Source organism: Acomys russatus, chromosome X (assembly GCF_903995435.1).
Source record: "Acomys russatus chromosome X, mAcoRus1.1, whole genome shotgun sequence".
Taxonomy (NCBI): domain Eukaryota; kingdom Metazoa; phylum Chordata; class Mammalia; order Rodentia; family Muridae; genus Acomys; species Acomys russatus.
Genome location: NC_067169.1, coordinates 51,993,591 through 52,065,402, shown reverse-complemented (window position 1 = coordinate 52,065,402; position 71,812 = coordinate 51,993,591). Strand labels below are relative to the sequence as shown.

At 42.7% G+C, this 71,812-nt stretch overlaps 2 protein-coding genes across 2 annotated transcripts in view; one reads left to right on the top strand and one right to left on the bottom strand.

The window, feature by feature from the left end:
• Positions 1-3,882, bottom strand: part of Foxo4 (forkhead box O4) — a 5,936-nt gene extending 2,054 nt beyond the window's left edge. Inside the window, exon 1 of the mRNA XM_051141521.1 lies at positions 3,030-3,882. Within this exon, the coding sequence (XP_050997478.1) occupies positions 3,030-3,479 (450 nt within the window). The 5' untranslated portion in view covers positions 3,480-3,882. The remainder of the gene's footprint in view (positions 1-3,029) is intronic.
• Positions 3,883-33,408: 29,526 nt separating this feature from the next.
• Positions 33,409-44,431, top strand: Snx12 (sorting nexin 12). Its single transcript, XM_051141287.1, has 5 exons — positions 33,409-33,695; positions 40,897-40,992; positions 41,991-42,115; positions 42,765-42,855; positions 44,301-44,431. Exons 1-5 carry the CDS (start codon positions 33,531-33,533, stop codon positions 44,322-44,324), a joined length of 501 nt encoding a protein of 166 aa, XP_050997244.1. The 5' UTR covers positions 33,409-33,530; the 3' UTR covers positions 44,325-44,431.
• Positions 44,432-71,812: the final 27,381 nt, after the last annotated feature.

Genomic DNA, 71,812 nt, shown 5'->3' with positions numbered 1-71,812 from the left:
ATAGCCACCCTAGAAAAGCTTCTCCCAGACCTCTGGGTGTGACATTGGGTTGGTGCCATGGGAGAGTACTCTTGACAGAGAAAAACTAGGCTCAGATGGGAAAAAGCATTCTATAGCCCCATACAGGATGGTGGCCATACCAGTCCAGGAATGACCAGTTGTGGGCCAGTTCTCTGAATAGGCTAGGGGGCTAGGAGTACAGTTGGTGCTCCACTCTTCATTGGGCCTTTAGGTCAGCCAGATAACTCACAGAATACACCCCAAAGTGGGCCTGTAATCCCAGCACTCAGGAGGCAGAGGCAGATGGGTCTCTGAGTTTGAGGCCACTCTACATAGTGAGTTCCAGGACAGCAAGAGCTATATAGAGATCTTATCTCAAAACATCAAAAAGAAAAGAAAGAGAGAGAGAGAGAGAGAGAGAGAGAGAGAGAGAGAGAGAGAGAGATCCCAGCCTTATTTCTGCCATGTTCAGGTGGTATAATCTCTGTCCCTTTTTCCTAAGGAGGTTCCCGTCTCTAAATTCTATTGGAGGCCAAGCTTAAATCCAATGCCTTTTAATAAAGCATTTGCTTATCTTCTATAGCTACATTTCTTGTGTAGTATTAGCCCTGGGTGCAAGATGGAGGCTGACGCTCCTCTCCCCTGTGCCCCCCCCCCCCCCCGCCCCAAGGTTTCTCTGTGTAATAGCCCTGGCTGCCCTGGACTCTCTTTGTAGATCAGGCTGGCCTCGAACTCACAGAGATCCACCTGCCTCTGCCTCCTGGGTGCTGTGATTAAAGGTGTGCAGGTGTGCGCCACTAACACCTGGTGCTTATTTCCACTGGTTGGTAAATGCCGGCTGCTGCACTTAATCTCCTCCTTTCCTCCTCCCCAGTTTTCCATCCCTGGAAGCCTTCTAAGAGTCTCTCTGTGTCCTAAAGGTCATTTGACCTCTCACACAGAGTTCTTTAGTTGAGAAATACATTCAGGAAGAAGCTGAGGCATGCTAGGCGCCACTAAGAAACTGAGGCTCTCGACAGCAAGAAACCATTTCTAGCTGACTGGTTTTAAAAGCAACCTTTTTCTTGAAGAATGTGGCTTGCGCAGCCTCTTGTGGCAAGGTCCTTTAGCAAAAGACTTCCTTGCCTCACTGGGCTCATCCATCCACCTTGGGCTCTTAGTAAGTAGGCACTATTGTGTCTTCTGAGTCTGATTTCTTTCCTTTTTTCCCCTAAATCTGTGTGTGTGTGTGCAGGCACGTGTACACACACACACACAGAGATGCACACATTTGTGGTGTGGGTCATCCCTCCCCATTAGGCCTTGAATCAAGCCAAGTGGGAGAGGTCAGTTCCCAGGTGTGTGTGGGGGGGGGGGGGGAGGGACGCGGTGATAAACTGCTCACTAAGCTACCTAACCTAAGCTTTCTTGTTCAAGTGAGTGCCGCCCCCTGGTGGGGTGGGAGTGACCTTGGCAAATCATCAAGGAAGTATGAAGTTTCCTGTTGGGGGGCTTTGGAAGCTCTAGACCCCACCTGACTAGGTTTGGCAATGAAGGCAAGCCATGCTTTCCTCAGAGAAACAGGATTTGTAGCAAAACTTGCATTCAAGTCCTCAGCCTGCTGGGTAGGCTAGTTACCTAAACTCCCAGTGCCTTAATCTCCTCACATGCAAAATGTGGACTCCCAGAACGGCCATGAAGACTAACGAAATGGAAAAAAAAACAAAAAAAAAAAAAACAAAAAAAAAAACCAAACCAACAACAAAACTTAGATTATTTCACGAGTTGTGGATTTAGCTCAGCAGCAACCGCACAGCCCTGGGTTCAGTTCCCAGAACCAAAAGAAAAAAAAAATCATCAACTATAAAGCATAAATCATGAGGAGGGACTACTCCCACAGTATAACAAGCGCGTGGTCATTCTACCCTGGAAAATCAACTTAAGAGAAAAGAAAAACAGCTGTGCAGGCCGGGTCCAAGGAGGGAAGCTGTTTGTGAGCTGGAGATTGTGGCATGGCAGTCTACCCAGAAATAGTGCCAAGGGTCTCGGTCAGCTGTCCCATCTTCTGTTCTGTCTGGCCCCTATGCATACTGCGGATCTGCTCCCACAATCTAACATCTGTGGGAAGGTCCTCTGTTGAGTCTGTCCGCTGTACTTGGTACACTGACCCGAAGCACCTACAGAGGTACACTGCATTGTTAGGGGTTGAACTCTCTGATTCCTTAGGCTTGTAATTAGACCCCGTGTTTCTCTGGCAAATTTTGCAGAGATCTTCCCGGGTTTTTTTTTTTTTTTTCTCTTCTTTCTTTCTTCAAGAAAGACCAAGAGAACTCCCAACCTGGACCCTGAGTTGCAGCTAGAGGACGCCTCCTTTCGCCAGGAGTAGTATTTCTCAACAACAAAAGACTTTCCGCGAGAGTTTTGGATAGCTCCTTACAAGGAAGAGTTTTCGACAGGAGAGGGTAAACTGAGGCACGCAGCAGTTCACCGCCTTTTTCCTTTAGTGCACAAGGTCAGCTACCTTTCCCCATGGATATCAACCACTCCCCCCTCCCCGCTGCCCACTCCCTCTTGGGCACAGCAATCCTCTAACAGTTCCTGTTCACTGAGGTATTGGGAGGCGAGCAGGGAATCCGAGTAATCCCGCAGGAATGGGCCAAAAGGTGTTGGGTGGGAGGTGAGGGAGGAGGGAAAGCTAGGTGCGGGTGGAGAATCCACACAGTTCCTGCTGTACATAGGATAAAGACTTCTCTGTGGGAATAAATGTTTAGAGCAGCTCAAGCCAAAGTGCTGAGTAGCGAGTAGAGAATTCGATTTTCCTCAGAGCAGGGACAGTGTCTTATTCATCGCCGATCCTCCCGCTCCAAGCTCGGAGTGTGGTATATACTATGTACTAAGTAAATGTTTGTCTAACTGAAGATTGAAGGTGGATCTTTGGGCTTTCCAAACGAGCGGAGAGTCAGTAACGGCCCCCACCCCCCGCCCGGAGTTAAGAGTAACCAGAGGGGTCCGAGGGTGGGTGGTGGGAAAGTAACGGAGTCAATACTTACCTTCCATCCTGCCGAGCTGTTGCTGTCACCCTTGTCCTTGAAGTAGGGCACCGTGCGGACCATCCATTCGTAGATCTGGGCGAGTGTCAGCCGCTTCTCCGGGGCGCTTTCAATGGCCTGGCTGATGAGTTCTGCATATGACTGATTTCCCCAGGCATTCCGGCGGGAGCCTCCCTTCCGAGGACCTGTTGCGGCCCCCAGGATTCCCGGCTGGGGGCCCCCTGCCGGCTCTGGGAGCCGAGAGGGCAACAGGATTGGTTCGGAGTGTCCCTCCGAGTGTACCTTCTGTCCCAGAGTGGGCGCCACCTCGGACGGCTCCTGTGGCTCCGTGGTGAGTTCTGGTCGAGGAAGGGGCCAGGTGCAGGATCGCGGACGGCTCTGGGGTTCGAAGTCGGGATCGAGGTCTATGATCGCGGCAGCCTCTGTGGCTGACTTATTCTCTGGATCCATACGTGGAGTCGAACCTCTGCAGCTCAGCGTTCAGTGGAGCCTGCCACAGTCCCTCACCATGCCTCCCCTCAGTGGGGAAGCAACGAGGGCCAGGAGGCACATTCCTGCCTGTTCTCAGAAAGTCAAGAACGCAGGACTCTAGTCCCCTAACTGTCCCTTCCACTGAGTTCTCCGATCCCCTTCCCGACTACGGGATGCAGCCTCCAAGTAGCGCACTGAGGCACCACCTGTAACCTCCGCGTAGCGAAGGCACTTTCTGCACCCTCTCACTCAGCTTCCTGCTCTTTTAAACCTGAGGCACCGTATCCCCTCATACATTGCGCTCCCATCACCGAACGTCTCCTCACGAAGTTCCCTCCCCCTTTCAAGTTGCTGCCCCCCGGACACTCCTCCCAATTTTCCTCCTCCCGGATCGCTGCCCTCCCCCAAGCCCCGCTCCCGGGCGTCACTTGTCCCTCCCCTGGCTCCCCCTCCCCCCGCCTCTTCCCTCCAGGTCACTCTTGATAGGGTCAAGGTTCTCGCGGCCCCAGCCTCCCTCACTCCAGTACAGAATCCCCTATCGGACCCCCCCACCCCCCGCCCCCCGGGTTTCCCTTTTGTTTTGCTCCAAGCAGCAGCCCCCGCCTGACGTCTCTGTTTACCACTCGTCGGGGCAGCCATCTGCGCACGCGCCTCGAGAGCCACTTGGGAAACGGAGTTCTTCAATCCTGCCACCCTGGTCGGTCTCGAAGACTACATCTCCCGTCCTACTTTGCAACCAGGAGCCCGATATCGGCAGCTGGATTGCTGCGCGTGGCAGGATATGGGGAGGTGGAACTTTAGTGATTAGAAGTCGTCGTCCCGGACTTTTTTCTTAAAAATCATTTTCCTCGTTCCTTCCCTTTCCACCCGCCCCCTCGAGTCTCGGGGTCGGTCGCTCAGGTGAACATTTTGAGAGACGCTAGACTTTCCCGGCTTTCAGTTAAGAAAGCAAAATGAAAAGTATTGTCCCTATAAATAGCAGGAAGAGTATCAAGAATTAGAGGACTGATTAGAAAAGAAGGTACATTCACGATGGGGAGTTGAGAGGGGAGCTTGGTGTTAACTGGTTGTTGTGGTGGTCTCCCCAGTCCCCTCCTCTCTCCATGTGCAGTTCACAGACAGATCTGAGTTTCCTCAGGCTTCTGAAATATCGATAGTCTATTTGTTATGCTCTTCAATGGCTTCTCATTCAACAAGTCCCCAACTAAACTTAAAAAAAAAAAAAGTTTATTTCTGCACCCACACCCCTACCCTCTAGCTACTCTTAACCTCTGAATTTGGTTAGAGGTTGGTCTCGGTCTACATATCCTTCCTAGTCGCACTTGCCTTCGCCTTTCCACTTTTGTAACTTGCCACTTCCAAATCCTAAATGGACATTATGACTATGTTTGAGGGCCTTCATTGGCATGGTGGTGCTTGCCTTTAATCCCAGCACTCAGGAGGCAGAGGCAGGGGATAAATTACTGGCAACAGAGTGAGTTCTAGGACAGCCGGAGGTACTTAGATCTTGTCTCCAAAAATAAAAAGAAATTACACACACACACACACACACACACACACACCAGACCAAACAAGAAAAATAGACAAATAAAACAAAAATTCCTACATTTAAATGGCAATATAATCTTTTTTTGTTTGGTTGGTTTTTCAAGACAGGATTTTTCTATGTAGCCTTGGCTGTCCTAGACTTGCTTTGTAGACCAGACTGGCCTTGAATTCACAGTGACACCCCCCCCCCAACTGGCTCTGCCTCCCTGAGTGCTGGGGATTAAAGGCCTGCGCCACCACCTAGCTCATTTTGCTTTTAATTAGGTGTACACACATGGATGTGACTGCATGAATAGAGGTACCGAAGGAGGAAGGCCAGAGCCGCCTGATCCTAGAGCTGGAGTTACAGGCAAATTGTGAGCTACATGACGTGGTGCTGGAAAGCTGAGGTCCTCTGAAAGAGCAATATGTGCTGCGAACTGCTGAGCTGTCTCTCCAGCCCTGCCTTTTGTTTTTGTGACAGAGTCTCATGTAGTCCAGGCTGGCATCAAATTCACTATGTAGCAGAGAAGGGCCTTGAAATTCTCATCCTCCTGCCTCCAAGTCATTGCTCTTAGCATCCCTCCCTGAAGTCTCCATTTTGGGAAAAATCCCATCCACTGTTTCACGTTTTTCTCGGATGCGGCTTGTTGTCCCGTTTGTGCATTTTCAAGCACCTCTGGCAAGCTCGTGTGATATAGCTAGCTGCTGGGCATATTGATTTGCTGGTCTGTTTTTTACAATAAACTGTGAGCCTCTGGGGTAGACACAAGGTTTATGTATTTATGACCTCAGCTCTGGGCGACAGTAAGTGTTGGCCAAAGGCATGAATGACTGGGATCAAGAATTACATTTTGGAAGAAAAAAAAAAAAAGAATTACATTTTGCAAGTAGACATTTAACAACTTTTAAATAAATACATGTGTCTTTGCCTGGTCATATTGCAATTTTCCTGCCAGATAGCAAGGTTCTAGAGCAACCTATAAATTAGTTTGTTTACCATTTGAATTGTTGCTTGATATATTTTCCTCCTTTTCTTTCTCCCTTCTCTTTCTTGACACACTAGGCCTTCAAAGTGGCATTAGCCTGCTCATGGTATTCGAAACCATCATGATTTTCCATATTCTTACAAAAGCATTGTGTGTGTGTGCGCGCGCGCGCGCACGTGCACATGTGTGAATTTGTGCACACATTTGTATATACATGTGTGTGGAGGCCGGAGGTTTTAAGATCATGTGTCCTCTATCACTCACTCTCTGCCTTATTTTTAAAACCAGAGCTAACTGATTCAGCTAGACTAGCTGGCCAGCCAACAAGACTCTCTTGCCTCTGTCTCCTTCTTCAAGCCATAGAAACATCCCTTAAGCCCTGTTTTATGTGAATGTTGGCTATTTGAACTCAGCTCCTCATGAGTGTATAACAAACACCGAACTATCTCCCTAGCCCCTCCATATTCTTTTGTTCTTCTCCAACATGGATTTGTCCCCTACTTGTGAACAACCCACCTGTGGCTAATCGGTAGTATACAGAAGGTCATATATTCCAACATGAGATCTAGAGTAGGGATATGAGAAATACTCGCTCACAATGTCTGAAAACATCTTTGGTATATGCTCCTTCCTCCTGCAGCCCCACCTAGAGTCCCTGAAAAGTGCTTTCGTGACTAGCAAATTTGATGACCAAGAAAGTCTAGTGGGCATTCCGTTCCAGGGAGCTCTCCTCTACCTGAAGCACGTGTGGTGTCAGCTCGTGTAGAGTTGCTGAGACTGAAAAATGGCAGGGCGGGGTAGGAATCTGTCCTGGCTTGAGTTATGTCTTGCATTGTTGCATTTTGTCTATTTGCTTGAAAAGGTCCTCTCTACTAACTCATGTCCATCACCCCCCTAAATCTCCAATTCAAATCTTAAAACTTGAGTGCTCATAGAAACGTTCCTCAACTAGCCCAACCTGAAAAATCACTTATTTACTTTGTACCTCCTTAACCTCTATGAACTTGGTTTATATTCTTGTATTTATGCTTGTAATTACATGACCTTTTATTTCATGGGAGTATTATTATCACCCTCATCAGACTGTAAACTCTTCCATCAATCAACAGAAATTTGTTAAGCCATCACACGATGAAAGTGTATGTGTGTGTGTGTGTGTGTGTGTGTATTTTTGAGAAAGGATATCACTATGTAGCCCTGCCTTGTATGAAACTCATATTATAGAGATCTGTCTGCATCTGCCTCCCAAGTTCTTGGATTAAAGGCATGGACCACTATTCCCAGCATAACCTTGGATATACTAGAGAACCAAACCAACCAACCAAACAAGCAAAACCCAACCAGCCAAACACACCAAATCAAGCACAAAAATAGTCAAGTAGAGTCAGCAAAGTGGCAGTGGAAAATAGACAAGGTGCTGGGCAGGAAAGAGGACCAACCAGAGGCTGTTGTGAGTGACGGATAAGCAGACACAGCAAGGACACAGGAGTCAAAGGCCCCCAGAGTCTGTGTTCTTAAATGGATCCCATTTGCTACATTATGTCTCTCTCTTGAAGGTCATAGGAGTTTGGTTGTTTTGCCTCTGTTACTGCCACTGCTATGTCCCATTCTTCTACTTGGGTGCCACCCCCAACCAAGCCTGCTGCCAAACCAGCTCTATTCATTTGAGTGAAGAGAGACGTTTCTCCACTTCTTTGTTACCCTACTCAGTTCTGAAAAAAAAAAAAACATGCACACACAGAAGGCACTTAGAGTTTTTATAGGATTTTGGTAGTAACTACAGTGAAACATGCCATCCCTGTCATATTAAGAATTGGTTGAGTAGCGAGGCAGTGGTGGCTCATGCCTTTAACCCCAGCACTTGGGAGGCAGAAGCAGGTGAATCTCCCTGAGTTCGAGGCCAGCCTGGTCTACAGAGCAAGTTCCAGAACAGTCAGGGCTGTTACATAGAGAAACCTTGTCTTGAAAAACAAAACAAAACAAAACCCAAAAAAACTAGTTGAGTAATAATACAAGTAACATTATTATTAATAAGTAATATTTACTTGATTTTATTAAGTAGTGAGCCTTAGCTAAGTGCATTATACAAATTACCTAACCTGTTGTATACATATAAATAAATAAACTAAATGCTATTACTATTTTCCTCTTGCCTTTCTTCTTTCATTCCTTTCCCCTGTTTCCTTTTCCATTTGTCAATAAAAAGTACTTGTTAATTTTATTTTATGTGTGAGTGTCTTGCTGCATGCTTGCGTGTGGACCATGTGTGGTGGGTGCCTGCAGAAGTCAGAAAAGGGCACCATATCCACTCGAACAGGAGTTATGGGTGGATGTGAACCTCCATGTGGGTGCTGGGAATAGAACCTGGGTCCTTTACAAGAGCAAGAAATGCTCTTTAAAAAAATTTTTTTTTGCTTTCTTTTCTTTTTTCTTTCTTCTTGGTTTTTCAAGACAGGGTTTCTCTGTGTAACCTTGGCTGTCCGGACATTTTGTAGACCAGATGGGCCTCAGACTCACAGAGATCCTCAGGCCACTGCCTCCCAGAGTGCTGGAACTACAGACGTGCGTCACCACACCAGGCAACAAACACTCTTAAAGACTGAGCCATCTCTCTAGCCCCAGGTGAGGTTTTTTTCTTTTCCCTTTGAAACTCACTGTCCTATGACTCAGGGTGGCCTGCAACTTAGCTGAGGAGGACCTTAAACTCCATGTCTGCCTCCAACTCCCAAGTGCTATGACCATAGGAATGTCCACCCACAGCACTAGCTATTTTTTCTTTGTTTTAATATTCTTTTTAAAAACTGAAGGTAGTTGTGGACACAGATACAGACAGACAGACAGACAGACAGACTGACAGACAGACAGACAGACAGACAGACACACACACACACACACACACACACACACACACACACACGGGCACACGCCTGTAGTCCCAGCACTCTGGGAGGCAGAGGCAGGCAGATCTCTGTGAGTTTGAGGCCAGACTGGTCTACAAAGTTAGCCCAGGACAGCCAAGGCTACACAGAGAAACTCTGTCTCAAAAAACCAAACCAAACCAAACCAAAACAAACCAAACCAAACCAAAACAAAACAAAACAAAAAAACCAGACAAAAAACAAAAGAAAAAGCTGACTTATACAGCTTAGGGGGTAGTGTGTGCCTAGCATGTATGAGGCCAATGGCTGCTTTCTGTTGTACAGCAAAAAAGGACAATAAGCATTTGCAGTACATAAACACATACTTTAAACTTACAGGAAAAGGGGGCTGGAGAGATGGCTCAGTGGTTAAGAGTGCCACCTGCTCTTCCAGAGGTCCTGAGTTCAATTCCCAGCAACCACATGGTGGCTTACAACCATCTATAATGTGTGCTTCTGCAGATAAAGCACTCATATGCAATAAAAAAAAAAAACTTACAAGAAAAGAACCAGATATGACAGTAGACTAGTTTATTATTAGATATTCATAATTTTGGCTAATATTTATTAAAAATGGTAGGCAGAAAAAAATTTAAATACAAAAGTATTGCTTTCAGGTGGGACATGATGGCCCACGCCTTTAATGCCAGCACTCAAGAGGCAAAGGCAGGTGGATTTCTGTGAATTCAAGACCAGCCTGGTCTTATATAGAGAGTTCCAGAACAGCCAGGGCACTGTAAGAGAGACCCTGTCTAAAAAAAATGCTTTTATTTATACATGGATGGGAGTGGTGTACATGTGGTGCAACTTCATGCAGTGTGGTAGTGGGGGGACATGGACAGCTTTGGAGAGTTGGTTTTCTTCTATCTTGTGGACTCCCGGGGATTGAACTCTGACCTTCAGGCTTAGTGTCTGAATCATCTAGTTAGCACCTGTGAGTTGAAAAACAAAAAGTAGGCAGGCCTGGTGGCGCATGCCTTTAATACCAGCACTTGGGAGGCAGAGGCAGGCAGATGGCTGTGAGTTCAAGGTCAGTCTGGTGTACAGAGTGAGTCCAAGACAGCCAGGGTTACACAGAGAAACCCTGTCTCGAAAAGCCAAAAACCAAAAACAAAACGAAAGAAAAAGCAAACAAATGAACAACAACAGAATCTGGGCTGAGAGATGGTTCAGCAGTTCATAGTACTGGCTGCTCTCGCTGAGGACCCATTTAATTTCCAGCACCCACATGGTATCTGAAACTGTCTTTTTTTGGCCTCTGTGGGTATCAGATATCATAAGTGGTGCACAGACACACATACAGACAAAGTACAGATGAGATCTCTGTGAGTTTGAGGACAGTCTTGTCTATGTAGAGTTTCAAGACAGCCAGGGCTATGTAGAAAGACCCTGTTTCAAAAAGTCAATCAATCAAACAAACCAGAGTCTCACTGGTTTCTATGTAACTTTTTTTTTTTAGGACAGGGTTTCTCTGTGTAGCCCTGGCTGTCCCGGACTTGCTTTGTAGACCAGGCTGGCCTCGAACTCACAGGGATCCACCTGTCTCTGGCTCCCTGAGTGCTGGGATTACAGATGTGCGCTACCACACCTGTAACTTTTAAACTGGGGGGGGGGGGTTGCTTTAAATTCTGCCTCTTTCTAGAGGTGAAAATTTCAAAGGATTCGAAGAAAAGTTCACAGTCCTAAGCTTCTTAGCAGAAAATCAGAGGGAGAGGCATAGAACAGGAACCCAGTGTGAAGTGAATAAACACTGAATTCACCTTTGGGGCCAGGGAAGGGAAGGGGGCTTGCAACAGCATGCACGGGTTCTCTTGTCAGAAAGAAAGAAGATAAGCATTCCGTAAGGAGGGGTAAGGAGAGGAGAGGAGAGGAGAGGGGAGAGAGAGAGAGAGAGAGAGAGAGAGAGAGAGAGAGAGAGAGAGAGAGAGAGAGAGAGAGAGAGAGAGTTCCCTGTCACTAATGTCTTTTTTTCTCCCAGTTGTAAAGACAGGAGAACAAACAAAATTGGTTTACAAAACAAAAATACTTTTAATCGCATTGCCCTTGTGCAATTTCATTTTTGCCTATCAGCTTTCAGTCTTTGTCCATAGGCACAGATAATTTTACATGGCTGCAATTAGAGTGTATATGCCAGTTTGTGTCCTGCTTTTTTTTTTCTATAAATGTATCATAAACAGGTTTTCACATTCAGTCTTCCATAATTATAATTTTTTAACAGCTACATAATGGTCCATTGCTGGCACTAAATTCTATAAGAAATATTTCCTGTGAGGGTAAAATAGAGGATCATGTCCTCAGTACCAGTTTAATAATACACAGAAGAGATTCCATAGTACTTTCTCCTAACTACCCTGGTTGAAAGCCAGGGCGTAACATTAACACTCTGCTGCAGACACTGAGCTCAGATGCTCCAGGCATGTAACCGTCTGGTGCTCTAACTTGATCTGAGGACACAACTTAAAATGCCATGTAAAGGAGTGGATGGATAGAATGTCCCTTACAATACAGTCCATAAATATCTCTTCTCAGAGCAAGGCATTTGACAGGACTTCAGAGACCAACTCCATTTATTTCCTTGAAGGCCAGAAGTAGCTGTACCCTGTTGTTGACTGAGTCAGGATCCATATGCTTTGGAAGTCAGATGAACAGGTGGTCTGGTGACAGGGTTACCATGCTGGCTTGAAAGCTGAGAAGGCTGACTAGTGTTGTTGCCCACATGGAAGTTTACCTCATGTCCCCATGGAGGTAGGGTTCAGGTAAATCAGCCTTTTTTCCCCCCTAGGAAGTAGCTTTTGGAACTGAGTTTCATGCCACAAAGGAGAGATTTTTATTTTTTATTTGAACTGTTTGCAAAACCCATAAGTGGTCATGTGCTCTGTGTCTAAAAGGGAAGTCTCAAGATGTTCCCATGAAACCTCTAGGTTTAGGAGCTGTAGTGTTCCACTGCGCCTGCCAGTACGGATTAGCTATGGAGTGGGTTTTATATATTGACCAATTGAATTCTGGAGACTGTCACTAAGGATGATACAGATTGTTTTACGTGAATGATGGTGAGTTGTTATTTCTAGCACTAAGCAAATGCCAGAACCCATCTCTTCTTTAACAACTGGTCCTAGGGCCAGTGAGATGGCTCAGCAATTAAAGCCCACCAACCTGAGTCCAAGCCCAGAATCTAGGGAAAATGGAAGGTGGCAGAAAAGGGACTCTATGCAATTGTCCTCTGTGCCTCTGTGCATTATCCACTGTAATAATAATAATAATAATAATAATAATAATAATAATAATAATAATACGCATCTTATGCAGTGAAATAACTGTGAGTAGTATAAAGCTGGATTGTCTTTCTAAAAGTGTTTAGTATATAAACATTCCAGTACAAAGTGAAAATCCTTTTTTTAAATAATGAAAATTAAGAATATAACCACAATCCTGTATTTTAATGCAGCTATCATTAAGGTTGGTGAACTTCCCTTATTTTTCTCATCATATCTTTACAAATTTATACTCACACCAATTAGTGTCCTGCTTTGATAATTGTAATTACACGAGTATGCATGAATGTAAATTCCTTGAATTTGTATTTGTTTGTTTGGTTTTTTCAAGACAGGGTTTTTCTGTGAAATAGCCCTGGCTGTCCTGGACTCACTCTGTAGACCAGGCTGGCCTCAAACTCACAGAGATCCGCCTGCCTCTGTTTCCAAGAGTGGTGGGATTACAGGTGTGTGCCACCACGCTCGGCTTTCTTGAAATATTTTGATCATTATAGAATAAAACTAGAAGTCTCTTTTGAGCTGTAGCCCACCGACCTTTCCACCTCATTGTCCCTGAAGCCCTGCCATGAATTTACCTGTTTTTATGTTTGGCATGCTGGGGATGGGCCCTTAGATTTTTTGCATGCTAGGGCAAGTGCTCTGCCCGTATTTTTTTTTACCCTTACACAGAGAAACTGTAGTAATGATGTCTCAGTACATTCTCTGCTGCTAGGATCAGAATGCCACGGATCCAGGAATTTCTAAGTTGTACACAATTCTGAAGACTGAAACCTCTCAGATCAAAGGCTGCCTTTGGAGTGGGCCTTCTTGTTGACTCATAAGGTGGCAGAAAGGGGTCACAAGGCAAGGAGGCACTCAAGAGGGACAGGGAAGGTATTCAGATTTTAAAAGGTTGTCACTTCCATAATGTCAAAGAGACTGTCATGATGATGGCTTTGGTCCATTTGCCTACCAAAGACCTCATCTTTGAAAACTATTGAATTGGGCATCATATTTCCAATACATTCAAACCACTGTTTTGTGTTTTTCTTTGCTTCATTGATTACATATAGCATGTTGTCTCCCCCAGCCCCGCCCCAATACAGATACTTTGGAGGTCTATCTTTATTGATATATCTAGTTTGTTCCCTTTAACTTTTATGTTATATTCTATTTAGTGACTATGCCATATTTGATTTAGCCATTCCTGAATGAACTCTTACTTTTTACACTATGGCAAGAGGGCTCATCTGTTAAGTTGTATTACTTGTCTCCTTACCACTCTGTGCACACCAGGGCAAAGAGACAACCTAAGTGAGAAAAATGAAATTGCTCTTCATGTAGATACAGAAACTTGGTCGTGAGTTGATTGATATATTTTGAATTTGTAGATTCACACTACTTTCCAGTGGAACATTCTGTGATGATGGAAACACTCCATATCTGTACTGTCCAAGAAAATAGTCACATGACTCCATCTAACCACTGAGTACTTCAAATGTGGCCATTGCAACTGAGAAGCTGGAGACTTTTTTTTCTTTAATATAAGATTGTATGTATCCCAGGCTGCCCTCAAACTCACTATGTGGCTGAGGATGACTTTGAACTCCTGATCTGCTTGGCCTTATCTCCTCAGTGCCAAGAGTGCAAATAAGTATCAACACACCTGGCTAGAGATTTTTGCTTTTGTTTTTGCTTGAGACAAGGTGTCTCTGTACAATAGCCCTGGATGTCCTGGAACTCTCTTTGTAGATGAGGGTGGCCTCGAACTCACAGAGATCCGTCTCTGACTCCTGAGTGCTGGGGTGCATCATCATGCCTGACTCACTGGCTAGAGATTTTTTAAAACCTAAATTAGATCACTTGTGGCTACCTTGTTAGATGGTAAAGGTAAAATTCTTTTATAAGGTGTATATCAGAACTCTGAGACAATTGCAATACCCTCTAAAGGCCAAGTTGATGACACTAAGAGCTTGTTTTTGTCCTTGTACGTGCTGGTCTTTGGGAATTGTCTCTAGTTTCCTGGCTTCTGTATGGGTCAAAAGACGTGTTATCTACTGAAGAGACAAGGTTCCTGGAACATCTGTCTTTCTGAGAAATAACTATACTCTATGTAGAAATTCACCCTAACACCTTCACTTTGACATTCAGTAAGCCAACCCCCAGCAGTCGTTCCATTAGCTCACTAAAAGCTTTGAGGATGACAGAGTTTGTCCCAAAGTCAACAGAAATGGTCTTGGCTAAGAGTCAGCATTGTTCAGCTAGTTTGCTTGTGTGTCATAAATGGGGTTTAGACCCAGAGAGAACATTCCTTTTTTTTGTTTTCTGTAAATACCTCTGGGGCTCCTTGAATCCCCATCTAGATCTCCTTTATCACCAGAAGTTTCCAGGATGTTCCATATAGCCTTCGAAATCTATAGCTCCCGTGAACAAGCACAAGGTTGAGCAATTTGCTCCTCGAGTGGGCTGCAGATCTAGTGTCCAGTTGATCTTGGCTGGCAGTATCAGGCAGAGATCACGTGGGCAGAAGAAATACACTGCCTGCTCCTGGGAGGAATAAGGAGAGTCTTAAAGACATAGATACATACAGCCTTAATACAGACAACAATAAAATAACATGAAACTTGCTAGCTATGTGTGTAATAAAGAGCCATTACTAGCGCTTCTACTATGGGTATTGGTCTATAAAAGTGTACCTATCCTCTTGTCGTATTTTTCATTCCCTCACCCCATTTCCTGTTCTTTCATGTTTACTTTCTCTGGTCTCTACTTAGCCCTTTTCTCCCTCTGTTACTGGCAGCTTCCACTGTTGATCACTTTTTTTTTTCTCCCCGCCTAGGGCCAGCTTTACAGCATCCCTTAATAAAACCATGTACTCAGTTAACCTGCAAATGGTAGCAGGCCATTAAGATATATGTTAAAGAGAAAGGTGTAAGTACAGTCCTGTTTACTTGTTTTTGTTTTTGTTTGGGGGGGATGTTTTGAGACAGGGTTTCTCTGTGTAGCCTTGGCTGTCCTGGACTCACTTTGTAGACCAGGCTGGCCTCGAACTCATAGCGATCTGCCTGCCTCTGCCTCCTGAGTGCTGGGATTAAAGGCATGTGCCACCACGCCCAGCCTGTTTACTTGTGATAGTGGTTTAGTGTACAGAGTCCTTCCACTTACTCTAAGATTTTATGTTTTAAACTTTTAAAAATCCAAGTCCCTTCTCCTACTGTAGGAATAGTTCGTCTTTACTAAAGAATAAACTATGATGTACATAGAGATTGCATACTTATACTACCCAGTGAGAAGTATATTCAGGAGCCGGGCATGGTGGTGCGTGCCTGTACTCTCAGCACTTGGGAGGCAGGAGCAGGCAGATCCTAAGTTCGAGGCCAGCTTGGTCTTCAATGCAAGTCCAGGACAGTCAAGGCTACACAGAGAAACACTGTCTCAAAAAGCAAAAAAAAAAAAAAAAAAAAAAAAAAAAAAAGAAAAAAGAAAAAGAAAAAGAAAGAAAGAAAGAAAAGAAGAGCTGGGCGTGGTGGCGCATGCCTCTAATCCCAGTACTCGGGTATGTGTGGTGTGTGTATGTGTGTGTGTGTGTGTGCGCGCACCACATGTGGAAGTCAGAGGACAACTCATGGGAATCAGTTCTTCCCTTCAAGTTACGAGCCTTGGTGGCAAACACCTTTACCTGGTGAACCACCTTGCTACCCCTAAAATAAGAATTTGTAAAGCATTAAATACCAACGTTCACTGTGAAGCGCATATAGATTGGCCACCAAAATGAATTGCTTATGTAATCAGGTGGAAACAGTTTAGTGAAACGTCACTTTTAACTGGATGTGGCGGCTCATATCTGCAATGTCAGCACTTGAGATGTTGAGGCAGTGAGGTTGACAAAGGACAGCCTAAGTACAGAGTGAGAGCCTATAGGAAAAAACCAACTTAAAAAACCAACTTGAAGGCCGAGCGTGGTGGCGCACAACTTTAATCCCGGCACTTGGGAGGCAGAGGCTGGTGGATCGCTGTGAGTTTGAGGCCAGCCTGGTTTGCAAAGTGAGTCCAGGACAGCCAAGACTACACAGAGAAACCCTGTCTCGAAAAAAACCAAAACAAACAAAAAACAAGTTTTGCAATGAATAGTAGGGTTTTCTGTAATTTCATTTTTGGTTCTGAGGATTGGACCTGGGTCCTTGCACATGCTAGACAAACACTTTGCTGCTCAGCTTCATCTCCGGCTCCTCTATAAATTAAGGACGTACAATGGTTAGGAATTCTGTAGCTTAGTCAGGCCCTTCCTTTTCCCATGATGCTCTAGCAGAGCAGTTGCTTGGTAGCAGAGCACTTTCTTTCTATGATGGTAGCAAGAAAAAAAAATACTGTGGAATCAGATATTCTTCATTTACTGAATAATTGAGTATCTGTTATATGCTAAGGGCTGTAAATACACTAAGAAGAAAATACAGGCCCAATATGGTAGTCTATGACTGTAGTGCCAACACTTGGAAAGCCAAGGCGGGGGGACCATGAATTCGAGGTTATTCAGGGCTACATAGTGAAATCATTTCTGAAAAGGTCAAAAACAGATGGGGTGGTGGTGGTGGCAGTGGTGGCAGCTGCAGTAGTGGTGGTGGACCACCTTTGATCCCAGCACTGCGGAGGCAGAGGCAGAGGCAGGCTGATTTCTGTGAAATCATGGCCAGCCTGGACTACAGAGTGAATTTCAGGACAGCCAGGGCCACACAGAGAAACCCTGTCTTGAAAAACAAAACCAAAAAAGAAACAAACAAAAACGAAAACCTGCAAACAAAATAAAGATAGCACCAGATAAAAAATAATTTCTCCCTAGGTTTTTTGATGTGAGCATCTATCTCCTTCCGGGTACTTGGGAGGCTGAAGCAAGGCTAAGGCAAAGGGTCTCTTGAACCCAGAAGTCTGAGGTCAATCTGAGCAGTGTAGTAAGACCTTGTTTAAAAAGAGTCTTTCTCATGCTTGTCTCATCTGGTGTTTCCTGAGTCTAGAACAGACTCCCCAACTCAGTTCTCTCTCTTCAGCTTTCTATCTGCCACTCACCCTTCACATGCAAGCTTGGCTGCCATTTCTCCCAGGAAGATTTCTACATTTCCCCAAGTTTGAGTTAGGTCCTCTTTTTCTTTTCTTTTCTGTGTTTTCAGGACTGAGTATATGGCCTTCCCCTGCCCCCCCCAATCAGAGATTTTGGATTTAATCAAATAAAAATGACGAATCGAGGTTTGCAACCTCAAAGTCTTCACTTATTAGAACTGTATTGCTACTTTAGCAAACTATACAAATACTTTAGTGAACTATTAAAAAAAAAAAAAGGCAAGGAGACAAATCCGTACATTTATAGAGCTGCTTGTCAGTCAGGCCAGATCCTGCAGCTGCAAATTCCCAGCATTGACCTCATTCGCCTGAGACGCCAGAGCACGAGACTTGTTGACACGTACGCCTTTGCCTTGTCCAGCCTGAGCCGCTCTTCACCTCTTGGTGGTTTCCTTCTACATGGATACATGTCTAGTGTCTGCTTCGTTAAGCAGACATTCACCTTTCTAAGCCACCAACCGCTGGAGAAGGGCAGAGGCCATGAAGGTGATTCAACTCGCTCTTAGTAGGGAGTTTCCCGGTGGGCCTTTTCTTGCCATCATGTCTCAACTCAAATGAGCTTCCATAGCTTTTTTTTTTTTTTTTCCTTTTCTTTTTTTCCAATCTTGCTGAAGCCGAGTTTTGAAAACAAAACAAAACAAATTCTGCTCTTCCCTGGAACAAATCTGTTAGAAAAGACAATCTCCAAGGGGACTGATTCCAGCCTGTCCAACACTTGTCCATTTGACATGGAAACCATCTTCCCTCTTTTCCATACCTTACTCTCTGTATACTGGGAGGACATGACTGCTACATGGTTTGGTGGGGGGCAGGGAAGGATTTTATTGTAGATATGAGGGAGAATACAGTCAGGGGCATCTGGAAGAATCCAGGGCAGGGAGAAAAAAAAAGTAGTCAGTTGACTGAACAGGGCCAACAGACTGCATTGGCCTATGAGAGGTGAGAAAGAGACAGAGAGAGCAAGAAGGAGAGAAGATCATGAGAGGAAGAAAAAAAAAATAAAAGAAGGCAGTCAAAGCAGGAAGACAAAAGAGCCAAGAGAGCGAAAGGCAGGACTGGGAAAGCTACTTGGGACTGGGAAGGGGCGGGGTAGGGAAGCCTGGGAGTCGGAGATGGTTGGGGTAGGGGGCAGGGTGAGAAGTGCTGAGGAGAGAGCCCTTAGGTACTGAGCCAGCCTGGAGGCCAGCATACACTTTGGTATGCTAATAGGCACCCGAGATACTAGCCATTTGTCCAGAGTTTCTTTTGGACTTGACACTCTCCCACCTTGTTCCAGATCTTCTTTCTTAACGTGCTGAAATGACTTGCCTGCCACTACTGAACGCTATTAAATTATATGGTCAGTGGCAGACAAGCACTTGGTCATCTGAGTGTATCTCTCGCTCCTTCCTCCGCCCCGCCCCTCTACCCCCGCCCCATTTGTCCTTCTTTCTTCCTTCCCCGCTTTCTTTTTTTTCTTCTAATTTTTAAAAAAATTCATATGCGCTTGTGTTTTGCCTGCATGGATGTCTGTGTAAAGATGTCAGATCCCCTGGAACTGCAGTTACAGACAGGTGTGAGCTGCCATGTGGGTGCTTGGGAATTGAACCCAGGGCCTTTCCAAGAGCAGCCAGTGCTCTTAACCGCTGAGCCATCTCCCCAGCCCTCCCTGCTGTCTTTATTTTATTTTGCTTTGTTTCTCTGAGACAGTTTTGCTCTGCCCGGAGCTCACCAATAACAAGGCTGTCTTGGTGGTTGAACATTTGCTTAGCATGTTTAATGCCCTCTATTTAGCTCCCTAACTTATAAAAAAAAAAACCCATATGTGACAGTACTACCAGATAGGGAGTGAGGGATTAAAAAACATTATTTGAAGAAATATGGGTTGAACACTTCTCTAACTTGGCAAAAGCATCCATTTACAAATTCAAGCTCCACAAAGCTCAAACAGAATATGAAGAAGCCCCCTTCTACTTGCACTCTAGTCAAGTTGCTGAGAAATGAAGTTAAAGAGAAAATCCTGAAAGCATCCAAGGAAGAAGGACAGTGCACTCAAACCACCACCAATGTCTTTCAAGGAACTATAGAAGAGATTTCACAGCTCAGACAACTGCAATCCAGACAACGATGGGTCAATTCTGTCTGGGACCACACCTTGACCGGACTGCTTAGTTATGCAACCTCTTGCCTCCTATGGAAACCCGAGTCTCCTGTCAGGACCCAAGCAGGCGGACTCGGGGTATCACTGCATCACTTTGCTCCTCTCACAATGGGGACACATTGAATACTCCCTTCTCTGCTTTTCTCTGTTTACTTCTCTCTTTAATTGGCATCCTGGGGACTGGGAGCTGAGCCTGGCTTGTTGGGGCTTCTAAAGTCCAGGCTTTTATCCCAGAGATTTTGGTGACCTCATCACTTGCTGTTTGTGGCAGGGCTTGCAGTTCACTCATCTGTTCACTCATTTCTTTAGCATGTGTGTGCTGAGCGGGAGCTGCGGTAGGACTCAGGGGTAACAAGAATAAGCAAAATCTGGACTTCTGACATTGTCCTAGAGATTTCAAAGTCTTGCTCGGTTTTCTTCAATCAATTATCCTTCAGTTTTGACACTTTTTTTTTGTTGTTGTTCTCTTTTGTTTGGCCTCAGTCCCTCTTCTGAAGCCCTGGATGGCCTCATATTCTTGAATCTTCTGGCTCTGCCTCCCCAGAGCTGGGATTACAGGCGTGCATCATCAGGATAGGGTCAGATTATTATCCTCAAGTTTCCTGCCCCCAGTGCTATTTTCTCATTCTATTAGGTTCATTCCGTCCATTTCTTACTTTCTACATTACGTTTTTCACTTCTAGACTTTCCATTTAGTTCAGTTTCATATTTTCTATTTCTCTCTCGAGATTTCTTTTTCTTGAGAAACAAAGCAAAACCTATTACCAATGGATTTTTCTCTGAGTATCATCATCTGAAGACTGGCCTCCATTAGTTGCATTTTCCCTTGAGAACTGTTCTCATATTGAACAATATTGAAGTCTTCTTGGACATTTTTGGGTTTTTTTTGTTCTGTTTTTTTTTTTGTTTTGTTTTGTTTTGTTTTTATTTTTCAAGATAGGGGTTCTTTGTGTACACTTGGCTGTCCTGGAGTCACTTTGTAGACCAGGCCGGCCTCGAACTCACAGTGATCTGCCTGCCTCTGCCTCCCGAGTGCTGGGATTAAAGGCATTCACAACCACGCCCAGCCTTCTTGTTCATTTTGAATGCTATTACGGAGCCCTTGGGTTCCATTACGTTCTCTTTATTTCAGCAGACATTCAACTTGGTGAGACTCTTCCTTGTCTTCCTTTTCTGTTCTGCGTGGCAGCTTGAGAAAAAAAATGTGTCCAGATAATTTAGACTTTCTTTCTTTTCTCTCCTTCTCCAAAGCTTCTGCTTGTCTTTTTCTTTTTTGTTGTTTTTCAGGCAGGAAAGGTTTCTTCAGGAGTCTAGCTAGTTCTCTACCTTAGATTGTGCCTGCCCTAAGGCAAAGGCCATAAAAATGAGACACTCACCTCTTCATGATTCCAGGTTGTGACCGACCTCAGGAAATCGGCCTGTTTTTCTTCATTCTCAAGAGCCTCCAGGTAGTCTGTCTGACTCTCTGTGTCTCCTCTTTATGTCTTTGTATTCGTATTTTGTTAGTGTTTTCTATTCAGAATTTTCACAGTTGTACTCCACATTTTCTGGAAGAAATTAATAACAGCCTTCAACTGTCCTTTTTTTTATATATCTTAATTCACTCTTTCATCATCTACATTTTACTTTTTTTTTTTTAAATGACCACTGGCCTACCTTTTGCCCTTTTCCCATTTTAACTGGCTTGGCAGGAGAGAAGATACTGTGTCCTCTCTTTGGCCATTAGACCATTTAAACCATGAGCTTTAAGGAATTACTGTTTCTTCAGAATCCTACGCTGAGGAGGTAAAGCTCCAGTCCTGGTGTCAGCTGGAGGAGGAACTTGCCTCCCAGGAAGCGATTTCACACACTTCTGACAAGTTGTCAGACCACTTTGTCAGACAGGCTCAGGCTGGAGCCCAGACAATGATGGCTCAATGAGGAACAGAACCATACCTTAAGAGGACTGCTTAGAGCTGGGGCGTGGTTGCGAATGCCTTTAATCCCAGCACTCGGGAGGCAGAGGCAGACGGATCTCTGTGAGTTTGAGGCCAGCCTGGTCTATAAAGAGAGTCCAGGACAGCCAGGACTCTGTGTAATAGAGAAACCCTGTCTCAAAACAAACAAACAAACAAACAAACAACAAAACAAACAAACAAAGAGGACGTACATCTTGCCTCCTTTTGAATTCTAAGTCTCACATGTCTCACATCAGGACCCCCAGAAGGTGGGCCTGGAAGGATGCTCACTGTATCCTTTTACTTTGCTCCTCTAACAATGTTGGATAAATCTCATGGCTCTGTTTTTCACTATTGTTTCTCTAAGTGGCATCCTGGGAACTGGTGGCTGAGCTTAGCTTGTTGGGGCTTCAAGAGTCCGGGTTTCTGTTTATGGTAGAACTTGCAGCTCACCCATCTGTTCATTTATTTGTTCAACATGTGTGTACAGAGTGGGAGCTGTGGTAGGACCCAGGGCTAACAAGAATAAGCAGATTCAGCCCTTTACTGGGAATGCTGCAAGGTCATCAAAGGCCTGGAGTTGGTGGCCAAGGTGCAGCTCAACTGTAGAGTACATGTCTAGCACGCAGGAGTCTCAAGCCCCACAAAAGATTACTAGAGGTTTCGTATTGAGCAGATAAACTAAGCTTTTGTTAGTTTTATTCTCTTTCCTGCTTCTTCCTCTGTTGACTCCCCTCTATTCTTCCCTTGTCCTTGAGTCTTTTTTTTTTTTTTTTTTTTTTTTTTTTTGACTCAAAATGTGCTCTGTCACTGAGCTACACCCCCGGCCATCCTTTGGCTGACTTAATCTTAGTGTTTCAATTGCCTTGTCTCTGTCCAAGACTCCCAAATACTTATCTCCAGCCTGACCTCTCCCCTCAGGTTGAAACTTGTGTTTTAGCTGTTTGTCTCTGCCTGGCACACTAGTAATTGTATTAAACTATGTGCAGTCAAAATCCAACTTATTTGTCCCACTGAACTTGCTCTTCTTCTTGTGTTTCTTTTTATTTTATTTTTTATTTTTATTTTTTCGAGACAAGGTTTCTCTGTGTTATAGCCCTGGCTGTCCTGGAACTCACTCTGTAGACCAGGCTGGCCTCAAACTCAGAGAAGCAGCTGCCTCTGCCTCCCGAGTGCTGGGATTAAAGGCGTGCGCCACCATTGCCTGGCTTCCTTCTTGTTCCTTGTTTCACTTACTTTTGCATAGTAGAAGCCTAGTTAAATAAGAGCTGCATCAGGGCTGTGGCTCTAAGTAGGAAGCTTCCCTTTAGGGAAGTGCTGAGGCATCTGCCCCTTCCCATCCCTTGCTTCTAGTACATTTCTAGTACCTTGCTGTCCACTTCCTTTGAGGCGTTCACAAGCAAGTTGAGGGGGACAAAACAATGAAGGTGTAACTGCTCTTGATTTCAAATGCAGCCAGAATTCAGATAAAGGAGGTATCGAGCGAGCACTGGAGTGGTGAGAGACTTCAGAAGACAAGAGCTGAGCTCACCTCTTCAGAATTACAAGCTGTCCTGATTTTTCTTTCTGGCCCGACAGCATTATCCTCTGCACACTGTAGAGACTCCATAAAGCCTTTTTGAATGATTTTGCAATATTGTTGTTTATTGAGTACACACTGAGTTCATAGTTCTCCACTAAATGATGTGGAGGTTCACCAAGATTAGATGTAGTCTCTGACCTTTTCAGCCAATCAGTCAACTGACAAATATTGACGGAGTGCCTATTATTTGCTGTACACCAGGCTAGGAATTGTGGAGGCTACAAGCTGTAAGAAAAATAGAAATCTAAGTCCCTTTCCCTCGGGGAGTTTACAGTATGGTTGGTAAGAGGATACATGGATGCATGCAAGGCTAAGAATGTGAGTCAGAGACAAATGTACATAACACACAATACATATACGACATTTTAAAAGACAGATAGGTTGGTTGGATCGATGTGGAAGAGCAGAAGCCCTACTGGGCTTTGAAGGATGGGCAGAAGTTAAATAAGCTTGACGTTCTCAGAGATACTAAGAAGACAAAGCTCAACACAAGACTTGGGCCGAAGACCAAAGAGGACAGTATCCAGGCAGGAAGAGGCAGTTTGCACTCCATCCTAGCCAAAGGTCTAGAAGGCACGGAGGAAGGCCATTTCTATCAGCATGTGACTGAACAGTTGCTAGTGTCATTCGGGCCCCTTCCGGTTGCAAACAAGCACCTTTTTTGGTCTCTACTTCCACCCAACCTCAATCTTTTTTCCTCTTTCCGCCTTTAGGCAACATACAGATTGAGTCTTTATTTCTGACAGCCATGTCAAAAATCGGGACCCAAAATCTGAACAATCCAGGTTCAAATCCTGACTTTTCTACTTCCTAACTAGGTGACTTGGAGCAAATTGTTTAATGTATGTCTCATTGCTATCTGCAGATAGAAAAAACAGTACCTATATTAGAAGATTATTTTGAGGATTAGCTGAGTTAAAATAGAGGAAGTGACTAAAGTAATGCCTGCCACATATTAAGTGATGCTGGTTAATTGTCACATTACTTTCCTGTCACTTGATAAGTAACTCAAACACTTCTGTGGAAGCTAGAAGCCATACCTTTGTCAGCTAAAGGCTTGGATCTTTAGCAACCCCCATAAACACTCACAGTTTATTCGCACACTTAGGTCACAAGGCTCTTTCTCAGACTGTCCTTATCCTTTGGCGAGCCAGAGATGCGCTGGTAAAGAAAATACAATGGACAACTTAAGTAGACAAGTTGAACATTTTAAAAGCATTTTGTCAACACGGGGAGGGAACTGACAACTTTCTAAAGGGATTTAGTTGGAACTAGTGACTATGCCCAGGGAGGTGCCTGGGAATGAACCTAAGAAAGAGAAACATCATTCAGAGTAACAGGCAGCTAGATGGGAGGCTGTGTAACAAGAGGGTGCCTTCTAGAAAGCTCGCTAATCTCCAAATCCAGATTCTCTACAGACCACGCATATGAGTGCACTTCATTTCCTTTCTGCCGTGGAGTTAACTCTTTTTATATGCAGATCCAGTACCCCCTCTCTGCAGTTCCAACAACACCTTGCACCCCAAATCTCAGGCTTTTTTGTTTGTTGCTTCCTTCAGACAGTCTGACTGGAGAAAAGAAAGACGTTCCTGTCATCGGGATTGTGTAACACCGAAAAGAAGCGTTTGAAATCTTCCAGCAGAGAAGCCTGGCGACAGGAAGATGGATAGGCATCTGTAGCTGCTGAAGATATAATGCTGCCTGTGGGTAGGGTGATGCGGGAGTGAAACTCAGAATTTAGAGATTTTAAAATGAGATTTCTCATTTTTCTCTCCCTATTCCTGATTCCACAGATGAAGAACACCCAATAGAGGGGGAAACAAGTGCAAATGTGCTTTCCAGAGGATAATTATGCTTTGTCCAACCTTAGTTGGTAACTCAGCCTGTCAGGGGGGAAAAGGTATACATGTCTGTGTGCCTCTGTGTATGTATGTGACCCAGCTGCTAACAGCTGTCATCGTCTTATTTAGTACAACAAAAGGATTAATTATTTTAGTGCCCCTTACTCCCTTCTTTCTACTTCATAAAACTTTTCTCTTTAAAAAAAAGCCACAGGGGCTAGAGGGATGACTAAGTGGTTAAGAGCACTGCCTGCTCTTCCAAAGGACCCGGGGTTCAATTCCCAGCACCCATATGGCAGTTCACAACTGTCTGTAACTCCAGTTCCAAGGGATCTGACACCTTCATACTAATGCACATACAATAAAACTAAATAAATTATTTTTAAAAACCACAACCATGCTAGCCAGACATGATGGTACAGACTTGTTATCCCAGTAGTTGGAAGGCTGGTCTGAGCTGTGTATGTAGTAAGATCTTTTCTCAAACAACAGCAAAATCACAGAAAAATGAAAAAAAAAAAAAAAAACAAAACGCCAATGAATATAACAAGAAGAAAGATTATGTAAGTTCTTCCTCTGAGCAGGGCACTCCTGTAATCCCAGCACTTGGGAGGCAGAGGCAGGGGGATCACTGTGAGTTCAAGGCTAGCCTGGTCTACAAAGGAAGTCCAGGACAGCCAGGGTGACACAGAGAAAAAGTTCTTCTGGCTGGGACCAGGGCTTCCGCCCGCCGTTCTGCCAGCATGGTTTTCCTGGAAATGTTTTAATTCTTTGTAGTCTGTTTTTGCAGTAGTCTGACAGCACAACCAGACTATCTTGTCCGCTGCTAGGAGGTAACAATTTCTCTGATTGATTTATTTATTTATGGGTTTTTTTTTTCTTTTTTAGATACAATGTCTCTATGTTTCCCTGGCTGTCCTGAAACTTGTGTAGACCAGGCTGGCCTTGAACTCTGAGGTCCACTGGCCTCTGCCCGCCAAGTACAGGGACTAAATGGGTACACAAAGCTTGTCTGACTTATCTCTCCACTTTTTGGACCTTAATCTTTTTATTTTTTCAAGACAGGGTTTCTCTGCGTGATAGCCCTGGCTGTCCTGGACTCACTTTTTAGATCTTTTTAGATCTGTAGGCGAGGCTGGCCTTGAACTCATGAAGATCCACCTGCCTCTGCCTCCCCTGAGCATTAAGGCATGTGCTACCACACCTGACTCTTGGGCCTTAACCTTGAGGAATTTGGAGTGATGTACTAGACTTGGTGTGAAATTCATGAAATCTACATGCAATATCAAGAAGTGATTTCACACAGTTTGGATGCCCTCGTGGCAGGAAAGCAATGCTATCACAAGTAGGCGGACTGAAGTAGAGTCCAAAATCCCCTCCCCCCTCCTTTAGGACAGAGTGGAGCCAAGGCAATGATGCGGTTCTGTGATGGATGGGACCATACCTGGACCAGGACTGCTTATACACCTCAAGTCAGTATCCTGAAGACAGACTTGGAGATTTCAGGAAGAAAAGAACCATGTATCAGCTGTTTATACCTTATTGTGACTTGAACTTACATAACTGTCCCAGAGTTATGTGATTTTGAGCCCTATCTCTTTGCTCACTTACATATTCCAATTTTCACTGTCTATGAAACCATTCTTTCTGGCTGCTTTACACATCCCAGTCTGTTCTTTCTTTATAAAAAGGAACAACACCGGGTAACTCAGCTGTGCCTCCCAAGAAAAACAAAAAGCAAAAATGGTGATTGCTAGCTGCACATGCCGGAATCTCTGCACTTTGGAAGTCAAGATAACAGGATCAGTTCAAGGCCAGCTCTGGCTACATGGGGAAATTGAAGGCAGCCTGGATTATAGGAGCCTCTGTCTCAAAAAGAAAATCAAACAAAACCAAAACAAATCTGCAAACACCACCAGCAGCAGCAGCAGCAGCAGCAGCAGCAGCAGCAGCAGCAGCAGCAGCAGTAGCAGCAGCAGTAGCAGCAGACAAAAACCAAACCCATCATTCTTTGACAATAAACGATCCCCTGGTTTTTGGCAGGGCACTGCTCTCTAGCTACCCCTCTTCTTTTGGGGGAAAGCTTTTGAGAAACTTTCTCCACAGACTGTTGTTACTTCTCTTTTGATATAGTTCTCAGACCCTGATATCTGGCTTTGACGCCCAGTTCTCTCCAGAACTGCTGTTTTTCAGGGAATTGCCAAACCTGGACATTCTCAGGGCTTATCTTCTTTGACCTTTCTACTGGAGCAAACATTGCTAAACACCCCATGGCTCCTTCTGCAGACTTTTTCATCCCTTGCCTTCAGATCATTATCATCTCTTGGTTTTTTGACCACTTCTTCCTCATTTCTTTACAGGGTTTTTCTTCTTGTGTCTACTTGCCCTATACTATTTTTCCCAGATGAGAATTTTTTGTTTCCCAATTTAAAAAGGGGCTATAAGCTAAAGAAATAGCTCAGTAGTAGAGAGTGTTCCCAGGATGTTTGAAGTCCTAGTTTTAATTTTTAATATATATATGTGTATATATATTTATATCAGAAGGAAACATTGTAAAATTTATTTATAAGAAAAGTATATAATTTTTAGTACTACAAAAACAAAACAAAGCCAAGTGTGGTGGCACACATTGTAATTCCAGCAGTTGGGAGACAGAGGCAGGTGGATTGCTGTGAGTTCAAGGCCAGCCTGGTCTACAAAGCAAGTCCAGGACAGTCAAGAATACACAGAAAAACCCTGTCTTGAAGAACAAACACAACAAAACAAATAAACAAGGACTATAAATTCATTTGTTTAAAAAAAAGTCAGATCCTAGGGCCTACAGTTTGCCTAAGTAGCAAATCACTTCTCTACCTTGTCCAAGGCTCTACATTTGATTCTCATCACATCTCCAAAGTCAGAACCTTTATCTTCCAGAAAATTACAAAGAAGCACGAAGTCCAGCTGAAATGCCATTATTCAGAAGTTACCACTGCTGGTTTTGTGTGTATCATTTTAGACTTTAAAAACGGCTATGGAGGGGCTGGAGTGGGTGGGAGCACTTGTTCTTGCAGAAGACCTTTTGCCAGAACCCACATGCTGGCTCACAGCCATCTGTAACTCCACTTCCAGAGGATCCAATGTCCTCACACACACACACACAAACACATACTCAGTTTAACACTCAAACATATAAACAATTTTTAAATCTGAAAAATTATTATGTATACTAATATATTCACACAAGTTATATTGTACTTGCCTTTTAAAATCTCATTTTCAGAGATGTTGCTTTGAGACAAGTTCACACTCTGTAATCCAGGCTGGCCTCACCTGTAACTTGGTGCAATCCTCCTTTCTCTGGTCTGCAAATGGTGGGATTACACACAAGCACCACCATGCTTATATTTTTCTCACTTTGTGTGTATGCCTGTGTATATGTGTGTGTGTATGTGTGTGCGCGCGCGCGCGCGCGCGCGCGCGTGCTGGGGACAGAGCTGGGGTTCTTTGCAAAAGCAGCAGAAGCTGTTAACTCTCAGATCATCTCTCCAGCCCCATTTTTTCCTCAAAGCTGAGACTAGGTTAGAGCTTCCTGTATAGCCAAAGACAACCTTGAACTTCTGATTTTCCTGTTCCACCTTCCTAGCTCTGGGATCACAAGCATCTGGCACCACACCTAGTTTGATGCTGTGCTGAGGATGGAACCCAGGGCTTCTTGCATGTTAGGCAAGCACTATACCAACTGACCTATATTCGCAGCTGTGGTCTTAGACTCTTGATCCTTCTGCTCCCATCTTGCAAGTGCTAGAATGAAAGGGGTACACCACCATGCCCAGGAAATATACTTCCTATCTTTTTTAGTTTTAGTGTGCTTGAGACAGTTTGGTTATGTAGCCCTGGTTGACCTGGCACTCACTAAATAGCCTATGCTGGCCTCAAACTTTTGATAATCCTCCTGCCTCAGCTCTCTGAATACTGAGCATATAGGAGTGCATCACGATGCCTGACTAGTAATGTTTTTACTTTAAAAAGTTTTTATCTACGGTATGGTAGCTCATTTATGAAATTCCAGCACGTTGGTTGCAGAGGCAGGAAGATCAGTAGTTCAAAGTCAATTTGAAGCTGTGCGTGGTGGCACACACCTTTAATCCCAGCACTCAGGAGGCAGAGGCAGATGGATCTCTGTGAGTTTGAGGCCAGCCTGATCTACAGAGTGAGTTCCAGGACAGCCACACAGGGAAACCCTGTCTTGAAAAACCAAACCAAGCCAAACAAAACATCCCCAAATCAACCAAAACAAAAACCCAAACAACCAAACAAAACCAAAAAAACAACCACCAAACAAACAAGCAAACAAAAAACCCAGTTCTTCCAAACTGCACATGAAACCTCACCATTCTTTTTTAAAAATACATTTTCTTAGTGGTTTTTTTTTTTTTTTTTTTTTTTTTTTTTTTTTTTTTTTTTGAGACAGGGTTTCTCTGTGTAGCCTTGGCTGTCCTGGACTCACTTTGTAGACCGAGCTGGCCTCGAACTCATAGTGATCCGCCTGCCTCTGCCTCCCAAGTGCTGCGATTAAAGGGGTGTGCCACCACGTCTGGCTTAAATACATTTTCTTAAAGTCATTTAAAAAATAAAACAAAACACACAGCCAATTTGTTTCCCAGAAACATTGTAGGGTTTCACACTCCTATCCAAATGGTATCACCTCCCTAGCTTTTAAACTTTTTCTTTTTTTTTATTTAAAGATTTATTTATTTATTATGTATACAATGTTCTGTCTGCATGTATGCCTGCACACCATAAGAGGATACCAGATCTCTTTATAGATGGTTGTGAGGCACCATGTGGTTGCTGGGAACTGAATTCAGGACCTCTGGAAGAGCAGACAGTGCTCTTAACCGCTGAGCCATCTCTCCAGCCCCAAATCTGTCCTTTCTTTCCCACATATTTCTTTCTACACTAGGTTCTGATGAGCCTGTCTATCTCTAAGCCCCATCATGCCCTCAGGCACCAGGCAAGCAGTTTCAGCTGCCAGCTGGACACAGACACCTGCATGTCTTCTAAACAACTTTGATTTATTTTAACTGAGCTCATTTTCTCTCCTCCTCCATGTACTCCTCCTTCTGTAATTCCAGTGTTGATTGATGGTGCCTGGACAGAAAACCAAGGGACATTTTCATTCCCTCTTCTTCTTCTTCAAATATTAACAAAAGTTAATAGTTATTAACAACTATTTTGTGCAATACAATTTTTGAGACATTGTCTTGGACTATAATGGGACTTTATTTTTATTTTTGTTTTATTTTATTTTATTTTTTGAGACAGGGTTTCTGGGTGTAGCCTTGGGTGTCCTGGATTCGCTTTGTATACCAGGCTGGCTTCAAACTAATAGAAATCTGCCTGCCCGAGTGCTGGGATTATAGACATGTGACACTATGCCTGCCTAATGGGACCTTTTTTTTTTTTTCAACAAAATAAAACAAAAAGAAATATATGTGGAAAAATTGGGGAAGACTTCTATTTTTCTTGCAAAGGACCTGAGTTTGGCTCACAACATCCACATAGTGGCTTATAACCATCCATAACTCCAGTTCCAGGAGATCCACTGCCCTCTTCTCACCTCCTTGTGCACTGGGCATACATATGGAATACATACATACTTGCAGGCAAAACACTCATAAATGTAAAAATCTTCTTTAAAAACCTTTAAAAGGCATAAAGGAGAAATAGTAATGGAAGTGGGGAAAGGCAATTTCTGGCACAGGAAATAACATTTAAAGCCATTGCAGGAAGAAGCTCTTCAGTATTTTTAGGAAATTATGACCAATTCAGATTGTATACTGGAAATGTTTAAAAGATGTAGGATGTCTGGGGATGGGCAGAAGAGAGTGAGCCCTCTATATTAAACCGTGTCTCTGACTTTATGCTAGGTGATAGGGAACCACTGAAGGATCTTAAGGAAAAAAGAAATTAGAAGGGCATTATCCTATTTGTTTTAGAGAGACCATTTTGCAGGTAACATGGTAAAATGTTTAAGTAGAATGTGACTAATTATGAAGGAACCAACCAGTAAGAGAGTGATGAGAGCTAGAGATGGTTCAGTGGTTAAAGCAATTACTGCTGTTGTAGAGGACTTGGGTTCAGCTCCCAGCATCCACAATGGGCAGCTCACAACCTTGGGTAACTCCAGATCCAGGAGTTCTGAGGTCTTCTTCAGGTCTCTGAGGGCACCTGCTCCTGTGGGATGCACACACAGACAAGCAGGCATAGACACATACACACAAATAAAAGCCAAGGGGAAAACTATGGTAGAATGAAATAGGGTTTGTATTAGATATAGGGGTGATACAGTATAAGACTTAAATGTGTGAGCCATGAATTGAGACTGCCTAGATTTAAAGCCCTGTTACCTATCTGTGTAACTTTGAGTCAATTGTACAAAGTTTTCCTCACCCATAAAATGGAAATAAAACTAAGCCATGCCTGTAATCCCAGCACTCAGGGAAGCAGAGGCAGGGAACTTCTTTGAGTTTGAGGCCAGCCTAGTCAACAAAGTGAGTTCAGGACAGCCAAGGTTACATAGACAGAAAAACCTTGTCTCTCTAAAAAACAAAAAAAGCTCATTATTCCATTATTGCCCCCAGCTGGTCTCCAACAGACTGTGTAGCAGAGGGTGGCCTTGAACTCCTGAAACCTCTGTGTCTACCTCCCAATTGCTGGGATCATAGGCATGGACTACCATGCCTAGATCAGTTGCCTAGCTTTTATGTGCTACTTTGAATACTTGTTTATATTTGTCACATTAGTTTTGTTTATTTGTCTTTGCTTAGAAAGTTAACTTATGGCTGAGTGGTGGTGGCACACATTTTTGATAGCAGCACTTGGGAGTTCAAGGCCAGCCTGGTCTCCAGAGCAAGTTCCAGGACAGTCAGGACTACACAAAGAAAACCTGTTTTGAGACATTGTCTCATGTATTCCAGATTGCTTTCAAACTTGCTTTATAGTTGAAAATAACCTCGAACTTCTGACACTTCTGCCTGTATCTCCCAAATGCTTGGATTACAGGCCATTACATTCAGTTTTGTGCAGTGTTGGGGATCAAATCCAGGGTCTCTGAAATAAACTATATGACCAATTCTTAAATATATACTTTGCATATTTACACATAATTTTAATTATTTATTTTATTATTTTAACCATTAAATAGGTTTTTTTTTATGTATTTGTATATTTTGCCTGCAGGTATGTCTATGCACCATGTGCATGCAGTGCCCAGGAGGTCAGAAGAGGATGTCAGATCCCCTGGAAACTGAAGTTACAGATGGCTGTGAACCACCATGTGGGTGCAGGGACTCAAAGCTGGGTCCTCTGCAAGATAGTCAGTGCTCTTAACCATTGAGCCATCTCTCCAGCCCTACACGTCCCATATTAAGAAGCAGACAGGTGATCATTTTAGGCCATCTTTCCTTCTCCTATCACCTAATCTCCTTAAGAAAATCAAAACAAACAAACACTCATATCACTTATGACTGGATTCTTTCAAAAACGAGCACAAGGACTTACAACTTGACAATTACTTGATTGAACTTAATATAACTGATATCTACAGACTACTTCTGTGCCAAGCACTGTGCTAAATGCTAAAAGACCTAGAGTTATGAGGGTTACTGCTGTCAATGAGGGTTTAAAAAAAACACAGGGTTTCTCTGTGTAGGCATGGCTGTCTTGGATTCTCTTTGTATAACAGGCTGGCCTCGAACTCATGGAGATCCGCCTCCCTCTGCCTCCCTTAGTGCCGGGATTACAGGCATGTGCCACCGCATCTGGCTGTATATGTGTTTTTTAATATATGTTGTCATGTGGACATATATCTTCATCGTAAATTACAAACAAGCTCAGAGCATAGCCAAGTACGGGGGTCTGCAGAATATAGACAGAAGTTGTAAAATTAGACGTCCAGAAATTTGTTAAGAAACGAGTACACCTGGAATTGGTTGTTACGTAGCAACATGTGGAGAAGGAAGATACACCCACTATACTTGAAAATCGAGAATATGAAATCATTATTGTTTATCCAATTCGTGTTTGCTGCTTCCCCGACATCATAATGTATTGCTTGCTGACTGTTGAGGTGTGTGTGTGTGTGTGTGTGTGTGTGTGTTTGTGTGTGTGTGTGTGTGTGTGTGTGCTTGTGTGTCTTGAACTGAAACTGTCAGAGGCACAAGCTACGGGGGGCTGCATTCCACGCTTTTGGTACTATTGTTGGAGCCCCACCTTCCAGAAACCATTCTTTTATTTTCATGGAAAATCTGGACTTATTCAGGAGTGGGGTTTTAGCCTATCACCTTAGGATAATAGCTTGCGGGGCAGTGCCCACTGCTTGATTGATGGACGGGATGAGACAATTTCTTGGGTTGAGAAACACAGATTGGCAGTGCCAGCGTGTGGCGCTTCTCAAAGTATTGGACAGTGGGTATTGGAGATGCAGGTTCCGGGGCAGCTACGGGTACCACCCGGAAGTCTGAATGACGCTTTCGCCATCCAGTACCAGTTCTTGTCAGCAAGGCAACTATTCAGGGTGGAGGGCCCGGGACTCGGGCATTGTGAACGTCAGCGCATGCGTAAGCGCGTGCGCGTCGTCGTGTCTGTGGGTTGGCTGGTTATTTTGCAAGCGGGAGGGGCCGTGCGCGCTCTTGCCTCAGGCCTCTGTCCCCCACCCCCTTCGCCGGTACCGGTCTCTTCTACAGAAAGATGTCGGACACGGCAGTGGCTGACACTCGGCGCCTTAACTCGAAGCCTCAGGACCTGACTGACGCTTACGGGCCACCAAGTAACTTCCTGGAGATAGACATCTTCAATCCACAGACGGTGGGCTTGGGCCGCGCGCGCTTCACCACCTATGAGGTTCGCATGCGGGTGAGTCACGGGGTGAGGGAGACAGCTGAAGGAGGACGAAGTGAGAGGGGAGGGAGTAGGGGGCCGACTAAGGGCGGGGAAGCTTGGAGGGGTCATGTGAGGGTTGTGGCTTGAAAGGTTTAGAAAGAAGGCGGCAGACTCAGTTGTGGCCTGAGGGTGCAGAAAACTCCAGGGGGGACTTAGGGCGGGGTGGGGGGTGGGGGGTGGAGGAAAACAAGAACTCACGAGGTAGAAGTGAAGCATGGCTGGACAGGGTGTGGAAGATGGACAAAGATTAGGGAGGAATTCAAGTAGACTGGACTCATGATTGACAGAAGGATAAAAGGGGAGGGTGGAAGAAGGCTGGGGGGATGGAAAGCCACAGCGAGGTATCGCTGGGTCCCCTAACTAAACTAGGTTATGGGAAGTCATTCTGAAGGGGGGAGGGCGGGAGGGCTCAGCTTCTTCCTAAGGAGATCTCTCTGGGATGATAGAGTTAGGCAAAGCCTCTAGTTAAAGGAAAGACTAAAGGAAAGGGAGACGGTGGGCTTGTGGGAACACAAGTAGAAAAGCAATTTTGAGACTTACTGCTTTGCTGACTTGCGGACGCTTGACATCTCAAGAAAGAAATGTTTTATGCTTAAGTTTCTTAGGTACCACAATGCCTTGTCTCACGTGAAACCTGGCCCTGCACCGGGATTGGTTGATTGTCAGTTGCTGTTCCCATCCTCCACTGATCCTTTAGATTTGAAGTATCCAGAATGTTTACTTCAGTTTTTATTGGCTCTCACTAGGTTTTTTTGTTTTTGTTTTTTTGAAAAGGCCATTTGCCTTTTCTGTCCCTGATCTGCAGTTTAGTATAAGCCATTTCAGACCGGCTCCAGGAACGGCTTCTTCCAGTTTGCATCCCAGGGGACTTTATTCTCTTAGTCCACAGTGCTTAGTCCATAGTGCAAGGATGGAATGTGCACATGGTTCACAGGGTTGGTTTTTTTTTTTTCCTACTTGAAATGGTACAGATTAAGAAATTTAAAGTTTTCCTTGTATTTTCTTCTCAGTCTAGTGATCCAAGATATTTGTGAACAGCAACCCTTTTGGCTTTTTGTTTTATTTTGTTTTTCAAGACAGGATTTCTCTGTGTAATAGCCCTGGCTGTTTTAGCCTCTCTGTGCAGACCAGGCTGGCCTCGAACTCACAGAGATCCACCTGCCTCTGCCTTCCCGACTGCTAGAATTAAAGGTGTGTACCACCGAGCCCATCTTCCAGCATCCCCTTTGAATAGCATTGAAGATCTAAGAGTCATGCAGTGCTCACAATTTTTTTTTAAAAGATGAATTGAATGAGAATGTTCTACCTGTGCTTGATGATCTTTTTGGAGAAATGACACTTTCTAAACTGTGATGTGGGAGAAAGCCATAGCAGCATCAGGCACACTTGTTTTATGGAGACTAGATTATTTGAAATCTCTTTGGCGAAGGATGGAATTTACATTCTTCAAACTGTGATAAAAGAGAAGTGTAAATGGAGGAGGGCTTAATTACTCAAGGGAACACCTTGTTCAGTATAAAGGCTGCTTTTAGGATTCTAGACATTTTGTTTAGATGCATAGGAGTCTTAGGGATTAGTAAAGAAAGAGTTCTCTAAGTGTTCTGATAACAACAGAGGTGATCCATCTAGTCCCTACTGTGGGCTAGGCACCAAACTAGGTTTTACTTTTTCTTTTTAAAAATTGTTTTGTCTGTCTGTTTGTTTGTTCATTGAGACAGAGTTTCTCTGTGTAAGAACCTTGGCTGTCCTGGACTCACTCTGTAGACCAGGCTGGCCTCAAACTCACAGAGATCCACCTGCCTCTGCCTCCCTGAGTACTGGGATTAAAGGCATGTGCCACCACACCCAGTTTAAATTGGTTTTTTGATACCAGGTTTCTCTGTAGAGCCCTGGCTATCCTGGAACTTGCTCTGTAGAATAGGCTGGCCTTGAACTCAGAGATCCACCAGCCTCTGCCTCTCAATTTCTAGGATTAAGGACATATGACACTGTGTTCAGCTAGGTTTTAGTTTCTGTATACCTTAAAAAAAAAAAAAGAATGAGAGCAGGGCAGTTTGAGGCCAGCCTGGGCTACAAAGTGCCTTCAGGACAGCCAGGACTATACAGAGAAACTCTGTCTTGAAAACACCAAAAATAAATAAATAAATAAATAAATAAATAAATAAATAAAATCAAAATAACAAAAAGGAGTGAGGAAAGCATACAGTTTCCCAAGTACATGTAATGGTATCAGATGGGGCTGGGATTTGAAACCAAGTCTCTGACTCCAAAGTCCATGTTCTTTCCACTGCTTTGTTAAGGCTTAGTTGCAAAACTTAGTATGCAAAATGTACACTGAACTTTTTTCTGTTGTTGGTTTGGTTTTTTCCGAGACAGGGTTTCCCTGTGTAGCCCTAGCTATCCTGGACTCACTATGTAGAGCAGGCTGGTCTCTGCCTCCGGGTGCTGGGATCAAAGGCGTGCGCCACCACGCCCGGCTACACTGAGCTTTTTCATCAGTCCCTTCTACAGTTCTAGTTATACAATGTTGACATAGTTGATGGTGGTTCTTGATTCTATGGGTTTGAATTGATCTGAGACTTTACTGTTTTATTGAATTCTATAGTTTTTAGAAAACTAATAAAATCATTTGTATTTTTTTTCTTGTTCTGTAGCTTTAATTCAGGCCTCATGCATGCTGTGCACCCACTCTTCCATTGATCTACACCTTCAGCTCCATTGAATAAATATTGATGAAGCTATTCTCTTTAATTTTATTCAGGAATGGACCCTGCCTGCCCGAGGAGTCTGGAGAGGTGCTGTGGTGGCCATATATCATATATATGGATAGTTCAATGTAGACTTGAATTTTGTGTTTTTTTTTCTCTCCTTTCACTTTATTTTGTGCTGTGCAGAGCCTGAGGACCCTCAATATCCTGTATTATACAATTCTGCCTTCCTCATATGATTTTTAGTTTGGAGCTCAGGTGCTCTGCTCAGCACTTAGCCATCTACGTAAAAGGCTAGGTATGGAGATGTAAGGAAATATTTTCACTGTCCTTTGAGAATAAGGAAAGAGTAGTTTTTATTTATTATTATTGTTATTATTTTTTTTGAGACAGGGTTTCTCTGTGTAGCTTTGGCTGTCCTGGACTCGCTTTGTAGAGCAGGCTGGCCTCGAACTCACAGAGATCCACCTGCCTCTGCCTTCCTGAGTGCTGGGATTAAAGGCGTGCCCCATTGTGCTCAGTTAGTTTTTATTTTTATTTTTCTAAACAGTCAGGCATAATATGCCTATAAAATGACAGTAGTTAGTCTTTCTGTTTGGTCCTCTGTTGGCTTCTGTGAAAGCACACTAGTTGTATTTCTACTGCTTGGGGGGGAACACTGGTGAAAATCTAGAATCACATGGTCCTAAATGTCTTCTTTTTCTTGGGGAATTCTGATAACTTTTCTATAATGGATTAGTTTTAAACAGTTAATGAATGCACATAGTACACAATTCAGGAAGTCTACTGTAAAAACAGTGTCCAAATGTCACTACTAGAGGCTTTCTTTCAAGAATGTTTCCAGTTTATTTTTTAAATTAAAAACTTGATTAAAAAAGATTTATTTATCATAAGTGTATGAGTGTTTTGCTCATACGTAAGTCTTTGTATCATGTGTATCCTGGAACTGGAGTTACAGATAGTGGTGAGCCACCGCATGGGTCCTGGGAATTCAGCCCAGGTCCTCTGTAAGAATAAGTGCACTTAAACACTGAGCCATCTCAGGCTAGGTGTGGTGCTGCATGCCTTTAATCCCAGCACTCAGGAGGCAGAGGTAGGCGGATTGCTGTGAGTTGGAGGCCAGCCTCGTCTACAAAGTAAGTCCAGGACAGCCGAGAAATCCTGTCTCGAAAAACCAAAAAACAAACAAAACCCAAAAACTAGCACCACCACCACCACCACCACCAAAAACCAAAAACAAACAAACAAACAAACAAAACACACACACACACACACAAACACTGAGCCACCTCTCCAGCACCTTTAAAATTTTTAAATGATATTTATATTTATTTTGTGTTCAGGGTAAGGGTTGCAGCACATGTCAGAGGACAACTTGCAAGATTTGGTTCTCCTACCATGTGGGACCTAGGGATGAAACTCAGATTGCCCAACTTGGATGCAGGCACCATTTCCTGCCCAGTCATCTGACCAGTCTCCCATTTCTTCTTTTTTCTTTTTTTCTTTTCTAAGTTTCAAGTATCCTAGGTTGGCCTAAAACTCAGTGTAGCTGAAGATGATTTTGAATTACTGATCCTCTTATTTCCACTTCTCCAGTGCTGGCATTACAGGTCTTTGCCATCATGTTTGGTTACTTGCTTATCCCTTAAAAAATATTTTTGTTCTTTGAGAATTCCATACAATGTATTTTGACCATATTTCTCCTGCCCACCCCCTCGCTAATTCCTTCCTGATCCATTTCCATCTTCCTATGTCTCCAATTTTGAGTTTTCTTTAAAAAACAAAATACAGTCAGATTTGTATTGCCCATATACTTGTAGGTATGAGACCATCCACTGAGTATTGTAGACCCATGTGGGGGAGCACACCCTAAAGAAAGCTTGATTCTTCCCCCTTTCATTCTGTTTATTCTTTTAAAGAATTGTTTAGATGACAAAATGTTATTTATATCAGACTCTTTTTCAACCTATTGGTATTTCTTGGATCTTGACATTTTTTGGGGTAAAGTTGGAGCTAATGTCAGTTGGCCTGTTATTTGGGGGCCAACTGGGGAGGCAACTTCAAGACTTGGGGTCTATAAAAGTTGATGTAGTAAGGACCATGTGAGGCTTTACCAGAACTCCAAGATACTCTTTTCTTGCCAAGAGGCAATTGTGTAGAGAAGAAAGAGATTTTTTTATTATACACCCAGAAGATTAATAAATGTATTTGACCATTTTTCACTTAGACTTTGTAGACAGGAATGAAGATTTGGGCTTTTGATTTGTTGCAAGTTCCTCTTACCACTAGAGCTTGAGGCTTTTTCTCAATGATTAAAATGTAGGTATGAGTACTCTACAGAAAGCTGAAATACATAATGTTTGTTTATTCTGAATTTTTTTTAGGTAAAGGGGTAACTAGATATATAGGGTTTTTATTCAGTAATTGAGTATTGGTAAGTTAATTTTTGGAGAAGTAAAAGTTGTCATGGTGTTTTTTTTTTTTTTTTTTTTTTTTTTTTTTTTTTTAAAGACAGTGTCTCACTATATTGTTCTGGTTAGTCTCGAGCTCACCATGTAGTGGCTTTGCCTCAAACTCACAGAGATCTGCCTGCCTCTGCCTCCCATGTGATAGGATAAAAGGGATACAGTCAGATCATAATTTAAGATTTTAATTTAGTCCTGTAGACAACAAGCAGGATGCATAAAACTGTGAAGGTGGAAGGATCAGAAGCTCAAGGTCATCCTCTGCTGTATAACAAAACCCTCAGAAAGGGGCGTGTGGGTGTATTTCGGTTGATAGATACTCGCCTAGCGTGTATAAAGCCCTGGGTTGGAGTCCCAGCACTTCGTGAACTGGGTGTGGTGGTATACTCCTGTAATTTCATAAGGAGGCAGGAAGACTAAAGTTCAAGGTTATCTTCAGACACATAGGGAGCTTGAAGCCAGCTTAGGATAGAAACAAGGTCTCAAGAAAAGTATAGATGTCAGAAGGGATCAGAGGAGAGGTAGACCATAATGTACCCAGCTGGTGTTATCAGGAAAGATTTTCTAAATGAAGTTAGGATTGAGCTAGGACTGGTAGAATAGAAAAAAACCGGAATAGGAAGTCAGAGGTAAACATGTCTTGGAGGTCTAGAAAATGATCTGAAATAGCCATACTTTTGATTTGGGATGAGTAAATTTCAGTATATGACAAGACTGGGCGGTGGTGGTGCACGCCTTTAATCCCAGCACTCAGGAGGCAGAGGCAGGTGGATCACTGTGAGTTCGAGGCCAGCCTGGTCTACAGAGCAAGTCCAGGACAGCCAAGGATACACAGAGAAACCCTACTCGAACCCTTCCCCCAAACATATGGCAAGTCAGTAAAAGAATAAATAGCAAGGAATAGACATAGCAAAACATCAAATCAGGTACTCAATAGCCAGCAGAAATGGACTGGCGAAGTGTCTTTAAGGCAGCTAGTTGGAGGTCTTCATACAGAGTGTCCAGACAGAGCAGAATGTCCCCTCCATGGGGCTTCCAAATTAAACAAATTGCAGCAGAAAGGTAACATCAAGTTAGGCATTCGTAATGTCTAGCAGACCAACTAGGGGAGTTAGGCAGTCAGCCGGAGTTCCTGATGGAGCTTTCTTTCCATGGCTGAGCTTCCCACAACTGAACTTGAGCTTTTTCCCCACTGCAAGCGTTATATCAGAGGATAAACATCTGTTGGAAATTATTTACCTTCCAATTCTCAAAGACGTTTTACTGTTGGGGTGTTTTGTTGTTCTTTCCCTTCCATATCACAGAGATAGGAAGGGGAAGCACATCTCCTGACGGGGGCCTTGGAGGACACTGAGACAAACATGAGTGGGTCAGACTCAAATAACACACGATTTACCAGTATAATGCATACTATAACACAACTGTGAGTCTTCTCTATAAGATAAATGATAAATTTTAACTACCAAAGGATTTTATTTGTGTGTTTTGGGGTAGAATCAAGAGCCTTGAGCATGCTAGGCAAGTGCTCTACCACTGAGTCACCCTTTAGCCCCAGCAAGGGACTTCTGATCACCAATTGTGATACGATTGGCTATGGTAAGGGTTACTATTCACCTGGTAGTGCTTTGGAAGAGTTTTAGGTATATGGTCCATAGGAGCAATTTTTCTTTTCTCTGATGCTGGGAGTCAAACCCAGGTGCTCATACAGAATAGGTAAGTGCCCGTGGGGGTTTTTCTTTATTCAGACTTTTCCAGTGGTTCTGACAGGTGATCCCCACAGGTTGAACAAAATTTACTGGCTCTTTGATTTTGGTTGGTTTTTACTTTCGAGGTAGGGTCTCACCATGTAGGCCCAGCTGATCTGGATTCCCTGCGTGGAATTCTCTGTGTGGCCTAGGTTGGCCTCAACTGATGGTTGATCCTCCTGATTCGGCCTCCCACGTGTTAAAAGTATGTGCCACAACATCTGGATTATCTTCATTCATTCTTCCTTCCCTGTAGACAAACCTACCTATCTTCAAGCTGAAAGAATCATGTGTACGGCGACGCTACAGTGACTTTGAGTGGCTGAAAAATGAGCTGGAGCGAGATAGTAAGGTACAGCTCATACCCTAATTAGCACCCTTGGAGGAGGAGGTCTGTATAGGCTCAGAGGGTATAAGATCACAGTCTGTAAAGGCTTGACATGGATAGGAAGGGTGAGCACCTTCTCATGGACTCAATTCCAATATATTGGCTCTGGGGGATACTCTTTGAAACTTGAAAGGGGTAAGTTTAGGACAGTATTATTTTTAAAAGTGTGTGTGTGTGTGTGTGTGTGTGTGTGTGTGTGTGTGTGTGTGTGTGTGTTATATGGTGTAAGAGCAAATGCAGGCCAAAGGAGCAGGTTGTGTGCCCTGCTCTATCGCTCTGCCTCACACCTTTTAGATAAGATTTTTCACTGAATTTGGAAGTAGGCCAGCAATCTCTAGTGATTGTCTTGTCTCTGCGTTTCACCTCCCCCTCCCCCGCCTCCCACTGGATTTTTCTGTTTGGGTCCATATTCAGGTCCTTGTGCTTTTGCAGCCAGTGCTCTTACCGAATGAGCCATCTCCTCGGCCCCATGAACAATATTTTCAACGATTATTTTGTTTTATTGTTTGGTCAAGCTAGTAAACTCCTGTAAGTGCAAAAATGTGTCAAGAAAAACTTAGCTAACTGCTTGGATGGTGCAGAATTGTTAAGGAAAGTGAAGAGTGGTTAAAGTGTATTTCTCTTCTTTTGAGATGGTAAATCTGTCCCTTCCACAGAAATCAAGTTGGATCCATATGAGCTGTTCTTACTGTTCTAAGATCTTAGCTGGACCTGGGGCATAGTGGATCCCAGGCCTAAAAGAATTAAGATATACAGTTTACTTGGCAGGTGAAGGCAGGAGGATCAGAAATTCAAGGTTATCCTTGGCTGTCTAGACAGTTTGAGACCACCCTGTATCCATGAGAGGGAAGAAGGGAGGGAGGGAGGGAGGGAGGGAAGGAAGGAAAGTGAGAACATGTCTAACTATCTCATTTGCGTTCTTCCTTCTTGCCCTCTCCAACTGGGCTGCTATTTGGCTGCAGATTGTAGTACCACCACTGCCTGGGAAAGCCTTGAAGCGGCAGCTCCCTTTCCGTGGAGATGAAGGGATCTTTGAGGAATCTTTCATTGAAGAAAGGAGGCAAGGCCTTGAACAGTTTATTAACAAGTAAGCCAAATTCTTGGCTCCTCTGCTTATTGCTTTTGCCACTGTGAAATCTTTCTTTTTTTTCCCTTTCATTTATTTTTTTTTATTAATTTATTCTTGTTACATCTCAATGGTTATCCCATCCCTTGGTGAAATCTTTCTTTTACCTCCTCCCCTCTCCATTTTTGTCTGCCCTCTCCTTCCTCCTCCATTCTACACTTTGCTCTTTTCCTTTTTGCTGGGGATTGATTCCAGGGCCTTGCATATGCTAAGCAAGCACTCTACGACTAAGCTGTTTTCCCACTAAGCTATTCTCCCAGCCCATCATGATCTTTATGTAGTTTTGTCTGCTTTGCCCTTTTGTAATAGGTAATATGATGTAGTAGGAAAACTGGATAGTAAGACTCCATTCCTGTGAATAAATTTGGATCCTGTATGCTAAGGCCTGAATGTGTAATGCATGTTAACCCTTTTAACGAAGGATTTCCCTACCTTGTTCTGTTCATTGCCCTTCCTTGCTATTCCTGGTTAGGTCCCACCCCACTGCTGTCCTCTAGAGCCTCAAACCTAAGGCCTAACCATGTCCTTTCTCCCCTCTTCACATTCCTGTTCGCCTGCCAATTCTCTCAGATCCCAGATACTACTGATAACCATTTTGGTCTCTTTATAGAATTGCTGGGCACCCACTGGCTCAGAATGAACGCTGTCTACATATGTTCCTGCAGGAGGAAGCAATTGATAGGAACTACGTCCCTGGGAAGGTGCGCCAATAGGAGTCCCTCTCACCACTTGCCCTCTACTTTTCCTGCTGAAATGACATTGATTTTTACACTAAGCCTCTCTCTCTCTCTTTGATCTGAAGTTGGCTACCCATCCCCTGGCCTGATAGACTGTCTTGCATTGTGCCCCTTGGTACCAGACTACACCTTGTGGGCACTCTGTTAGTATCTCTTCTCTGAAGAGAGGTGGGAAACCACAGGCAGATGCTCTTTGCTTGGGGTTGGGGTGGGGGAGGGATTGGCCTGGAAGGCAATTTCTTGGGCATTTTACCCATGCCAGAAGGCTAACCTGGGGGGAGGGGGTTTGTGCTGATGAGGCACTGGGATGTATTACTGATGCTGCAAGTCTAGGGGCTTTTTCTTATTAGGTTTAATCAGGAACACCGAACGGGGAGAATCCCTGCTTTTCCTACCTGCATGAAAATTTTTCTTTTTGGGGAAGATAATAGAGACCCAAAACTTCTTGTGTTTTCTAGGCCTGCTCCCAGTTTTCTCAGCTTTCTCTCCATCCTTGTTGCTTTTCATGGCAGTAATGCTAGATTTTAATCAGTCTGATATGTGGAGCAGGGTGTATGGGTTTTCTGGGCCCATCATCATGGTTACTGTAAAGTCAAGAAAGCCATAGGGTAGTAGGGTGCTCCTATTGCCTAGCCCCTATCCCTTTTTGGCTCCCTACTCTGGCTGACTATATTTTGCTCACTAGCTAATGAGTTAGTACGGGCCAGCAGTTCTCCCTCCTCAAGCCCTTGTTACTTTATGGGTTAGCTTTTTGGGTTTTGAGGGATAAGAGCAACTTAACACTGCCAGGTGACTTCCTGAATGGCGGGAGGGGGTCATGCTTTAGGTTCCTCTTGGTGGTAAGGAAGAGCAACATCATTTCCTCCTTCCATTCCTCCTTTTCCCATCTCATTCAGTGCTGCCTCAAGGGCAGAAAACACACACATATCTCACGTGCGCACGCGCGCACACACACACACACACACACACACACTACAGTTTCTGACTACACACACACACACACACACACACACACACACACACACACACACACACACACACACACACCACAGTTTCTGACTTCTCCTAAGCACTTTGAGCTGTTGAATGGGGTTAAGGGCAAGCAAGAGTTGTCTGCTGCCTTCCCTAGCTTGGTCACAGGGTTATTGAACTGCCTGCACTTGTTTCCCATGGAAGTCCAGTGTTGTCCCCAGAAATTGAGATAGGGCCAGCAGCTAGGTGTAGATTTCCCAAATCTTGAGGCTGGCAACTGTCATAGGCTATTATTGTTTGGGAGGTGGTGGATTGTTTGCTGGGACCTGCTGTCTGTCCAGGTAGTGGGAGGAGAGCAAGTTAACTATGGTGCCCGGTGAAAGTTGGGACTCTTAGCATAGACTCCCGTCATGGAAGGATTTCTGTTTTCTCTGTAGGTCCTTGGGGAAAAGGATTGCTGATTCTGGTGTGACCCTGGTCAGAGAGATCAGGATTAGATTTTGACATGGGACTTGGAGCCCATCTCAGTGTTGAAGATCCTTGAGATAGATTAACTCTCTAGCTGCCGAGCCCATGCTGGGGCTGAGCAGCCCCTCTCCCACCTCACCAGTGTCGGTGTCCTTGCTGCCTTTTGATTTGTATCCTCTGTTACAGATTTTTTTTTAAAAGATTTCTTCTTTCATTGTGCACAAGTGCTGAGACTCTGAGGCCCCATTTCTGCTGTGTATATATCCTAACTCGGGGCTTTTATTCAGCAAATTGTTCATTCTTCTGTCAGACAATGTCATATTCAACTCTGTTCATATTAAACCACTGTGAAGCAAGCCTCCGTTTTCCTCCTTAAGTTGTAAATTTATTATTTCCTAGTGTTGAGCACATGCTGGGTATTGTGTAGAAGTCATACAACATGGCCATTGTCCTGGGGTGATGAGTAAGCTTTGTGCTCATACTACATTCCAGAAAGCAGAATCCAGACTGCTTGTAGTAGTTTACCTGTGGTTTCTCGTAATTTGCACCTGACGTTATCACATAGATGATGCATCTCCTTCCAGGAAGTAGCCATATAATATCTGTGGTTTAGGTCAGATTTGTCAGATTTGATTTTTACATTTGTGGAGTTTTGATAATTTGAGTTCAGTGTATTTATATTACCCATGTTTATATATGCATATGTAATGTGTACATAAACATACATATAGACCCATCCTCTGATACACCCACATATCATCAACAAACAATTCCGTTCATTGCCTTTTTACTTCATTTGATGATGCTTCATTGTGCTGTTTTTCAAATAGAGCTGATGCAGACAGAAAGGTGAGTGTACTCCCAAGAACTTTGATGGTTGTATGTTTTCATCTCACTAATATAGTCCTGTATACAGGGTGGGTTCCAGGAAGGGTTGGGATGATGGAGGCAGGAATCTTGTCATATTTTTATACAAGACAAGAATGAGAGGTAAAGAAGAGGTTCAGGCACATCTAGTTAATTATTCCCATTTCTTCCTTATTGTATTATTATTTTTTTATTTGAGGCAAGGTTTTCCTTTGTAGCCTATGCTGGCCTGGAATTTACCCAAGGTAGCCTCAAACTTATGATCCTCCTGTCTCTGCCTTCTGGGTGTTACCATTCTATGGGTGATTATCTTTTATTATTAATTTTTAATATCCAACAAGTTCAGTTTCCTCTTTTTGGAGGAATTTGGCCATTTTAAACATAGTCAACTCTATAAGACCCTTAAACCCAGCCAGGCATGGTGTCACACGCCTTTAATCCCACCATTTGGGAGGCAGAGGCAAGTGGATCTCTGAGTTAGAGGCCAGCTGGTCTGCAAAGCGAGGCCAGGACAGCCAAAGCTACACAGAGAAACCTTGTCTCTAAAAACAAAACACAAAACAAAACAAAACAAAACAAAACAAAAAAGACCCTTAAATCCAAGTCCTTTTACCCATTCATACTGAAACAAGGCATATTTTTTCTTTTTCTTTCTCTCTCTCTTTCTGTCTTTTTTCTTACTTTTTCTTTTTTCTGAGAGAGTTTTTCTTTTTCTTTCTTTCTTTTTTTTTTTTGGATTGCTGGCTGTCCTGGAACTCCCTTTGTAGATCAAGCTAACCTTGAACTCAAAGAGATCTGCTTGCCTGTGCCTCTCAAATGCTGGGATTACAGGCTTGTGCCATCAGCGCCAGGCAGCAGTTTGTTTTTTTTTAAACAAGGAATTCAAGTTTACACACATATCTGAGTGCTTGCTACTAATGAACCCCTCTCCCCTTTTTAAATAGCCCAAAAAGATTCAACCTTATATTGGGTTCTGGGAGACAGAGGCTAAGAACAGATTTTACATGTAGCTAGACCTAAAAGAAGTCTACATCTTAACATTCCAAAGATACTTTACCTCCCCTTTGACCTATTGGAGATGAGGAGTTGAGCTAGTAAAGGTGGGAGAGGTGAACAGCAGGCTTCACAGGAGGTTTTGTATGATACATAGCCTAGGTGAAACACTTGTATGTTGAAATACTTGCTGTAATAATTTAAACAAAATCACCTGCTGTAGAAAATTGAGAGCAGCTGCTCACTTAAGTGGCTATTGATGTGCTGGAGGGCTGTTGAGTCACTCCTGGTATTCTCTTAGGCACAATAACCATTCTAGTTTTACCTTATTTGGTTTTTTAACCCTTTATCTTTATAATTCTGTAATTTCCACATGTGCCTAACTAAGCCAGGGGGCGTCTAAAACTGAGTATTACTTTAATTATAGCCTAGAGGTTAGGGTGCTTGTTATTCTGATTACACATCATAGTAATTAAGCCCTTTTTTTTTGAGATGGGTCAGTAGCTGAGGCTGGCCTTGAACTTGATATGTAGCTGAGTATGTTTCTCCTGATCTTCTGATTTTACTCTCAAATGCTGACATTGCAGGCTTGTGCTACCATGCCTGGCTTTGTTTGTTGGTACCTCAGGATGATCTAGAACTCTATAACTCACTATTTTGTAAAGATTTATTATTTATTATGTATACAGTGCTCTGCCTGCATGTATACCTGCACACCGGAAGAGGGCATTAAATCACATTATAGATGGTTGTGAGCCACCATGTGGTTGCTGGGAATTGAACTCAGGACCTCTGGAAGAGCAGTCAGTGCTCTTAACCTGTGAGCCATCTCTCCAGCCCCAACTCACTATTTTTTTTAAATGGACATAAATGTCTTTAGAAAACAGAAAATCATAGTGACCAATGACATTCCATATCCATTCCATTCATTACAGATAAGACAAAGAGGTAATGAGAGTCACACTGTATTCCAATTCTCTTAGTTGTAAATTAACCACCACCCAAATACATGTGCACTGTGCATTGTATGCTTACATTAAATAGGCAGTATAATATCAATTATATTAGTAAATAACAATAGCCAAAATAAGACGAGTCACCAAAGAATGACGTCAAACATGGCTTGCATTCAGCTAGCGTTTGTCTGAATTATACTGTACTTGCATTGACGTGCCAACTTTGCTGTAGCCAAATTCCAACCTGAGGGCTCTGCAGAGATGAGTTCACTTTGCCTTCAAGACAATATAACTCACAATTTACCCAGGCTAGCCTCAAACTCATGGGTGATCCTCCTGCCTCAGTCTTCTGAATACTGGGATTGCAGGAATACGTCACCATGCCCAACTTTAACATCACTTTTAAAATATAAACTCTTATGAATGATTCAGTTTGTGGTTCTCTGTTTCTCCCTTTCTGACTGCCCACCACCCATCTTTGTCTTTTCGTTTTTGCCTTGCTTGTACAATAAATTGTCTTCTTAATTTTATTTTTCTTTCTACCCTATATGTAAGTATTTGTGTATTTCTGTCTCCTTATGCTCTTTTTGGGACACTCATTCTTATATAAAACATACATAGGATTAATTATCAATATCACAAAAGGATTCTTTAAACCCTTATTTTTTATTTTGGTTTTTGTTTTTTCAAGACAGGATTTTCCCTGTGTAGTCCTGGCTGTCCTGGGCTTGCTTTGTAGACAAAGCTGGCCTCGAACTCAGAGATTTACCTGCCTCTCTCTCCCTGAGTAGTAGGATTACAGGCATGAGCCACCGTGCCTGGTTGGGGGTGGGGGTGGGGACTCTTTTAGATAGGTGTTTTTATGGTGGCTTTATTTGTCTGTTTTTTTGACAGTCTCAGTAGGCAAACCTAGCTAGCCTCAAACTCATTATGTAGTCCAAGCTGGCCTTGAACTCTGAGAATCCTCTTGAATGCTACCATTTACTGGTGTGTGTCAGCATACCTGGCTCCTGTCTAGTGGTTTCAAATGTTTGTATGTAGATCATAAATTCCTTTACCTGGAGAAACTGAAGGTTAAGATGGTTAATAGGAACTGTCAGCTAGAAATAGATTAAAAATCAGAAGAGGGTGGGAGAGATGGCTCTCAGTGGATAAAATCATATGTTGCTCTTGCACAGGACCCTGGTTTAGTTCCCAGCACCCACATGGTGGCTTACAACCATCTGTAACCCCAGTTCCAATGGATCTGATGTCCTTTTCTGACCTCCATGGGTACCAGACATGTCTGTGGTACACATATATATAGGCAAAACATTCACATAAAAGAAAATAAATCTTTGGGATGATGCCTCAGTGGTAAGAGCATTGGCTGCTCTTCCAGAGGACCCCGTTTTAATTCCAGCACCCGCATGGCAGTTCACAACCGTCTATAACCCCAGTTCCATGGGACCCTACATCCTCTTCTGGCTTCCATTGTCATTACATTCACATGGTTTAGTACACTCACAAAGGCATACAGAAATAAATTATAAATTAATATTTTTAAATTAGGAGAAAACTATATCTCTTAACAAAAGAATAGATTCATAAAAATTTTATTCATGTGTTTCCCCCTTTTTTGATACAGGGTTTCTCTGTGTAGCCTTGGCTGTCCTGGAACTTGCTCTGTAGACCAGGCTGGCCTCAATCTCACAGAGATCTGCCTGCCTCTGCCTCCCGAGTGCTGGGATTAAATGAGAATACCACACCGCCTGGCCTCATTTCTCTTTAAGAAAATGTTATGTCAGTAATGCTTTTGCAGTAAGCTCGTAAACATTTTTGCTAACACATTTTGATTTGTTATATATGTTTATTCTAAAATATAATACTTTTTTGTTAAGACTTAGTTTTTCAATAGCTGTAGCAATGAAAGCATATATATTTTTTGAGATAGGATATCACTATGTAGTACTACTGACTGGTCTGGAACTCCCTATGTGGACCAAGCTAACCTCAAACTTACAGAGATCTCCCCCTGTAAGTTTAGTGCTGGGACTAAAGGGGCACACAACCATTCAGCCACATTTTAATTTTTTCCCCCGAGACAGAGTTTCTCTGTGTAGCCTTGGATGTCCTGGACTCACTCTGTAGACCAGGCTGGCCTCGAACTCACAGAGATCTGCCTGCCTCTGCCTCCCGAGTGCTGGGATTAAAGGCTTGGGCTACCACGCCCAGCCTTTCCTATGTATTTTGTTCTAACATTTAAATACAGGGATATCTAACATTAATGAGACAAGAATATTTCATACTAAGTGATCAGACTGAATGAAGACTCAGGAAAATCTGAAAGGAAGTAGAACAATACCATGGCTTGAATAGAAACCTCACTTCTGGATGCAACTGTGGCCGGCTAGACTACCTTAGGTGACTTCAGGCTTTTCCCCCCTCAACTATAAAATGATGAGATTTGATTGAATGATCACAGGCATTTAATTGAGTTTATATAGTTGCCCTAATTTTACCTTAAATCTAGATGGAAAATTTTGGTAGTAATAACTTACATGGAGGTGTGTGTGTGTGTGTGTGTGTGTGTGTCTTTTGAAACAGAGTCTTGCAGTAGACACCATGACAGCCTTGAACTTTTTAGTGATTCTCCTTTCCATGGCTGTGATTACAGTCATGTGCCACCACACTCAGCTATGGAGTTATTCTTTTTTTAAAAATATTTAACTTTAATTTATGTACATGTGTTGGTGTTGGGGTGTCAGATCTTGGAGTTACAGACAGTTGTGAGCTGCCATGTGGGTGCTGGGAATTGAACCAGGGTCCTTTGGAAGAGCAGGCAGTGCTCTTAACCACTGACCCATCTCTCCAGCCCCAGAGTTATTCTTATTTAAAGTATATAAATGATAATTTTTAATTTGCGTATACAAGAACCTCTTTTGTTAAAATAGCTTATTTTAAAATTCAAAAGCAGTTTATGGAAATGGGCAAAATTTAAACAAAAACAAATATATAAAGTAAAAAGGAAAAGATTTTTCCTTACTCCTCCTCATTCTCATCCTCTAAAAATGGCTTTTAACTGGTGTATTCTAGAGCTCCCCTTCCCTTTCTCCCTCTCCACCTCTGTCCTCATATATATATAGGAAAATCCACACATATGTGTATATTTAAAAAAATAAAACATTATTTTACTACTATGCAAATTAATATAATATGCAATGTATTATATGTTTATTTTTGCATTAATATGTTGATACTTCCCTCATTTAGAACAATGAGAAGAAAGTAATAGTATAACATTCAGTAGTATGGCTTTATTACAATTTAACAATTAACCTATTGATGGAAACTTGCCTCCAATCATTCACTGCTATAAACACTACATTTAAACTTGTTCCTGTGTCTAAGTATTTCTGTAGGGTAGATTTTGAGAGATGGAATTGCTTAATCAAAGAGTGTATAATTTGTGTTTTGATAGTTACAGCTAAATTACTGTTTTCTTTTACTTTTTTTGAGAGAAGGTCTTTCTATGTATCCCTAGTTGGCCTGGAACTCATAGAGATCCACCTACTTCCCAGGTTTAAAGGTGTGGGCCACCATGTAGGGCTGAATTTAAGAGTATAGTTTAAAAGCTGGGCATGGTGTTCATGACTATAATCCCAGCACTCAGGGAGGTAGAGGCAGGTGGATCACTATGAGTTCCAGGCGAGCCTGGTCTACAAAGTGAGTTTAGGACAGCCAAGGCAACACAGAGAAACTCTCTCTTGAAAAAAAAAATATATATTAGACCCCCACTAATATCAAATTACTCTTTCTGCTGCTTCCCTCAAATGAGGAAATTCATGTTCCCTCACAAGAAGTTTCCCAGCTAAAAGGGGTACAAATTTAAATAATCTACAATTATCAAAAGTATGCAAAAATGTTATTTTCATAAATCTAATTTGCATTCCCTTATTCATTTAGTTGTAATAATACCAACTGAAGCTTACAAGTTTCCCTACACATTTAATTTTGGTCATTCTAGAAATACTATATTTGTCAGTTAAGGATTCTTAACACTCTTAACAAATTTAGCTATCATTCTTAAGTTAGTGGCCTTGAATACTCCTTTTTTTTTATTAGCCTTTAGGCGGGGAGGGCAGCAAAGTCCATTAGTCCATTGGCAATGCAGCTGTTTATGAGGTACTCTGAAGCCCAGGTCTATTTTAGATTAGCACTACTTGAGCAACTCCTGTGGATGCACATGGAAATATAATTTGCTTCTTGGGTCCCTGATACATTGAGCTTGGATCTCTTCTTTTGTTATTTTTCCTAGATGCAAACTTTAAATTCTGGGATGGGACCAAATAAGGATGACGGTAGGGGTCAGAAGGGACCAAGAACAACATGTTGATTTAAATAAGTGGTCAAATTACAAGATCCCTCCGTTGTGGTTGGCTAGTATGAATCAAGCCTGTAGCTGTATGCTGTGGAAATCACATTGCCTTGCCTGATTGGTCTCTTATTAGAGGGATGAGCTACAGGAAGTCACTGGTATATGAAACCAATGGGAAGGCTGTAGTGCTGCCTTTGAAAGTGAAGGCCTGCCTGACTTCTGTGGCTGAATTAGTAACTGCCTGCCCACGATTTAAACTCCCTTCACAGTCTCAGAGTTATTGCCCATTATGATACAGTTGACTCAGGTTATAGGTTTTATGGCTGTTAGAGGAAGTCCTCCCCTAATCTGTACATCTTCCATCAAAGCCAGCTTGGAGCTCTCCCTTTGATTTGGTTGCTGAGGTCCTGGGTCTGAGCAATGGAGTGTTTCCTGGCATGTTTGACCCTCCTTGCTGCAGCATCACCACAGGATTCTTGATGGAAGCAGGAAAGGCCACAAAAGCTGGAGATGAAGATCTGTGTGCTAAGTTCATGGGGAGAACAGATGTCTGAATTAGAAGGTGTATCCATTCCTGCACTACCATTTTAGCCAGTCCTCTGACATCTGCACCTTTCTATACACACTGATTTGCCATAGAAAATCCACTGTGTTAGGATTATATTTTTATAGATTACCATACTTCAGGCTCTCATTCAGGGTTTTGGAGGTGGTTATTTACTAGATTCATTAAATGTGACACAGTGTACACCACATGCCATAGTATGACTATAAGTTTATTTAACTTCTTTTATTAATAGAGTACTGGATTGAATAATTTTATTATTACTTTTACAAACAATAGTAGTGTGACCATTCTTGAATTTGACTCATAATTTTCTCAACTTGTGATCACATGACCCTAATGAACACTAGCTTTCCTAAAGCCAAGAATTAGAAGAGTAAATCTGACGTTAAAAAAATTATATTGCCTGCCCTAGTAAGAGACAACTGAGTTCTCATCTGCTTCTGCTTTTAATCTTTTATCTATTTTTGTTGAAATATATCACATGTATTATTGTTACAAGAATATGTATATAGGTATGCACATATACATAATAATATTTACTATTCTATTATTTTTTAGATGGGGCCCTGGCTGGGCTAGCACTTGTTATATAGATCAGGCTGACCTGAGACTCATGGCAATCTTGTTTAGTCTTCCAAGTGCTGAGATTACAGGCATGTGTCACAACACTTGTTTCTTCTCCTTCTCCTTCTCCTTCTCCTTCTCCTTCTCCTTCTCCTTCTCCTTCTCCTTCTCCTTCTCCTTCTCCTTCTCCTTCTCCTTCTTCTTCTTCTTCTTCTTCTTCTTCTTCTTCTTCTTCTTCTCCTTCTTCTTTGTTTGCTTTTGTGTTTTTTGAAACAAGGCCTTACTATATGGCTCTGTGTGGTTGGAACTCACTGTGTGGACCAGGCTGGGTTTGAGTTTATAGCAGTCTTCCTGCCTCTGCCTTCCAGGTGCTAGAATTACAGATGTGCATACTGTGCCTGGCTGCTCCAACCATTTTTAAGTGTATAGTTAAATGGCATTAAGCATGTCTGCATTGTTTTACAACCATCATACATCTCAATATATTTTTCATCTTGCCACTTCAAACTCAATAACTTTCCATTACCTGTAGTGGCTACCATCCTTTCTGTTTCTTTGAATTTGACAATCACAAGTATCTCATATAAATGGAATATCCATTTATATGGAATTTTTGTTATTACAAATTTATTTGTATGTACATGCGTTTGTGAGTGCTACAGCACATGTGTAGGGGTCAGAGGGAAACTTAGAGGAATCAGTTCTCTCTTCCACCACGTAGGTCTTGAAATTGAATTCAGGTTGTCAGGCTTAGTCACAAGTTATACGTGATGAGCCGTCTTACTCACCCTTACTTGTCTTTTCGTGACTGGCTTCTTTCACCTGAGGATAAAATCAAGGGTCATCCATGTTGTAGCACATGTCAGAATGCCTTTCGTTTTAAAGGCTGGATAATTTTCCCTTCATTTCCTTGTTCCATTTTGTCAGTTCATCTGCTGAAGACACTTGAGTTGTTTGTATTCATTTTAATTTTAAAAATTACATTTGTTTGTGGGCATGTGTATACATGTATGTACATGCTATTGTGTGTATATATAGGTCAGAGGATAACTTGGGGAAGTTGGTGCTCTGGTTCTGGTATATGGCTCCTGGGGATTGAACTCAGAGTGTCAGGCTTGGCAGCAAGCACCTTTAACCTACTGAGTCACCTCAACAGCCCCCATTTTTTAGGATGTATGCATGTGTCATATATATATATATATGACACGTATGTGTGTGTGTGTGTGTGTGTGTGTGTGTGTGTGTGTGTGTGTGTGTGTGTGTGTGTGTAGGGGTGGGGCAGAGAACCACTTTAGGTACCACTCTCAGGAACTCCATTCCCTTACCTTTAAAAAAAATGCTCAATAAATAAATTTCCTTGAGACTTGGGCCTAACACATGTTTATGTTTGAAAAGTGATGAATACAAAAACAACTGAAATTTAAAAACCAAATCATAACACAAGACACGCTACTCTCACAGGTTCCTATTACTTTACCAAGCACATATAGCTACTTGACCAAACTGTGCACTGACATTCTCTAAATGATTTCCTGTGTCAACATTATCACCCTTTAAGTTAAAATAAACATTTTAGATGATGAAGATGTGTGTCTCCAGAAGGTGTTTAACTTTTATTCAGCAAATCAAGGATGTTTTAAATCAATCCAATTGGGGACTCTGGTGACTCAAGCCTGGTGAGACTTCCTCTACTTATGGTCAGCCTCTGTTGCAAAAGACACTCAGTGCAAGATTTGCCTGACGTTTTGTGCTCTGATACGTTTATAGTTTCTACTTCAAATGTTAGATTCTTAGCTTTCTTCAAATTTATCATAATTCACCCACATTTTCAGGCTCCCTAAGTTCCTGTCAAAAGCTGTGGTGGGGTTTCTACCACTTTGTAGTAAACTTTGTGTGTTAACAGAACCCTCAGAAACTTCAGGGGTTTTGTTTTGGTTTGTTTTGTTTTTTGAGACCAGGTTTCTCTGTGAAGCCTTGGCTGTCCTGGCCTTCCTTTGTAGAATAGGCTGGTCTCGAACTCACAGGGATCCGCCTGACTTTGCCTGCCTGAATGCTGGGATTACAGGGGTGAGCTACCTCCTCCCCCGCTAGAAACCTCAGGTTTTATTCCTGCTTTCCACACTCACAATCAAGGAATTCTTATCAAAATCTCTTCAGGAGTCAATCTGCACCTCAAGGCTGCCCTCTCTCTCCCCCCTCCCCCATTTTTTTCCTTATTTTTTTTTCAAGGCAGCCTTTGGCTGTGTATCTATGGCTGTCCTGGACTTTGTTTATAGGCCAGGCTGGCCTCGAACTCATAGAAATCCACCTGTCTCCTCAGGTGATGAGATTACAGGCATGTACCACCATGCCCAGCTTGTTTTTGAAATTAGAATTACATGATTTCTCCCTTCCCTTCCCTCCCTCCCTCTTATATACCCTCTTTTTTTCTCTCTTTGAAATTCATGGCCTCTTTTTCATCAAGTTGTTACGTACATATATGTATGTACATACATATATATTCCTACATACACAAATACAACCTGCTCAGTCTGTATTGTATGTATTTTTCCAGGGCTGACAACTAGTATTGGATTACCAGTTGGTGTGCTCTTCCCTGGGGAAGACTATTTCTTTTCCTCCCAGAATTCCTGAGTTGCCTGTAGCTCTTTGTGTAGGGTTGAGGTGTCATGGTCCCCTCCCCTCCCAGTCATGTTTATTGTTGTCCTCGGTCAGCTCATGTTTAGGCAGACATGTTGGTAAGACTTTATGGGTGTAGCTTCTGCTATTAGTAGGAGACACAATCTCACAGCAAATTCCCTGATACTCCCTCTGGCTTTTAAGACCTTTCCTCCCCTATGTTCCATAGTGTTCCCTGAGCCTTAAGTGCAGTAGTGTTTTGTAGATGTCCCAGTGGGACTGGGCTCCACAACTCTGCTTTTTGATTGGTTGTGGGTTTTTTTTCTGTGCGTGCGTGTGTGCTGTCTGTTTCAAAGAAAAGCTTCCTTGATGATGGATGAAGTCTACACTTATCTGCCCCCTCTTGAGATATGGTCTGTCATTGGCTTAGAACTCAATTAAACTAGACTGGCAGGCCAGCATGTTCCAGAGATCCTCCTGTTTCCACTTCCCTGGCACTGGGATTGAGTACAAGTGTCTACTACCATGCCTGGCTTTTTTAAGTGGGTCCTCATGCTTGCAAGGCAAGTAAGTACTTAACCAACTGAAGTATCTTCCCAGATTTTTTTTCCATTTGCGAGACATAGAGCAATTGATGAAAAAAGTATTTTCATCTGGTCTTTCTGAAGGCCAGTCTGACCTTGAGGTCACTATGTAGTCAACTCCTAAGCGTTAGGCTTCATGGTGCATGTCTTCACACCTGATTTATGTAGTCCTGGGTGTTAACCCTGTCCTTTCTTTCTATCTGCTTATAGAAGCGTTCTACCAACTGAACTATATACCTAGGCCCGAGAAAAAGCATTTACAAGCTTATTTTGAGACAGGGTCTTACTATGTAGCCCTGTTGGCCTGGAAGTCACCGTGTAGACCAGGATGGCCTTGAATTCACAGAAATGGGTCTGCCTCTGTCTCCCTAGTGCTGGAATTGAAGGTGTGTGCTACCAACCATGACTAAAAACTTTTAAATATAATATTTATGTTTATTGAGTATTTCATACATATGTAGAATTATTTTGACCAGAGCCACCATTCACTCCCTTCTCTAGCTCATCATGGGCCTCTCTTTAATGTCCACCTTCTAAGTCCTTATCCTATTTAAAAAAAACCATTGAGTCGAGTAAAGGCTGCTTATATGTTTGTGGGTATAGGGACATCCACTGGAGCATGGACAACCTATTGAGGGCCACCTCTCTGGGAAAAAAAAGACTACCTCACTCCCTACCCTGAAGTCTACTAACTCCTCAGGCAGGGATGGGGCTTTGTGAGCCTCTCCCTGATTCATGCTGGAGTGGTGACTGACTTGATCATGGAATGGCCTGGCCATGTCCCGAAGACACTGATTCATAGCAGTCTTTCTTAAGGTCTGTGTCTCACAGTCTTTCAGCTTCCTCTTTGCATAGTGTTCCCTGAGGTGTGTGTGTGTGTGTGTGTGTGTGCATGTGCACGGTTGTGTGTAAGGCTGAACACTCCATAGTCACTTATTCTCTGTACTTTGGCCGGTTGTTGAGTGTCTGTGTTAACTTGCTGTCCTCAGTACAAAGACAATTGTGAAGAGGGCTTAGAGCTGTAGTAATCTATATCCATAAAGATAAGAATTTAGAAAGCACTTTGATACTATGTGTATTTGGCAAAACAATAGTAGTAGCTTCTCCCCACCCCCTAGGACCTATGACCTCCCCAGCTATTCATTCTTGGCTAGGTTTATAGTACAAGCCTGAATTCCTTCCCATGGAGAAGGCCTCGAATCCAATTGGTTTGAAAACTGTTTTGTAGTGCTGAGGATCAAATATCCAGTACAAGGTTGTTCTGAGTGGCTTTTTAGTTTTATACTAGAGTATTCTTTGACAAGTTTATACATGTCTATAATACAATCTGGTGACTTTTACTTTCCCATTAAGTTTTATTCTTGAAACTGTTCAGAACTGGGTTTTTTGTTTTGTTTTGTTTTGTTTGTTTGTTTGTTTTTCAGGACAGGGTTTCTCTGTGTAGCCTTTGCTGTCCTAGACTCACTTTGTAGACCAGGCTGGCCTCGAACTCACAGCGATCCACTTGCCTCTGCTTCCCAAGTGCTGGGATTAAAGGTGTGCACCACCATGCCTGGCTTTAGAACTGGGTTTTGTAAATGATACATTTATGTACAATAATGTTTTTTTATAAATAGGTAATTAATTGTCCCAACACTTGCCCCAGTGATTCAAAATGCCACCAATATCCTTTACTGAATCTTATTATATGTCTGAGTCTGTTTCTGGGTCATTTCTTTTGTTTTGTTGGTATTGTTCTTAGGCCAACATTACGCTTTTCAAAGGCTGCCTTAGGTTTGGTACTGTTTCTTTGACACAGAGTCTTTGTATGCTGACGAGGTTCTTGTCAAAGTTGTGATGATCCTTGTGCCTTAGCCTTATTAAATACTGGTACTACAGACATGCACCACCATGGCCAGCTTGTTAGAAATGAAGAATTGTGACAAAGTCTTCCCCTGGTTTTCAAACATTTCTTTAATAATTTTTAGAAATACCCAAACATTCCACAGGAAATCTTACTGTTTTTTAAAGATTATACTGAACTGTCACCTTAATGTTGAGAAAGTGGCTATGTTTACATTATAGAGTTTTTCCTGAGCACACAGCTGTAGTGGATCCCTGTTTAATCAGGACTTGTTAATGATGTGTCTCTCCTTTCATCTAGGCTTCTATCTTTTGTGATCCCATGTGTACTCTTCTGCCTTTCTCATCCGTAAGCGCTCTGGGATCTTTTTTGTTTCATTTGTGTATTTGCAATGTCTGGCATGGGCTAGGTTATTCACTAAATGATCGATGAACATTTTACACGGCAACAATTATTTCTGAATTTGATTAAAAAATGTGGTCCCCCCCCCCCACCACACACACACAGAAAAAAATCACGAATATGCACAGGATTTTAAATAAAGCTTCAAGGGATAAATTTGACACTCTGCCAGTTGTTCTAATCAGAAGTGAGATGCTGTATTATAGTGATTGAATACATTTTTGTGGGACTCAGGGAAAGGTTAAACATTTTAACCACAGACTGTCATGGAAAGCTTTAGAGCAACAGATACTGTTTTGGGCCAGAGAATGAGGGAGATAATAGGAGTGTCTTGGATTTTGAAGGTTGTGAGAGTTGTCCACCATCTTAAAGCCCATTTATTTTACAAGATTTTTGGGTCATTTTTGTTAAGTTTCTGAAATCCCTTTGGGCTTTCTCCCACCCTCCCCACCTTTCCTCACTGTCAATCAATCATCCGCCCACTGCTGTAGCCCTTGCCATGTATTTGCACTGTTTTACCTGGAACCTGATTGCGTTGTAGGAAAATTTCTGTACCCTAAATTTCCTCCTAAACTCTACTTACTTTAGCTGAAACCTGCTTTCTATCACTGTGATAAAACACCATGAACAAAAGCAACTTGAGGAGGACACGGTTTGTTTTGTCTTACACTTCTGATCAGTCCATCATGAAAGGAAGACAGGGCAGGAGCTCAAGGCAGCAACTGAAAGAGACCATGGAGGAACTACTGCTCACTGGCTTGCTCCCTGTGGCCTGCTCAGCCTGCTTTCTTACACAATTCAGAACTACCTGCCGAGGTGTGGCACTACCTGGGCTAGGCCTTCCCACATTAATCACTGGGGAAATGTCCCATAGACTTGCCTCTATGCCAATTTGGTGGGTCATTTTCTCAATTGAGGTTCTCTTTCCCCAGATCTCTAGATGTGTGTCAAGGTGATAAAAGCTAGCCAGCACTCCTGTCTTCTCCCAAAGAGTTAAACCTTGCCTATTGCTATGGAGCTTTTCAGATGTAGGGTCTTACTAGGTTGCCTTAACTGATCTCCGGTCTGAAACTTGTAAGCTCACTCCTCCTGCTTCAGTCTTCCAAATAGCTATGACTACAGTTGTGTGGCACAAGAGTAATGTACAGAACCTGTTTCTTTTCTAATAAACATTTAGGTGGTTTTCAGCATTTTATTTACAAACAATGCCACAGTGAGCATCCCAATAAAATGTTATGTTTTGTTTTATAAATTTGAACATTTCGATCAAATGCACAAACATTTAAAAATTGATAAATAGGCATGAGGAGGAGATAAGAAAGGGTGGGGGAGAGGATAATTAGAATATATTATATAAATGTATGAAAATTGTTAAAGAACAATATCAATAAAACTATTTGATAACTACTGCTATTTTATCTTAGATGTTTGTTTTAATATTATCAAATATACATGTGTGTTCATTTCCTTATGCTTTACTAATACTGGAGCTTTATTAATTTGGATAAGGTTTGTTTTACAAGAAAAGTTACGATATTTTTTATTCTTTTTTGTTTGTTTGATTTGAGGCCAGGCTGGCCTCAAACTCACAGCAATCTACCTGCCTCTACCTCTCAAGTTCTCAGATTACAGGCATGCACCACCACACCGAGCTTTAAAATTTTTTTTCTAAGGCAGTGTTTCTTTGTTTTTAATTCTTTATTTCTTTATTTTTTTAAAGGTTTTTCGAGACAGGGTTTCTCTGTGTAGCCTTGACTGTTCTGGACTCCCTTTGTAGACCAGGCTGGCCTCGAACTCACATGGATCCACCTGCCTCTGCCTCCCGAGTGCTGGGATTAAAGGTGTGCGCCACCACACCCAGCTTAATTCTTTCTTTCAGGCCATTTATTGCAAATCAGATTATAAATCTCTCATTTGAGGCTCATGCCTTTTGTAGTGTTCCCTTCTCTCCCTCTCTGTCTTTTTTCCCTTCTCCCACTCTCTTCCTTTCCCTCCCTCCTTCCTTTCCCTTTCCTCCCCAACCTCTGCCTTTTTTAAAAGACAAAGTTTCCTGCAGTTCAGTCTGGCCTCTAACTCACTACAGCCAACCAAAACTGGCCTTGAACTCCTGATCCTCCTGCCTCTGTCTCCCAAGTGGAAATGACAGGAATGTACCATGTTAGAGTCTTGTACTAGTAGTTAAATTTCTTTTGTAAAGATTTACTCATTTTGTGTGTGTGAGAATTTTACTTGCTTGTTTGTCTATGTACCATGTGTGTGCCTGGTGCCTGTGGAGTTTAGAAGAGGGTGTTGGATCCCCTGGAACTAAGGCTATGGATGGTTATGATCTGCCTCTACCATGTGGAAATCCTGGTCCTTTGCAAGAACAAGTGCTCTTAAGCACTGAACCATCTCTGTAACCACCTTGTGCTAGTGTTTTTAAACAGTTGTATACCATTTCATTTGGAGGCTGTAATATAATTTTATCTTGGTGGATTTTCAGCTTGATTTCAATTTCTTGTTCCTGTGATATGCAGTCTAGTCTTTAAACATTTTAAAATTTTATTTTATTATTTCATTTGCAAGTGTGTGGGGGATTTGTGCAATATGTGTGCAGGTGCACAAGGAGGCCAGAGGAAGATGTTGGATCCCCTGGAGCTGGAGTTGCAGGCAGTTGTGAGCTGCCTGATGTGAGTGCTGAGAAATTCAGGTCCTTTGCAAGAGCACAATGTATTCTTAACCCCTGAGCCATGTTTCTGGCTGCACATTCTGTTCTTATGAATGAACACTTCTGTCTTAGTGAGTGTCCTAGTGCTGTGAAGAGACACCATGCCCAAGGTAACTCATAAAAGAAAGCAGTTAGTTGGGGGCTTGCTTATAGTTTCAGAGGATGAGTCCATTATGATTGTGGCGGGAAACATGGCATTATGCAGGCAGGTGCTGGAGCAATAGCTAAGAGCAGGCAGGGCGGTGGGGAGAACAAGAGCACCTAGACGTGCCATGGGCTTTTGAAACCCCAAAGCCCACCCACAGTGACACACTTCCTTCCATAAGGCCATACCTACTCCAACAGTGTCAGATCTCCTGATCCCTTTCAAACAGTTCCATTCCCTGGTGAATGAGCATTCAAATATATGAACCTATGGTGGCCATTCTTATTCAACCCACTACACCGTCTTTGTGTATTTATTTCTAAAATGAAATGTATTACCTATTGATATATTCACTAACCAATATTTAATTACTTAAACGTCCGTATCTTATAAGGAACAGTATTTTTTTTAAACAATACTTCCTTTGCTATCTGTAGTATTTTTCAGATTTTTCTGTCATTGTATCAAGTTTTCCCCCTTTCATTGCTGAATATTTTCCCACTGTATGAGTTATAGTTCATCTGTTCTCTTATTGATGGAAATTTGGCTTACATATGATTTTAGGCTTACTATCAATAAAGCAATAATAAACATTTTAGTATACTTTTTTTTTGTCTTGAGTTTGATATGTTACTGAGAGTGATCTTTTAAAAAATTTAGTGTGTGTGTACGCACGCTCACAAAAGTGTCCGTATACCATAGAACATATATAGACGTCAGAGGACAACTATTCAGGAGTCAGTTCCACACTGCTGAGGTTGGGTCTTTCACTGTTTCTGTCACTGCTCAGCATATACCAGGCTAGTTGGTCCACGAGCTTCTGCCTGATTACCCAGGCTGCCTTAGGAGTGCTGGGGTTCCAGCTGCACATCATAGCATTCAGCTTTTTCTGTTGGTACCAGGGATGGGACTTAACTCTTCAGGTGCCTGTCCCAAGTGCTCTTACCAGTGAGGCAGCTCCCTGGCCACCAAGATCTTGAATTTTTTATCCTCCATCACTTCTCATTTTGCTAGGATTGTAGGCATGCTCTGCCACGTCCAGTTCCTGTGCTCCTGGAGACTGAATCCAGGGCCTTGTACGTGGCAGGCAAGTTCTCTGACTGAGCCAAATTCCCAGCCCCTTACAAGTCTTACTGTAAACATATGTGTGAGGCCGTAGGCTTGATACCTAGCACTACAAAATATTTCAAGGATTTGTAAGAATTTTAAAAATATTTTCTGGTCTTATGTTCTTTGTCAGATTTATGTTTTGCAAATATTTTTCTCCACCTCTGCACTTGCCCATTCGTTTCATCTCATTTCCTTTTTTTTTTTTTTTTTAAAAAATAGGGTCTCACTATGTTGCCCTGGCTGTCCTGGAACTCCTATGTAGACCAGGGTGGCTACAGGCTCATAGAGATATGCCTCCCTGTGTCTTCCAAGTGCTGGGATTAAAGGCATGCTCCTTATTCATCTTATTCATTTTATATATGTCAGTGCTCTATCTGAATGTATGCCTACATGCCAGAAGCAGGCATCAGATCCCAGTATAGATGGTTGTGAGCCACCATGTGGTTGCTGGGAATTGAACTCAGGACCTCTGGAAGAGCAGACAGTGCTCTTAAGCACTGAGCCATCTCTCCCACCCCATAGTCATTTTTTTTTTTTTGGTGTTTCAAGGCAGGGTTTCCCTGTGTAGCCTAGGCTGTTGTAGACCAGGCTGGCCTTGAACTCACAGCAATCCACCTGCCTCTGCCTCCTGAGTGCTGGGATTAAAGGCGTGTGTCACCACTACCCAGCCTATTCTTCTTTTTTTACTTACTGTTTTTTTTTTATTATGTATACAATGTTCTGTCTGCATGTACAGAGGGCACCAGATCTCATTACAGATGGTTATGAGCCACCAAATGGTTGCTGGGAATTGAACTCAGGACCTTTGGAAGAGCAGCCAGTGCTCTTACCCTCTGAGCCATCTCTCCAACCCCTATTCTTCTTAATGGTGTTTTTGCACGACTTAGGATTTAAATTTGGTAAAGTCTATTTTTAATATAGTGTAGAGCAAAGCTTGTATTTTTCCATTTGAATATCAGGTTGTTCCAGCACTTTGTTTAAAACGTTTCCCTATATTCTATCCAGTATTGCTCTTTAAAAGTCAAATGACATGTATACATTTTTTTCCAGTGTGCTCCACTCTGGCTAATGACCTATGGGTCTGTCAGATTCTATAGACTTACAGTCTTAAGGTCAGGAGTAGAAGTGTCAGGAAGACAGGACCTCCAAATGTCATTTTTCAAGATTGTTTTCAACATCTTGGGTCCTTTGCATTTCTTTTTGAAAAATATTTGTTTTTGTTTTTATGTGTCTGTGTGCCTATGTGAGTCTATTCCATGTGTGTGTGGTGCCCATGGAAGCCACAGGCTAGCATCACATCCCCTGGAGCTGGATCACAGGTAGTTGTGAGCTGCCTGGCATGGGCTCTAGTAACTGAGGCCAGATCCTCTGGAAGAAGAAGAAGCGCTCTTCCTCACTGAACAAGCTTTCTAGCGCTACTTCTTTACATTTCCATGTAAGTATATTTTGGTTTTGTTGAGTCTCACAATATAGCCTACACTTGGCTTGGAATTCACTATGTAGCATAGACTGGCTTTAATTTTGTTTTTAGATTTATTTATGTTAAAACCGTGCCTGGTGGTAATGGGTTCAAGCCCAGCTCTCACGAGGCAGAGGCAGGTGGTTCTTTGAGTTCAAGGCCAGCCTGGTCTACAAGGCCAGTTCCAGGACAGCCAGGGATACACAGAGAAACCTTCCCTTGAAAAGACAAAAAAAATATTTTATGTATATGAGTATTTTGCCTGAATGTATGTATGTGCACCACATGTGTGCCTGGAGCCCGAGGAGATCAGCATCCTCACGGACTGGAGTTATGTGTGGTTGTGAACCACCCGATGGGTGCTTGGAATCAAACCCAGGTCTTTGGCAAGAACAAGTGCTTTTAGCCACTAAATCATCTCTCCAGCACCAGACTGGCTTTTGAACTTTAAGTAATTGTCCTGCCTCAGCCTTTTGAGTGTGGACGTTGTGGGCACGAGTCACCATGCTCAGATATAAAGATTTTTGTATGTTAGGAAAGTATGTATGTGTATAGCAAGAGAAGTGGGTAGTAGTGTTTTTATAGCATGAAAAGATTGAGACTGAGAAAAACTGAATGCTTTGGCTTCAAATTAAATAACAGTGAGATGGCTCAGTGGGTAAATGCACCTGCTGGCAAGCCTAGGGACCTGACTTTGATCCCCAGAACCTATATGGTAGAAGGAGAGAGTTGACTCCCATAGGTTGTCCTGCAACCTCCATACAAGTGCCATGGTCGGTTGGTCTGTGTCTGTCTGTCTGTCTCTCTCTCTCTCTCTCCCCACCTCTCACACATACCCCATTTTTTAATGTAAGAAGATGAGTTCAAGGTCATCCTTTCATCTTTGGCTACATAGAAAGTTTGAAGTTAGTCTAGGCTATGTGAAACCCTATCTTTAAAAAATGAAAGAAAGAAAAGAAAGAAGAGCAAGAAGCTGGATTCAGGTCTTGTTTCTGTTACACAGAAGAACCTATGTTAGTCTCTTATTAACTTTTTAATTTGACATTATTCTTTCCTATACTGAAAGCTGTAGTTTCAGAATTTGGCTCCTGATGATTGTTCTGTTGCCATTTTACAGATTATTTAGTATAGATTGCCACACTTTTGAGACCACTTAAAATTTTGTTTTGTTTGTTTTGAAACAGTTTTTTTTATTTGTTTTTGTTTTTTGTTTTTCATAGCCCTGGCTGTCCTGGAACTAGCTCTGTAGACCAGGCTGGTATTGAACTCACAGAGACCTGCCTGCCTCTGCTTCCTTAGTGCTGGGATTAAAAGTGTGCACCCCCCACTGCCTTGCTTTAACTTCTTACTTTGAAGTAATTTTAAGTTTAAAGAATAGTTGCAGAAATAATATTGAGAATTATCATAAGTCTTTAGCTTAGATTCATAAATTTTAAAATGTGACATTTGTATTTTATCATTTTATCTCTATAGTTTTTCCTATAGTATACTACTAAATACTTTAGCATGACTTGTAAGGACAGGGACATTTTCTTACAAAAATTACAATATAATGAGGAAAATGAACATTAATGCAGCATTGCTCTCTGTTTTGGGCTTTATGCTTTGTTTTGAATACCTTTTGTTTTTTTTGAAACAAGGTTTCACTCTGGAGCTCAGGTTGCCCTGGAGCTCATTATCTAGTTCAGAGTAGCCTCAGAATCATGGTACTCTTGCTGCCTCGGGCTCCTAAATGTTCCAGTAATGTCCTTTGTAGCATTTTCCCCATCTCAGATCAGGAATTCCCAAATTCCATTATAGCAATTGGTCTGCTTTAACCTAGAATACGTCCTGAGACTTTCAAAGGCTTTGTGTGTGTAGTATTCAGGTACATGTGGTCGTATGTGTATATCTGTGTGTGTGTATCTGAAGTTGATTCCTTGATTGCTTTCTCTATGCTGAAGCAAGGTCTCTTGCCAAACTGGGAGCTCACCAATTCTAGTTAGTCTAGCTAGCTGGCTAGTTCCCTGTCTTTGCCTCTGAAGTGCTGGGATTCTTACATTTTCTCTAGGGATCTGAATTCTAGCCTTTACTTGTGTGGCAAGTGCTTTATTCACTGAGCTGCCTTCCTCGGCTTTTTTGTCATAGTGTTGATACTTTCTCTTCTTTTATTTGAGACAGTATCTGTGGCCTAGGCTGTCTTCAGGCTCACTATAAAGTCAAGTATAACCTTGAGATTCTAATCATCCTGACTCCACTTCTTGAGTGATGGTGTGCACCAGTGTTCAGTTTATGCAGTGCTGGGGATGGGACCTAGGACTATATCCCCAGCCTGTTGCTTGAACATTTCATTATATTAGGAAGCTGCTCTGGAGACACCCTCCTCCACTGTGGGCAGCCTTAATACTCGACATTACTTTCTGTTTGATTGATTTTTCTCTACCTGTTCATCTCTTCTCGGCACTAAACATCTGTACCCATCATTCTGGTTATTTTGTTCTGTTCATACATCACTTCATTGATATCTCACTTTGAAGATTATCGTCTAGAACATAAAGGACTATTTCAAGTACCTATTCGAATCAGCAGAGAGGAGTGGGCTGACGACTTTGTTCTAGACCCTATGGTGCTGTTCATGCATACAAAGATTACCCCCTCCCTCTCTGCCACATCAAAAGCTCTGTGGAGTTAGGTGGAGCCTATAGTTAGTTGAAGTTTCTAAGACTTTAACTCTGCTATGTTTATACACTTTGTACTTGAACATCTGTGCTTTAGGATCTTGTACCAGTCTTTACTTTGATCTGTTTTTTTTTTTTTAATCTTGCTAAATTTATCTATCATTCCTGCTTATCAAATGTATTTGAACCCCAATGTCACTCGGTTGCATTATCTTATTTTCCAGTTTATTATCTGTAAACTGGATTACCAGGAGATCAGTGTTTTCGTACAGATAGCTGTTGAAAGATACTAAAAAGGGCCGTGTAGAGCTCAAATCTTTCCAGCCGATCATAGACTTTCTCCCATTGAAATCTGCCCATCTGATAAGGGTAGCTGCTGTTCATATACTTTCTTTTGCTGTTGAATATACTTTGAACCAATTTCTACTCTTCTTTCCCCCAAGCCAGGGTTTCTCTGTGTAGTCCTGGCTGTCCTGGACTCACTTTGTAGATCAGGCTGTCCTTGAACTCACAGCGATCCACCTTCCTCTGCCTCCTCTGCTGGGATTACACGTGTGCACCACCACAGATATTAAATAAATAACTAAATAAGTACCAAAAAGTGACGGGGAGTTTGCATAACAAGTTTGAGGCCAACCTGGGCTGTATGGCACCCTGTCTAAAATAAAAAAGATAACTTTATTTAGTCACATTTTTGGTGTTTTAAAGTCCAAGTGGCATAATGCAAGCTCCAGCAAGGTCCGCACAGCACATGATGTGGGACAGTAAACACATCAAGAACCAGGAAGCGAAGAGAAGAGGAGAAGACATCCTTGCTCCTTTTATAACAACTCTTTGTCAGGAACTTCAGAATCCCATGATAGACACCTGATTCCTTCCAAGGCACATTGCAGCGATCTAAGGACCCCTCACCTTATATGGCCCTGCCTTATAAGGTTCCACACCATTTCCCAACACCCCTATTCTGATGACTGGCCTCCCAACACATAATCTTTTAGGGATGTTCAAGCCAAAGTAGATAGGAAAATGTTATTGCCTAAAAATAAAGTAGAATGAAACATAACAGAAAAAAGGAGCTATACCCTAAGAGACAGTAGAATCTTAAAATGAAAAAAGAAAAACATTTGATTTTATTATTTTAAAGTGCTATTTGTTATATTTTATTTATGTGGCTATTTTGCCTGCATGTTCCTATAGAAGTGCATCATGTTTGTTTGGTGCTCAGTAAGTCAGAAGAAAGTTTTGGGTCCTCTAGACCATGTCAGTGCTGGGAATGGAACTAGAATCATCAGCAAAGGCAACAAGTATTCTTTACCACTGGGCCATCTCTACAGCCCCTCTTTTTATTATGTATATGTATGCCTGGGCCTATGTGCATCACACATGTGCAGAAGTCCTTGGAGGTCAGAAGAGGCATTGGATTTTCTAACTGGCATTACAGATGGCCATAAGTTGCTCTATTAGTTAGACCTTCTATTGAACTTGGGTACGAAAGGGTTTATTTCCCTAATACTTCCATGTGACCATCCATCATGAAAGAAACTTGAGGCAGGAAATGAAGCAGAGACCACAGAGGAGTGCTGCTTAGTGGCTTGCTCTTTGTGGCTTGCTTCTCTGCTCAGCTTGCTAATTTTTAAAATATACACCACGATCACCTGCCCGTGGATGGCATCACCCCCAATGGGATGGGCTCTCCCACATCAACCGTTGACTAAGAAAAATGCCCTCCAGACTTGGCAACAGGCTAATCTGGTTGAGGGCATTTTCTCAAATGAAGTTCCCTCTTCCCAGATGACTCCAGCTTGTGTAAGATTGACATAAAATTAGCCAGTACTTAATCCCAGTACTCGGGAGGCAGAGGCAGGTGGATCTCTGTGAGTTCGAGGCCAGCCTGGTCTACAAAGTGAGTCCAGGACAGCCAAGGTTACACAGAGAAACCCTGTCTCAAAAAAAAATTAGCCAGTACAAGTGACCATTTGTCAACCTGACACAAAACACATCACTATTCAACTATAACCATACCTTTCTTGTTTGTCCCCAAGATCTCATATTAGTATCAACATCACAAAAGAAAACATTCCAACTTTTAAAAGTCCCATAGTGTTTAAAAACTCAAACATATGGTCAGAACATTCACCACAGTTGAGTGGAGAGTGGGATATGTCTTTCTCACGTACTCTGGTGCCTCACATTTGACCATGTCCCCTGGAGGGGGAGACCTGGTGGCACTCAGAGGAAGAACAACAGGTTGCCAAGAAGAGACTTGATACCCTATGAGCATATACAGGGGGAGGTAATCCCCCTCAGGAACAGTCATGGGGGAGGGGAATAATGGGAAAATGGGAGGGAGGGAAGAATGGGAGGATACAAGGGATGGGATAAACATTGAGATGTAACAAGAATAAATTAATAAAAAAAATTTTAAAAAAACCTCAAACATGTTCAATATCTTTAAAACACTTAAAGTCTCTTTCAAAGTCTCTCTAAAATATTCCAAAATCTCTAGAAAATCCCCATGTTTCTCTAAAGTTCCAAAGTATCTCAAGAGGTTACATACCCTTTTTGTTTGTTTGTTTTTTGTTTTTTGAGACGAGGCTTCTCTGTGTAATAGCCCTGGCTGTCCTTTGTAGACCAGGCTGGTCTTGAACTCACAGAGATCCACCTGCCTCTGCCTCTTGGGGGTGCACCACCCCCCAAGCTTCTTTTGGTTTTTCAAGACAGGGTTTCTCTGTGTAGCCTTGCTGTCCTGGACTCAACATGTAGGCCAGGCTGGCCTTGAACTCACCGAGATCTGCCTGCCTCTGCCTCCCAGATGGCTGGAATTAAAGGCTTATGCCACCTTGCTGAGCTAGGTTGCATACTTTTGTACTCCAAGAGCACTGAGCAATGAGGACAGTCACATTCAAATAAAATCAAAACCAAAATTTAACATACAGAGTTCTGTGCTTGACTTCTGGGACCCACTCAAAATCTTCTGGGCTCCTCAAAAGGGTCTGCACTACTTCTACATCTCCTCTGCTCGTCTCTTAGGGCCAGGCCTACCCCACTCCACAGCTGCTGCTGTCCTTGATGGTCGTCCCATGGTTCTGGCATCTCTAAAATGCTGGGGTCTCGGATGTAACTGGGCTGCACATTCACTAGTAGCCTCTCATGGGCTCTCTTAAGGGAGTCTGACCTTACCATACTACACCAAGCCTCAGAGTCTCTCCATGACTCCTTCAATCTTGGGCTTCCTACTGCAACTGAGGCAGCACTTTCACCAATGCCCTCTCACAGTACCAAGCCTCAGCTGCTTTCCATGACCTTTTCATGCCTTCAAAATCAATAACACCTGGGGAAAATCTTACACATCACCGTGTTCAGCTGCCAGCATAAGGTACAGCCTTCACCTGCTCTGGCCCACAGCTTCTGTGTGTTGATCCTGGGGAAATACTCCCAGGAGATTTCATCTCTGTGATGCTGGTCTCTTCTTAATGCTCACTAACTTCTTAGCTCCAGCTAACCAGCATTGGTTGTCGTACCAAAGTAAAAGTTTCACTTAGTGGTTCTTAATTCAAAATATCACACAAATGGGCCCAATACAATCATTTCCATCTGAAACTTCACATGCCAGGACTCCATTTACATTTCTCTCAGCATTCATATCTTCTAAGCTTACAAAGAATGGTCTTAACATTAGGCTCTGAGCACATAAGGGCTTTGCCAGCCCAGAGTTCCAATACCACCGCTACCCCTCCCCCAAAGCACACAGTCAGGTCTATCACAGCAACACCTCATAACCTGGTACCAATTTCTGTCTTAGTTAGGGGTTTTATTTCCATGATAAAACATCATGACCAGAAGCAACTTTGGAGGAAAGGGTTTAATTCAACTTATAGGTCTAGTTCATCAGGAAGAGAAGTCAGGGCAGGAACCTGGAGGCAGCAACTAAAGCAGAAGCCATGGAGGAGTGGTCATTGCTGTCTTACTCCTCATGGCTTGCTTAGATTGCTTTTTTTTTTTTGAGACAGGGTTTCTCTGTATATCTCCAGCTGTCCTGGAACTTGTTCTACAGACAAGGCTGCCCTTGAACTCGGAGATCTGCCTGTCTCTGCCTCCCCAGTGCTGGGACTAAAGGTGTGCGCCACCACCACCCATTAGATTGCTTTTTTTATTTAATAAAACCCAGGACCACTTGTTGACATCATTCATTGATCCAGAAAATGCCTCACAGGCTTGCCTACAGGCCATTCTGGTGGGGGCATTTTCTCAATTGAAGGTCTTCTCAACCACTGGAGTTTGTGTCATAAGTTGAAATAAAACTAGCCAGCACAGTTGCTGTGTAGGGGCTGGGAATTAAACCCAGGTCCTCTCCAAGAGCAGTATAGACTCTTAACCACTGAACCATCCCTCCAGCCCCGTCTTTCTTTATTTTAAAAAAATATGTTTACAGCTGGGCATGGTGGTGCGTGCCTTTAATCCCAGCACTTGGGAGGCAGAGGCAGGTGGATCACTGCAAACTCAAGGCCAGCCTAGTCTACAAAGTGAGTCCAGGACAGGCAAGATAACACAGAGAAACCCTGTTTCGAAAAAAAACAAAAAAAAAAATATATGTTTACAAACTAACCTTTTAATATAGACTCTGTCTTGCTGAGTGTGCCTGCTTGGATCAAGTGATTACCACATATATATGGCCTGGCGCTAGTCCTAGATAGCTTTGTTTCCTTCTATAGTCTAATACATTGTCATATAATTCAGCTAATTGTATGTCAATTAGGAATTAGCTAGCTTGGCTCACGGACTGTCATACTCAACTGCTGTGGTGCCACAAATATATCCTTTACTTCTGACTTGGTTTTTACCCAGATGAATGCTACTGGGATCACAGGTATAAGGAACCATGCCTGGCTCTACATAGCACTTTAAGTGGCTTACAAGGCCCTATGCCTTGCTCCCATACCACTATCACTCTTTATGTCAAAATCCGTGCATCATTTTACTTTCTTGGAGTACTTGTTTTGCCGTCCTTTTGTGTCATTTAAACTCTCACACTTGCTATTCCAACATCTGTTTTTTTTTTTTTGGTTTTTCGAGACAAGGTTTCTCTGTGATAGCCTTGGCTGTCCTAGACTCACTTTGTAGACCAGGCTGGCCTCGAACTCACAGTGATCCACCTGCCTCTGCCTCCCAACCACCATGCCTGGCTCATCAACATCTGTTTTTTTTTTTTTCTCCCACTTTTACTGATAATTGTGACTCAGTGGTGAGTGCATGGTGACAGTTTAGTCCTTCCATTTAAACATCCCTCACTGTGTCTTTCCTACTGGTTTTATCATCCCTTAGTCATCATTATTGGAATTATTTATTCCATAAGGTGCTTCCACATGGTGCTGCTCCTAGTTCTTTTCCTCCTTCTGTTACTGGCTCAATTTATTTGATTGCTTAAAATAACAGTGTGTACAGTAACGTCAAGGGAAATGTTTAATTCCTTTGTGATTACAGTTTTAAACGTTTATTTAAATTAGTAATTCAGAGCTTTGGACAAATTTGTCAGTGAAAGCACTTATATAAGTAGTGGTTATGCTAGCAGAATAGCAGACAAAAGCCTCCTTAATCCCACAGGTTGAAGGAAACACTACACTAAGTTACAAAAATCAAAACTACTTTTGTA

Coding starts and splice junctions, on each gene's coding strand:
- Snx12 (XM_051141287.1), top strand. CDS start 33,531: ATGTCGGACACGGCAGTGGCTGACACTCGGCGCCTTAACTCGAAGCCT. Junction 40,993..41,990: donor AGCTGGAGCGAGATAGTAAG/GTACAGCTCATA, acceptor ATTTGGCTGCAG/ATTGTAGTACCACCACTGCC. Junction 42,856..44,300: donor GGAACTACGTCCCTGGGAAG/GTGCGCCAATAG, acceptor TTTTCTCTGTAG/GTCCTTGGGGAAAAGGATTG.